General features: G+C 37.7%; 3 protein-coding genes across 3 annotated transcripts in view; all 3 read right to left on the reverse strand.

The window, feature by feature from the left end:
* Nucleotides 1–16,548: 16,548 nt before the first annotated feature.
* On the reverse strand, nucleotides 16,549–22,193 carry LOC131972827 (hepatocyte growth factor receptor-like). The gene is made up of 2 exons (XM_059334564.1): nucleotides 21,916–22,193; nucleotides 16,549–18,689 (listed from the first exon to the last, which is right to left on the reverse strand). Exon 2 carries the CDS (start codon nucleotides 18,686–18,688, stop codon nucleotides 17,444–17,446), a length of 1,245 nt encoding a protein of 414 aa, XP_059190547.1. The 5' UTR covers nucleotide 18,689; nucleotides 21,916–22,193; the 3' UTR covers nucleotides 16,549–17,443.
* Nucleotides 22,194–45,004: 22,811 nt separating this feature from the next.
* On the reverse strand, nucleotides 45,005–59,513 carry cav1 (caveolin 1). Its single transcript, XM_059336066.1, has 3 exons — nucleotides 59,258–59,513; nucleotides 58,096–58,263; nucleotides 45,005–47,233 (listed from the first exon to the last, which is right to left on the reverse strand). The coding sequence occupies exons 1-3, from the start codon at nucleotides 59,291–59,293 to the stop codon at nucleotides 46,892–46,894; spliced, it is 546 nt and encodes a 181-aa protein (XP_059192049.1). The 5' UTR covers nucleotides 59,294–59,513; the 3' UTR covers nucleotides 45,005–46,891.
* Nucleotides 59,514–68,530: 9,017 nt separating this feature from the next.
* The window catches only part of cav2 (caveolin 2), a 5,470-nt gene continuing 1,911 nt past the window's right edge, over nucleotides 68,531–72,089 (reverse strand). Inside the window, exon 3 of the mRNA XM_059336107.1 lies at nucleotides 68,531–69,474. Within this exon, the coding sequence (XP_059192090.1) occupies nucleotides 69,324–69,474 (151 nt within the window). The 3' untranslated portion in view covers nucleotides 68,531–69,323. The remainder of the gene's footprint in view (nucleotides 69,475–72,089) is intronic.

Below are 72,089 nucleotides of genomic sequence, written 5' to 3' on the forward strand. Positions count from 1 at the left end.
TGACAGAGCTTGAAGGATCCAGAGTCGAGGAAATGAGAGCGATTCGGGGTCGAGGTGAGGCCGCGGCTCAGGACGGCAGCAGGAGAGAAGCAGGAGATTGCTTTTGGTCCTTCATTTAGAGCGCGGGGGATGACAGATAAGCATCCACACGCCTCATTTCAGAAGAGAGCAGGATATCACCATGTGGTGAAATAGAAGAGTAGGAGGCACGCCGCTGATTAGGAAATAGCTCGGGGGCCTTGACTCATAAGCTCAGCGGAGCAAAGCTCCTCCATATTTGACACTAAACAAGTGCATCATGAACGGCTCCCGGCTCTGCTGACAAACGCCTCCGTGCTGCTATGGAAAGCATTTAAGAAATCCAATCAGAGCTGAGTCTGGCAGCAGGATGCTGTCTGAGGAAACAACAATTGTTTCCAAACAGAAGGCCGCAACAATCAGCCGGCACTTTGGGAAATTGGCTTGAAACAAAGTATTTTATCCATCAGACAACCACAGAAAAAAGACTTTAAAGTTTGTGTTTGAAGAGTTGCAAATTATGTTTTTCCTCCCATTTTGGGGTAAATAATCAATCATTTAGTCTAGTAAACATTTAGAAAATAGAAATAAATAGGCAGCTAAGTGACTAATTTGTCCCAATAACACAGGAAACCCCCAAAGATATTCTGTTAACAATTATTAGAAACAGAAAAAGAAAAAAGGAGAAGAAGAAGAGATTGTATGAGAGATTCCAAATGTGCATTGAAATTCATTGATGGAAACACGACTAGTGTTCACATACTTTAACCACAGTGAGAGATTTTTACAGTCACCAGCTATGCTCAACAGTTTGCAGAGTTGAAAATTATGTGTGTCCTCCCTTTGGGATAAATAATCAATCGATTAGTCTTGAAACGGTTAGAAGATAGAAATAATTAGGCAGCCAAGTGACTGTTAAATTACCTGTTTTGTCCCAATAACACTAAAAAAACCCAAAATAATCAGTAAACAATGAAAGTAAACAGAAAAAGAAATACAGGAGAAGAAGAAGAGATTGTATGAGAAGAAAAAAATAATAAAAAATAGGTTGCTAATCAATTTAGGCCATGTTCACTATGTCAGAAGAGTTTCTGTCTCCCATTTGGTGCATTAACTATTTAAAAATAAATAAATAAATAAAATTAAAGATAATAGAAATAAATAGGCAGCTAAGTGACTGTAAATGTACTGTTTTTGTCCCAATAACATAAAAAAAACCCAAAGATATTCAGTTATTAATCATATGAAACAAAAAAGCAGCAACATCTCCAATGAGAATGAGATGGAAAAAGGAAAAAATGACAAATGATACCATTTTATCTGACAAAGTGCCTGATCAGACCAGAAATCTTATCAGCCGCGGCCTAAATTTAACGTATTTGGCTGATGTTGGCTGGTGGTAGTTTCCCAGCCTCCTCGGTGGAAGACATCTTGCAGGCAGCGGCAGTTTGCATATTTACTACTCAGCTCTTTATCTCGGGAACAAAGATAAGATGTGTACACAAAAAGCCTATGCAGAAGGATTTACACGCACTTCCAGCTTTCCAGCAAAACAAGAAACTGAACGTCTGAGCTAATCATTAACTGTGCAGACTCCAAACCAAACACTGACACTGAGTGGATGTGAAATCATGTAGAAAATCATTCTGGAAATGCCTGCAGACATGAACTGACTCACAGTGACCCCAAAGAACTGACAGGTAGTGTTGAAATAAAGTTGCTGCAATCCTTTTTGTTACAGCTTTATCTGATAAAACGAAGGAATTATGAAATCTCCTGTTAGTAAGGTGGTTATTTGTGAAAATACTCGATAGAAGATTAATGATCTATTGCAGCACAGATCAACCTGTGGCTGTCACGGTTTGCACAGCTTCATGGTGAGGTGATTCTTAGGCCATCCTACCATTACGTGCATTAATTAAATTCTTTTTTTCCTGATGTGCTGTGCAGCTGGAGGTGGGCGCTGGCCGAAACCTCTCCTCACGCAGAGGGACCTGCCCGGACACGGCTGCCAGGTGACGCAGCCGCCCACCTGAGGGTTGGAGGGCACGCAGCTGCCAGCCACTCTCACTCACTACACGTCGCCATATGGACGCAGAGTGCCGGGTCAGAGTCTGCTCTCCATGATGCTGCAGCTTATAAACAGCAGATTGCACCCGACTGAACATTGTTTTGCACTAAGTGACGCTGCTGATCGCTGCACTAAAGACACTCACTGTATTTCTTAACTTCTTTTGTTGCTTAAACTCTGAATCAACACAGATATTAATATTTTACGGCTGCAAATAATGACTTTCTTCATGATTGAATAAGGTTTTAAACAGCCTCTCCTGTCCTCTCCTCTCCTCTCTGCTCTGTGTAAACGGCCTCTCATGTCCTCTCCTCTCTGCTCTGTGTAAACAGCCTCTCTTGTCCCGTCCACTCCCCTCTGCTCTGTGTAAACAGCCTCTCCTGTCCTCTCCGCTCTGTGTAAACAGCCTCTCCTTTCCTCTCCTCTCTGCTCTGTGTAAACAGCCTCTCCTGTCCTCTCCTCTCTGCTCTGTGTAAACAGCCTCTCTTGTCCCGTCCTCTCCCCTCTGCTCTGTGTAAACAGCCTCTCCTGTCCTCTCCTCTCTGCTCTGTGTAAACAGCCTCTCCTGTCCTCTCCTCTCAGTTCTGTGTAAACACCCTCTACTCTCCTGTCCTCTCCTCTCAGCTCTGTGTAAACAGGCTCTCCTGTCCTCTCCTCTCTGCTCTGTGTAAACAGATTTTCGGTGAATATTTGTCACGATGATGATCTGTTCAAGGACTGTTGAAAAGTTGAAATTGTAATGATAAAGCCTGTTTTTACGAATTTTAGTGTTTCCATCAAGTTTTTTTCATGCAAATGTGCATCTAACTAATAGATTAAGTAACTCACTGTTTCAGTTCTAGAATATTTTAATATATATATATATTTTTTTTATCCTTTGTGATATATATTCAATGTAAAACTGTATATTTTATGTTCAAACCGAAACTTGTTTTTGTAAATATACACTCTGAACCTGATGCACCTTGAGTTTTTTTTCATTTTCCACAGCTTCACAACTTTTTTTTAAATAAGTGCTGGAATATTATGCTGTTATCTTAACAGATTTAACATGAGCTGCTCCGAAAAGCTCCACTTGTACAGCGTCATCATGCATATGTACAGTACTGTACATGATGTCCGTATGAAGATCTGTGCATGTTTCTGAAAACCCAGCAGATCTAATCTCCTCATTACAAACACACGCAGTCTTCTTTATCAAACCGGAGGCTCAGGAGGAGCAGAAAGGACAGGACCGGACAGGAACGTATATTTTCATTCTTTTGTTGCTTCACGTCGAGCTCGGCACCCAGCTCAGCGATGGCACGGACAGGCTGAGGCACGCAGCACGTAATCTGTGACATCCACGGTGAGAAACCCTGCAGAGGGCAGCGATGGCTGCATGATTATTGTCATATGTTTCATGTCGAGGTTCATCCGACCTTATGACGGATTAGCTTCTTGTGTGGCACGCTGCAGACATCAAATCTGACGGATAATTTCCCAACATGAAGTGCAATCAGATATAAAGAACCATAACTTTTTGTACAGTTTTTATAACTCTCTACGGTGGATTAAGATCTCAAACTTGCCTTCACTTTTACTCCCAGGACATAAAAACATGCAACAGATTAGATGGAAGTAAATGAGAATAAATGGAACTAAATAGTAGATTTACAGTAAAGAGAAACATGATTACAGTACAATTAATTAACTAAATTAAATGTAAAAGTGTTTGGAGTAAAGACTGAGGATCAGAGAGAAAACTCAGAAACAAAAATAATAAGAGCATTTATATACCCTGTAAAAAAAATTAAGTTATTTTCCAGAAATGTACTGTATTATTTTACAAGGTTTTTCTTGTTTATTTCTACATAAAGTGCCATAAAAAGGTATTATACTTTTATTACAAATATTAACCATACAAAGGTTGCTGTTTTTTTGTTTTTTTTGTACAGTATCATTCAGCTGCTTAATGGTCTTAGATGTAAAATTACAGTTATTTCCATGTAAAAAATAAATAACCATATGCACTTATTGTAAGTCGCTTTGGACAAACGCGTCAGCTAAATGACATGTAATGTAATGTAATGTAATTTACAAACCAGGAAACCAGAAACTCATAAACTCTTACTATTCCACTGAGGCAGACTTCTATACACTGTAAAAAAACAAAAACAAATCTGACTGCAAAAGTTGCCAAACACTTAGTCAAATAGCAGTAAACAACCGTAAATAGTTTTACTGATATATATATATATATATATTTTTAAAAGAGATAATATACAGTAAACATCTGTATTTAAAGTTTAAATGTGTACATATGTAAAATTACTAACTTTGTATTACTTTTTATGACATTTTAAGTGTGTGGTAACTTTTGCTGCTAGACTTTTTGCAACATATATATATATATATATATATATATATATATATATATATATATATATATATATATATATATATATATTTTACATACAATTTTAAGTTTTACTGCTACTACTTGCCTTAATTTTACATTCAGAAATATGTGTATTTTTATTTATTTATTTAACATGGAAATAACTGTAATTTTACATCCAAGACCATTAAGCAACTGAATAATACTGTAAAAAAAAAAACTTAAAAAATCTGAAATGTCCCATTATATTCATTTACAGATTTCAACTTCCTTTGCATGGTTAATATTTGTAATAAAAGTAATTTACCTTTTAATGGTACTGTATGTAGAAATAAACAAGAAAAACCTTGTAAAATAATACAGTACATTTCTGGAAAATAACTTAATTTTTCACAGTGTATATAAATACTGTTATTATTTTACTCTTATTATAGAGTTTTCTCACTGATCCTCTAGTCTTTACTCCAAACACTTTTACATTTAATTTAGTTATTAATTGAGCTGTAATCATGTTTCTCTTTACTGTAAATCTACTATTTAATTCCATTTATTCCCATTTACTTCCATCTAATCTGTTGCATGTTTTTATGTCCTGGGAGTAAAAGTGAAGGCAAGTTTGAGATCTTAATCCAGTGAGTTATAAAAACTGCACATTTTAAGCAGCCAGATGTGGTAAATAAATGTTTATACTGTATTTTATCATGTGATTTTGTCTTTAAGGACAAAACCTCAAGTCAAAGGACATTATTCAGCTTGTCTTGAGTGTAATATCTGCCTTTGCAGCATCTTAAAAAAGAAGTAACTCCAGAATATAACTTTTAAATGATGCTTGTGTTGATGTTATGTGTCTCAGCGACACTAAACCTTCAGTTCTGTACATGAGCTTCATGCAGAGAGTTCACGCGAACAAATACCAGCTCAGTGATGGCATGAGCAGGCTCGGGCATGTGGGGCTATCCATTGAATCAGCAGCATTACTGAGAGATTCACAGTATTAAGTCGATCTATTGTCGGGCTGCTGCTGCAGGAAAACTGCAGTGAATTCATGAAATATCAGGGCACTTAAAACTGGTGATTGATTGATCAGTAATTGCCGTTATTACAGCACATCTGTCACAGCAGGAGATGTAGGTTTTAAAGCTCTGACACACGCAGTCTGCAGCTTTTAGCTGTAAGGCAACTCGTGCAAACTCATAAGTTTAGAAAGTAAATACGACATTTAATGAGACATTTTTATGTCAAAGTTCACAATTAAATAGTTTTTTTTCTCTTCTTCCTCCTTTTGGAAAGTTCTTTATATCTTCTGTTTCGTAAAGTGCAAGGTAAATGAAGTTTAGTACATCGGAGAAATCTACATTTGGAAACAAATCCATCCATGGAGCTTCCAGAGCTTGAGATGATTACTTTTGTGCAAGTCTACATATTGTTGTTTTTTTAAAGAAAATCCTCCTGATTGTGCCGTTAAGGGAAAACAAGATGGAAATGAAGTTGCGAGTCTTGCAGGCACCTCAATGATCACGATCAAAAACACACAGCACCTGTTAATAGTGAAAGCATCGACTCATTGTCAGTTGTTTTGGTGCATAAACCAAATCTAGAATCATTAGCAACATAAATTACCATATAAACTGGGATTGAAGTATGTTAAATCTGAGTCAGACTAACTGAAATAAGTCTGATTTATCTGATAAACTCACTTTATGGCACAGGCCTCTTTATTTATTATTGTTTGGGATTTTAACTCTGTAAAAACCTGAGCATGTATGTGATATCCTTCATGTCTCAAGTAATGTTCTAACGTTAGTCAAATCCCCATTTTTCCCCCATAGCCCAATTTGGGTCCAAGTTTAAGGTTTCAAGTCAATAATCTGGACGTTTCTCTCTTTCTAGTCAAGATAAATCTTTTATGTTAAATCTGATCTATAGTCCCGTTTCAACAGAATATGAGTCAGTCTAACTGAAATAAATCTTGCTTATCTGGTAAACTCCCTTTATGTGAAAGGCCTCTAATACTCTCCTACTTATCTATTATTATTGGGATTTTTACTACGACAAAACCTGAGAGTTTTTGTTTTCTTCCTTCATGTCTCAAGTAATGTTCTGACGTTAGTAAAATTCCAATTTTTGTTACTTTAAAGCTCAACTTGTGTCCAAGGTTCTAGTCAATAATCTGGACGTTTCTCTCTTTCTTATCAAGAAAAGTATATTTTATTTACAACCCCTACATAGATAGGACACCCAATTTCATCAAGAACGTCACTTTGAATAATCTACAACTTAATTGGAGCAACTTCATTAGAAGACGTGCAATGTGTCCCACACATATATATATATCGACTGGACAGGAGTAGCAGTGCTGGAATTACATGATGAAGACACATAAAAACATGTCATAAAGTAATAAAATGCGCACATATTTAATTCTGGACCTCGATCATTTACCAGCTGTGGCTTTTACAGATGTGTAACATACCTACAGACTAATAAGCTCTTTTTATTTGCATATACAGCATCGATCGAGTCATTAACGCTGTTTAAGCCTTTATTGTCCTGATAAGAAGCTACAGAACCTCCACTATATCTCACCTCTTCATTCTTTCACTCTCTGCTGTATGCAAATGTCTTAAAATAAACTCCTCGTGACCAAACAACTGCCTGGCAGAGCCAAATATATCTTGGAAGTCCCATAACTGGATCTTTATTGTATTTCATAATCAGAAATTATTAGGAATTCCTTAACAGAATAACAGAAAATCGATGTTGGCTCTCCGGCGGCTCGTTTAAAGCCTGTTCATTAAAAAAACAGGCGGGCTAATTAAAATGACTGTCGGTCAAAAAACGTCTCCCAGCCGGAATTATATTACACACACGATCATCAATCAGGCTGAAGATTCAATTTAAAAGCAATCAGCATTTGGTGGGTTTTCGCAAATCAATGGTAATCCGATGATAATTTTGACCCGCGGCTGATCTTTATTTTTAGTCCTAAATGCTTTCTGCTCGCTCGGTGCCAGGCGTGTTGGGGTCGCCGCGGCTCTGCACACATCATTACCCACCAGAATGGCCTTTTATATGTCTGTTTTTAAAGGGACACTGTCAGGCAACAGCACATTCTGCAGGTTGGATCAATAGTCTAAAGAGCGCTTTAGATATGTGAGGTGGAGAGCTACTGAAATACTTCACTCAGGGATGATTTGGTCATCTAATTATTACTCTGCTCAGGTTTGCACTCAAGCATGGAAAAATGATCTTACTGGCTCATTAAGTACTCAAATATGTGTCTGCAACAATATTAGTGATTAATCATGAGCTTTGGAATTAATAGAATGGATTTATTATCAGTTAAACTCTTTAATATCTCTTTAACCCTCTGGAGTCCACGAAAGCGCTGCAGAACGACTTCTTCATGACGTCACAACGTAAAAACGAAGAAGCATGGAGCCCTGCTGTCAGCTCAACTCTAAAGTTTTGGCTTTTTCACAAGTTTCCATGTCCAATTTAATGCATTGATCCTTTTATAGCAAAGGTTAGCAAATGTTTTTTTGTAATTTCTTTGTGATTTTTTGTGTTTTTTATGCGTTTTTGTGTTTTCTTGTGTTTTTTAGTAATTTTTGTGTGTTTTTTTGTATTTTTATTATGTTTTTGGTGTGTTTTGAGTGTGTTTGTATGTGTTCTTTGTAATTTTGTGTGTTTTTGTGTGTGTGTTTGGTTTGTTTTTCATGTTTTATTGTGTTTTTTGTGTTCAAAATGTTGATCCAGTAAGTAAAAATGAAAAAATAATCAGGTCATATATCAACACGTCATGGTAACATTTTTAAGTGGTTTATACAGGCAGAATGAAAAGGAGTCAAAAACCGACAAAATAGCCCCAAACTCCAAAGGGTTCTTTATCTTTAATGACTTTTAACCCTTTTTGTTTCTTTTACCTTTGTCAATCCTGAATTTAACTGCACTTTATGCACTTTTATGTGAAACACTTTGGTGCGGCTCAGGCGTCTGTAAATGTATTATAGAAATAAAAATTGACTTGATATTATTGGTTCTTTTTTGTGCAGATCAACATTTGAGGCCTTTTGTTAATGCTTTGGAGTTTTGGGCTATTTTGTCCGTTTCTACCTGTTTAAACCACTTAAAAAAAAGTTTACCATGCCATGTTGGTATCATTTTTTTCAGCACAACCTCACCTGTATGACTTGATCATTATTTTTTCACTTTGACCTACTGGATGAAACGTTTAGACACAAAACCCCCCACAAAAAAAGCATAAAATCTGAGTGAAATCAGGGAAGAATTTAAGATTTTGGCTGCAAATATTACATAAGAAGTCAAATATATTTGACCTTATCTCTGGTTTTACTTGGCCGATCATCATCAAACAAAAACGGGCATGGAGTTTGAAGCCAGGACTTTAAAAAGAAGCTGACAGCAGGAAAACACGCTGCTTCGTTTTTGCATCATGACGTCATGAAGGAGTCATGCCGGTGTGATCCGTGGCTCCAGAGAGTGAAGTGCCTCTACTTCTATAATCAAAACTATTAACAAAAATACTCCAAACTGCACCTAGAAGTAGCATAATTAAAAAAAAGTCACTAAAGCACAGTAATCAGCAGTTATCCTCAACAACTCCTGGAGAAGAACAGCAATTATGTCTCCAGTTTCATGCTCTTCATGTAAGTGAGAGCCGCCTGGAGACAGAAACGGCACCGCGGAGAGAATAAGAAAAGCAGATTTGATCCGTCACGAGACAGCCGAAAAGAGAGCCACTCATCATTACAACATTTATCATATCTTGCTGCCTAAACTGGAGTTAAGAGGCACGTCTGAGCTGACAACCCCCACTTAAAAACTTCAAACATGCTCTTACACTGAGCCTTCAACCTCGTCCAGATCCCCGTTGGGAAGTTTTCCACCAGAAATACTCAGTTTGGCGGAGCAAAACAACAAAAATAACCTCCTGTGTGTTTAACTATGCCTCCTTCGAGCGTTACACCTTTTATGAATTTATGGACGGGCTTATCTCTCCCAATCCTCATGATAACAGAGACTCTACCTGCCATATGCCACTGAACACGAGTCATAAATCTATTAAGCCTCACTATGATTAGATCATTGCACGAGCGTCAGTTGTTGTTTTTGTCGTTGCGGGTTGTTTCCTAACCTGGCAGCCGAGGACAGGAGGATACACGTAAAGACTGTCAGCAATAAAAAGAGAGAACTTGGAAAACGGCTTCCCAGTTGCACCGAGATAAAAGCTCTTTTGGCTGCAGCTGCGACTCAGCACTTGACCTGCTGCGTCTGCGTGTTCAAACTCAAACAAAATTTGAAACAGCAGATTTTTTGGGGCCGTTTGTCTCTCCCGAGTCCTGCAGAGAAAAAAGTCTGGTTATGAGTGTATGTTTAGGTTGGGGGCACTAGAAAGGGATCTTAAAGTGAGGACGGTATTGCAGCTGCAGAAGAATGAAGTCAGCATGGTTTAAGTCAGGGCTCTCAAACTCAAATTACCTGGGGGCTGCTGGAGGCAGAATTAAAATGACCAAAAAAAGACAAAATTACTAAAAAAAATACACAAAATGACAGAAAAAAATAAATTACTTAAAAAAGACACAAAATTGCTAAAAAAAAAAGGATAAAATGACAGAAAAAAAACTAAATTACTTAAAAAAGACACAAAATGACCAAAAAAGACACAAAATTACCAAAAAAGGACACAAAAATACCAAAAAAAGACACAAAATTACAAAAAAAAGACACAAAATAATTAAAAAAAAGGCACAAAATTACAAAAAAGAGAAACAAAATTACATTACATAACATTTCCACTTCTTCCGGTAACAACAACACGGCAGATAATAAACGCTCCGGTAGCAGCTGCCTTTCTTTTTGTTAACGTCGTCATAGAAACAAGTGACACAAAGCTCCTGCTTGCGCAATAAAGGGACCTTCCACACACAACACAGTAAAGTGCTATTCATATAAAACTCACATTAAACTTTCATAGCAAGGTGGGGGCCACAAAATATCATCACGAGGGCCGCAATTGGCCCGTGGGCTGCTAGTTTGAGACCCGTGGTTTAAATAAACCTTTACATCATATTTTTTTCTGCTTCATGCAGCAATACGCAGAGCTAGAAACAGACGGATTCTCTGATAATTACACAGCACAGAGATGCTCCTTTACCTCTAGAAAAAAAAAGTGATGTCATACCTCACGTCGACCCAGTAATCAAGTGAGTCAAGAGGAAAGAATGTCTAATAATGGAATAGCACACTCTCACATCTCCGAGTGATCAAAACAGCAGTTTTCATGCCGCCAGTCACTGTCAAAGAGGTGGAAACAGACAATCAGTGTTTGGTGTTGGAGGAGAGAAAGATTCTCTCGGCGTACAATGCAACGATTGTTAAATCGTTTGCAGCCGGAGCAGCGTGAGGCGTGATCGCTTTGATCCTGTGCACAGAAGCTTGACGTGCTCTGTGAGTAATCAGTTTACAGCTGAGAGCTGCTGCTGACTTTTTGCACATTCACTGCTGAGAATTGCATGACGCAAAACTACTCGCACATCTGTTCGGGAAAAGAAGCCAGAAGCCAAAATATCTGCCCCGAAGCTCGACAAATGTTGAAACATTTTCAACTTTTATTCCACATCACGCTCCGGGACGAACAAAGCATCCAAATTGCAGAGATGATCAGTGGTGGAATGTAACTAAGTACATTTACTCAAGTACTGTACGTAAGTAGAACTTTGAGGTACTTGTACTTTACTTGAGTATTTCATTTTCTGTAACTTTATACTTCCACTCATTTTTATCATATGCCTCATATTTGAGGCAAATATTGTACTTTTCACTACATTTAACTGCTAAATGTAGTTACTTTTCAGGTCAAGATATGACATAAATAAACTATCAATTTAAAGTTATTAGACTTTATCTTAAAATTAAACCTCATAACAGTATAATAAGTAGTTAAAATGAGCCCTAACTTGAGAGAATTAACAATAATGCATCAATAATAATAATAATAATAATAATAATAATAATAATAATACAATAATATATTTAAAACAGGGGTCTCAAACTCAAATTACCTGGGGGCCGCTGGAGGCAGTATCAAAATGACCAAAAAAGACACAAAATTACTAAAAAAAAAAAGACACAAAATGACAGAAAAAAAATGAATTACTTAAAAAAGACACAAAATGACCAAAAAAAATACACAAAATTAAAAAAAAAAGACAAAATTATTTAAAAAAGACACAAAATTGCTTTTTTTTAAAAAGACACAAAATTACCAAAAAAAGTAATTAAATGGACCTTCCACACACAACATGGTAAAGTGCCATTCATATAAAACTCACATTAAACTTTCATATCAAGGTGGGGGGGGCCGCAATTGGCCCGCGGGCCGCGAGTTTAAGACCCATGATTTAGAATATATATAACAATCTGAGTGGGTCCATTCTGCATAACAAGTACTTTTACTTTGGAGACTTTAAGTACATTTTAATGCTGACACTTTTGTACTTTTACTTCAGTCAGTTTTGAATGCAGGACTTTTACTTGTAGTGGAGTAATTTCACAGTGTGGTATTAGTACTTTTACTGCAGTAAAAGGATCTGAATACTTCTTACGTCACTGGAGATGATACATTAAAAATATGTGGAAAATATTTTCCCGCAAAAATACAAAGAAAAAGACTGATCATATCAAGATGTGATGCCTCACAAAGTCCATCATAAGAGATCAAACTAAGTGATCACACACACAAGATAAAAAGCCTCTTCGGAGTTATTGATGCCACTTCCACTTTCCCACAGGTGCTGGAACAGGTGGGGGTGGAGGGGGGGCGGCGGGGAAGAGGCCTCGCCAGCGTGGCCGGCTGCCACGGCGGGTCAGGGGATCATCTTCCGCCCAGCTGCTGATGCCCTGTTATCCTCGAGCCATTCATCACGGCTCGCTGAGAGTCAGATATGCGCTGCCCTCCGGACCCCCCCGACCCGCCCCGGCTCCCAGCATTCCTCACTTTCCCCTGTGGATCTCCGCCGCTGATAGCTGTCAGGGCTGCGCTGATCTACCCAAACACCCCCCTCCACCCACCCACCCACCATGTATTTGCATGTATTTGCAAAGCTGGTTTGAATCTGTTTTCAGAACCACATGTCACTCTTCGTGTCTGTCTGCTGAGCTTTTTTCTGCAGCCGGCGTCTTTCAAATCACTACACACTAGGGTCGTCAAAAGTATCGATACTCAAAAAAGTATCGATACTAAAATGTTGTATCTGGATACGAGACTCATTTTCAAAAGTATCGAGTATCTGAAGCTTGTTATCATAGTTGCAGTTTTGTTTTTTAATTTAAATATTTAACCTGTGGTTCTGTTAGTTTTTACATGTTGCATTTTTCTTGTTAATAAAAATATTTCTGTTAAATTTTGGGGTCTTTGTTTTTATCGAGTATCGGTATCGAGTTGAAAATTTTCTATAATATCCTACTACACACAGAACTGCATCATGTGAATCATGTCTATTTTACACTTTTGCAAAACAATTCTGCAATGCATGCGGTTTCTATTACTTTTCATATGATATGAACATCAGTTAGTAGACTCTTCACACTTGCTTGGGTTGTGTAATCCATGATCCAGATCAAGGTTTATTTTGCATGTGGTGCTGTCAAGAAAGATGCACAATTGCCCACATAAGCAGACGGTCAGGCTAAGAATGAAGCAATGCATCAGGAAAAACAGCAGGGAAGAAGAAAACAACCAGCTGATAGAAACAATCAAGATGTGCAAAGGCTTATGGGTGCACACAATGGTGATTAAGACTGAATGTAAACAACATAAGTGTGTTAACAAGAGGTAAACAAGAGAACTATGCAACATATCTAATGCAGACTTGATGCATTTTAAAGTTAAAGAGTTGATTTCTAAAACATACAACAAAAATGACTAGAAGATGTGATGTAAAGTGACATTATCTGTAATAAATGGTATGTTACTGCCAGTCTGAGACACTTTCTTCCCACACTGTTGAGGTGCATGGGTTGTGTGTTTGCTGCCAAGCAACAGCAGCAATAAATGTCCCCACTATGAAGGCACATGAAGTGGTGTGCAAACCAGTTCATAATGCAGAAAATAGCCTGCATAGTAACACACACACACACACACACACACACACATACACATACACACACACACACACACACACACACACACACACACTGCGTGTGTTTTGTGTTTTGACAGAAGTGTTCTCCAGGAGTGTGCTGGCTGTTTGCACACGACTCCGGCACTCCTCCTGTATGTGCTTGCCCTCAGACATCATATTCAGTGTATAAAACATCCAGGAGATAATCCAGCTGGTGATAAAGGACTGACGGATGCTGAGGTTAAGTAAAGATGAAGTCAGAGAGGGAGGGGGGAGGGGGAGGGGGAGGGGGCGGGGGCGGGGGCGGGACACGTATTGACGGACCCTTTGGCAGGGTGGTCTGCAGTTAACTTCACGTCCTTATTGATCAGGTGATTCAACCGACTGACTCAGTCGATGCTGATGGATTGGAGGTGAGTTACTACAGGGGAGGTAACAACTGGCTTGCAGCAGCACGGGGGGGTTGCTTTAGTAAATGGGTCTCAAACTCAAGGCCCCCGGGCCAATTGCGGCCCTCGTGACGATATTTTGTGGCCCCCACCTTGACTTGATATGAAAGTTTAATGTGAGTTTTATAGAAATGGCACTTTACCGTGTTGTGTGTGGAAGGTCCCTTTAATTACTTTTTTTGGTAATTTTGTGTCTTTTTTAATAATTTTGTGTCTTTTTTTGGTAATTTTGTGTCTTTTTAAAATAATTTTGTGTCTTTTTTGGTAATTCTGTGTATTTTTTGTAATTTTGTGTCTTTTTTAAAGTCATTTGGTGGGTTTTTTTGGTCATTTTGTGTCTTTTTTTGTAATTTTGTGTCTTTTTTGGTCATTTTGTGTCTTTCTTAAGTAATTTAGTTTTTTTCTGTCATTTTGTGTCTTTTTTTTGTAATTTTGCATCTTTTTTTCGTCATTTTGATACTGCCTCCAGCGGCCCCCAGGTAATTTGAGTTTGAGACCCCTGCTTTAGTACATGCATATGAATATGAAGGTTTGTTTGCACAATAGGGAAACTCACTAGAAAAAGTTTAGAGACAAAAAAAACTAAATCTGAGTGAAATCAGCAAATAATTTTAAATTTTGGTTGCAAATGTAACATAAGAGGTCAAATATATTTGACCTTATCTCCGGTTTTACTTGGCCGATCATCATCAAACAAAAACTGGCCTCATGGAGTTTAAAGACAGAACCTTAGAGGGAAGCTGACAGCAGGGAAACATGCTGCTTCTATAGACAAAACTATAAGGAAAAATACTCTAAACTAAACCTAGAAGTAGCATAGTTAAAAAAAAGTTATTATTATCCTCAACGTCTCCTAGTGACGAATAGGAATGCTTTGTGAAATGTTTGTTTGCACAATAGGGAAACATACGATGCAATGTAAAGGAATGTGCATTGTCTAAAAGTCTAAAATGAGCCATGAACAAGAATGCATTGATCAGTTGCAGCTGTGGATGTGATGCACATAGACATTGTTGTGCAGAGAATTTTCATATTTTCGACTTTAAAGTAGCTTTTGCTTTGCTCATTTTATGCACCATGTGTATTTTTTTCCTGAAACACCCTAATTATCTACTCTAAACCCATACCAATGCTCACATTAAATTGCCTAAAATTCCATCTGTTGCAGACCACTTAAAAAAATATTTATTCTGAGCCCTTGTGTCCCAGCCATAGTGATGCCCATATGTTCTGCCAAACCTGCAGCTCACTCATCCTCCCTTTCTCTAAGTTTAACTGGCTCTTTGCCCTCAGTCGTCAACAAGTGACACACATTATGATTAGTTGGCCTGAGGTCAGGTGACTGACCCGACCAGTCAGCATGTTTCCACTGTCCTGATTCGTGGCTAAGAGTCCTCCAATGTCCACCAAATAAGGAAGTAAACAGCGTCCAAATAATGCTGAGACTCAGCTCTTTAACCTGATAGTCATTGTTTAATTTCAAATCCAATGTGCTGCAGAGCCGACATCATACACGTGTCCCTGTGCTGCAGAGTTGCATGCATGTTCTTAAGCAGAGGGGTCAGAGGTCAGGGGGACAAGTCAGGAGGAGGTCATGCTTCAGTGTCTTGCTCAAGGACACTTGAACACAATGGCACAAGGACAGAGGTGCAGGAGACTCAGTGGCTGCCTGAGCCTGAGACCACCTAGTAATTGAGGCCAACCTGCCTGCAGCGGATAAACAGCCGAGGACTATAACTCTGCAAGATAAAAAACTAAGCAGAGCATATACAACAGATGACTGATAGAGGCTGATTTTATGTGTCTGAAAGACGTTGTAAAACCTTGTTACGATGATGCTCTAGTGATCTGCACAGACTGTATTTTTTGGACATCATTCAGGAAAAAAAGTTCTGACTTTTATGTCTAAAACACCATTTTTGAGCAAAGCATTTTCCGATTTACTGCTGGTGACCTGGACCTCGAGAAAGAACAAACCAAATGCATCATAAATAAATGAAAGATCTAACCTGCCAAGTTCATACACCGACTGCATAACTCCTAAAGAAGAATTCAGAAGTCACTCTGTTGAGTAATATGAGTGTCAAGCATGTATATCTTCATGCAGCAGTAGCCACACTGTAAAACCCAACTTGTTGTTTCAACTTAAATATTTGAGTGTCCATGCTGCGAAAGAACTGTATGTCAAGGCAACAAAGACAATGGAGTTAACTCAAAGGAATCTTGCTATTTGACTCAATGTTTTAAGTTAAAATTGAGTTTTTGCACAAATCTTTGTTGTATTGAAAAGAAAAACTTAGTTACGATAACAAACAAGCAACATTGGGTTTGTTGGAAGAATTTGTTTTGGGTTTTTTTGCTAAAAAATCTTTAAAAACTCAAGCAGAAGACAAAGAAGACACCTGCAGCACAAATGTCTGCCTTCCATCCTTTGTGGGGGGGGTTTTCTGGAGGAAAATGGAAATGTTGCTCTTTTCTCAACTGTCAGAAAAGCACAATGACATTTGAACAGGAGCGCAGATGGGATTTTTGAACCGGGGGGGAAGAAGCTGTCGGCAAATGATTTCAACTCAATGAGTTATTTTTCCACTCCATGCCTTAACCCAAACATGTTTTATTTAAACATTTTTAAATAAACTGTAGTGTAAACAACCACCAACATATTAACATAAATAGATGGAAGTTTGTGCATGAGGTTCCCAGTGCAACCAAACAAATTTACTGACTTGAAGCTGACTCAATGAAGGACCCAAAAACATCTCTCCTCCTTTCATAATCCTGAAAATATTGCTGGGCAATTTCCGGGAGCATGCTCCCCCGGAGAACATTTTTGCCCTAAAAGCCTAAATTTGGTGCCTCTTGCACATTCTAATGCCACTTTTCCATCTTAATCATTGCATATTTTAGATAATTATTGTAAAGGAGAATAAGGGTTCTTCTATGTTTTATTTAAGGCATCTTATTTTGACAGTCTTCTTGTGAATTCTGTGGTGGACTCTACTAACACATCCATGTGCTCTTATTTTGAAAGCTACATGTGTTTGCTTTTATTTTGAAGGTGGGTCTAACAGGTTCTTACCGCAACGCCTTATGGTGTGTTTAGTTTACACTAAAAGTCAGAACTTGAAAGTCAGAACTTGGAGCTCGGAAAAACCTTGAGAATTCTGACATTCGTGTAGACCTTGAACGCACCGCTGGACTCTCTATGTGCTGCAATGTAAATATTCTAACTAATGGAACATTAATCCTCTGTTTTACTGACGATGTTTGTCGCTGAAAGTGGGGTGGACGGATCGGGATCACTTTGGATCTCTGGGGGACATATCCCCCCCATCCCTAGAGCCATCTGCATGCATGCATTTGAAACCAACAACATTATTCACAAATGCAAAGTAGGACACAGAAGGAGTTTGAAAGCTCTTACCACATTGTAGCAGGACTTCTTGTCCGATCCGGTGAAGTGATACGGGTCTACAGTATCGCACCTCTGCATGTATCTCTTGAACAAGTAGTTTATCTGTTTCATGGACATGACGCAGACGGCCGAGTTTGCGGTCGGCTCCGGAGAGTTGGGCTTCCCCTGGGCGAAGGCGGCAAACAGCACGTCGTCGTCTTCATCCACCTTCAGCTGCTTCTGCAGCTCCACGTCCGTTACCTTGGCGACGTTCGCCGCCTGCAGGATGTTGAACACTTTCACATCGTCTGTGGAGCGCCGGCGCCTTTTATCGGTGCTGATGCATTCGAGGGGCATCTCCACGTAGCGGCGGATCATGAGGTCCGAGGAGCACATTCGGACGATGCGGGTGTGGTACGTCTGGGAGTCCTTGCTCACCTGCTGCACCGTGAGGAAGTAGGTGAAAGGTCCGCTGTGGAAGGCGTGGACGTATCGCAGGTAGTAGTTTCCACGTAGAGGCGGAATCAGGTCCATGTAGGAGCGGTCGGAGAAGAACGTGAAGCCGTTCTGGCTCGTCTTCATCTTCCGCAGAGAAATGGTGTGAGGACGTGGCGCGCTGTCCAATATATTTCCCATACCTGGAATCTCAGAGTTCCCAACAAAAAACGTGATGACGTTGCTTTCAACGTTGAGCACTTGAGAGCCTGACGGGCTGACCACGACGTCCGAGTCGCTGGGTTGGCTCCTGCCATACCGGCCCTTGTTGGCGAAGCAGTAGACCTCCTCATCTACTGTTTTCGGGCTTTCGTCTTCATCCAGGACGTGGCGGCGGCAAACACCGTTATCTGCTGAGCCGCAGCTGTACAGCCCCTTGTCGTAAATGTTCTCCACCACCAGGGCGATGTTGTGGTTGTCCACCCGACTGCCAACGCTACCTGAACCGGTCGATTTCTGGCCACAGGTCTCGTTGGCGAGCAGCGGCCCCGTGTGGTACTCGGACAGCTTGGTGAGGTTCGGGGCCAGGGCGTAGATCCTGTTCACAGCTCCGACGTAGATTATCCCATCCAGCGTCACCATGTTCTGGATGGGGAAGTCTGCGGTGAACGTCGGGAGCTCGTAGGTGATGGAGAGGTTCAGTTTGTTGGTCTCGGATGGCTTTTCACACTGGCCCTGTGCACCGGGGCACACGGCCCACAGCAGCATGACGGCGTGGAGCGAGCGGAGAGTCATCCTGTTACAAAAAAAAAAGAGACGTGAGAAATTTGTTAAAACACCCCTGCTGAAATGAACACATCTCGTAACTCTGGGGGAATTCAAGTCAATTTTAAAAGACAGAGAAATAAGCTCCATTGGATCTTGTGATTGCAATGGGTCATCATGTAATCCAACTCTTATTTTTCTTGTAGTGTGTGACTGTATTTTTATTTGTGTCTTTTTGCTTTTGTGCTGCCGTCTTGGCCAGGTCACTCTTGGAAAAGAGGTTTTCAATCTCAATTAGTTTTTTCACCTGGTTAAATAAAGGATATTGATTGATATTGATTGCTGGAACACAGAACTGCAACACATTCATATAAATATCTTTGAATATTGTGATGTATACTGGTGCTTATGTGAGAATCATTGATTTTTCAAGCGCATTCAATACCATCCAACCCAACATTCTCAAAAACAAGCTCAGAGAGATGGGAGTGGATCTTTCCTTCATCTCCTGGATCACAGATTACCTGACAGGAAGACCACAGTATGTCAGGTTGTGGAACTGTGTTTCTGGGACATTAATGAGCAGCACAGGGGTTCCACAAGGCACTGTTCTGGCTCCCCTCCTGTTCAGCGGACTTCAAATACAACTCTGAGTCCTGCCACATCCAGGAGCACTCCGACGACACTGCTATTGTGGCGAGTGTCAGGAATGGACAGGAATCTGAATATAGGGATCTGATAAAAGCCTTCAGTGACTGGAGTCACAAGAATTATCTCCTACTGAACACCTCAAAGACTAAGGAAATGATCAGAGATTTCCACAGGTTCAAGCCTCCCCTTCAGCCAGTAAATACCTGTGGAGTGGACATGGAGGTGGTGCCAAGTTCTAAGTATCTAGGTGTATACCTGGATAATAAGTTGGACTGGTCCCTAAACACAGACGCTCTCTACAAAAAGGGGCAGAGCCGCCTCTTTTTCTTAAGGAAGCTCAGATCTCTGGACATCTGTAGAAAGATGCTGCAGATGTTTTATCAGTCTGTGGTGGAGAGATGACCTGTCAAGATGTTCGAGGCCATCTTGAAATACCCAGATCATCAGCTACACAAAACCTTTATGGACCAAAAAAACATCAGTGGACGGCTCCTCTCTCTCTGTTGCAGGACGGAGAGATACAAAAGATCCTTCTCTCCTACAGACATCAGGCTGTCTCATTCTAACAGACTAACTGAATTTCCCCTCGGGGATAAATAAAGTCATTTTGATTTGATTTTTGATTGATTTGAATAGGTGGCCTCATGTCTGGAGTGTGACTGTGTGGAGAAAAGTTGAGTCTGTGCTGAATAGACCCCATAGAGGAGAAAATAGAACCATCAAAATCCCTTTTTTTAGACTGATAAATGGAACTGTGTCAGAAGTAGAAAACCAGGGTTTGCTCACTTCACCACAAGCAGTGAAACCATTCATACTGAAGTGACTGAAGGCTCTATAGTGGCACAAAGCTTTAATATCAGCCCTCCTAATCGTCACCCCTTTCTACGTCTGACTGCTCTGACCCGCCACAGACCAGCAGAGAGACCTGGGTGAGCACTTCTGCAGCTCCGTCCCCCCACAGAGACCACAGCGAGTGGCAAAGCAGTGAATCACCCCAGAGAGCAGCAGCCCACTCTGCAGCGAGACGCAAACCACTGGCCCTAAGTTTAGACAGCGAGGGCCCAAGGGAGAGGAGATAAACTCAATTAAAACAAACGTGGCTCGGAGGGAGAAGGCGAGGGAGGGACCGAGCTGCAAAATGATAAATAACCCCCAATAACTAAATGGTAATCCACTGGGAGACGCTTTTAGAGAGAGGAGGGTTAGAGGAGAGCAACACCAGAGGATTTGCAAAATGCACATTTGCATGCCCTACATATCTGCATGTGGTTTTAACAGACAAAAACCAAAACAAGGGAAGAGAATCCAGCACAGTGGTTTCTGGGTTTTACGTTGCATAAACTCTGAGATTCCCTGTGTGCACATTTTGACTGATTTATCGCTGATGTCTCACTGTGAGCATTTGTTTTTTAGAGTGAGTCTGAAGGAGAAAGAAGAAACACAGTGTCTGAGGGAGAAGAGCAACTTAACAAGTGCTCATAGACAAAGTATGAGAAGTTTAGAGAAGAAAATATCACTAATAAGCGCCAAAAACACAATATACAGTATACAATGTACAAGAGTTAAATTTAAGAGCTGATGTCTAGCCATTTTTCATGGTTTTCTTGATAATAATCCAAATCATTGTAAAGAAAACCATGCTTTATTGCTCAGCCAAGGGCACATTCGTCTATGTTGTGCTGTAAAATATGCTTCTTTCTTTCAAGTCTAGTGGATAAATCCTTACAAATCAAGTAGTTTATGTTCAATAATCAGGAATTTACACCTTCAGTCATGGAAAAAAGTATTAGACCACCCTTGTTTCTTGTTCATTTTAATGCCTGGTACAACTAAAGATACATTCGTTTGGACAAATATGATATCTGGCCATGTTCCATTGTTTTCTTGACTATGACTTTGCTTATTATCAAGAAAACCATTGAAAATGTCTAGATATCAGCTCTTAAATTAAACTCTTATCAGCTATTTTTGTTGTTATCATTATATTTGTCCAAACAAATGTTACTTTAGTTGTACCAGGCATTCAAATGAACAAGAAATTGAAGGAAACAAGGTTTTTTTCCATGACTGTAAAAGAAAACGGCTACACTATGGGAGGATAATGGGGATATCTTGGAAAATAAAGATGAAAAAGGAAAGTATTTGGGACCAATAAACACAAGAATGTGTTAAAATATAAAAGATAAGAGAGTTAGTTTTCTTTTCTAAAGTTTATAGTCTTGTTTTGGTCTAAAATTATGACTAATAGTGGACACATTATAGCGCACCTGCACCAAACACAATAAATGTACCTCCTCATCGCACGGCTGTGTTTTCAAAGGACAAAAGGCGGTGGGAAACAGTGAAAATGTTTTCAGTTGGAGAGGAAAGTGACTCATGGCGAAAGGTCTCAAAAAACACAAATGGGAAGCTGGTGAAATGGTGTTTAAGAGCCAGAAAAAACATTTCAAAACAGGCTGAAATATCCAGAGGAGGAGAAGGAGGAGGAGGAGGAGAGGGTGAGGAGTTTCATGGTCAGGGTCTCCGCGTTTTTACGCACGAAACTACAGTTTGAGTAAGAGAGGAAAGTTATGAAAGAGTGAGAAACGTTTAGCTTATAAACTCACCTGTTAGACAGCAACAGTGTTGTAGGTTCCCTTGATTCAAATCATATTCCGCTGATCTCTCCAAGAGCGGGACTTCTTGACTTTCTCATCAAATCCAAACGGATCGCTGTGGATTTTCTTTTCGCGTCTCCGAGAATGGAAAAAAAAGAAGAAAACTCCCAGAAAAAATAGTCCGATGTTGTTGTTTTTTTTCCTCCTCAGTCTGACTTTGCCTGTTTGTTTTTTTTCTTCCAGAAGTTAAAGTCTGGCTCGTAGCTCGGCAGCTGACTCCTGTGAGGCTCAACACTGACTGACTGCATCCAGCAGAAACACGCTGCCGCTCTCACATCAGCTCCTCTCGTGGCGCGTAAAGCTCCGCCCCCGTTTCTCTCCAAACTGTGTGACGCGTCCAGGTGCCGCAGAGGCTCCTCGCGCTGCGGTGGGGCTCAGGTGAGTCACACAGGTACAGCTTCGGCTCCAAAAAAGCTGGGATGCTGTGTGATTAAAACAGAATGCATCAAATCGAGTGTATATTTCCTAAAAAACAAGAGATTTACTGTCTCAAAGGATTAGCAAATGATCACATTCTGCTTAATTTATGTTTAAGACAAAGTCCCAACCTTTTGAGGAATGCAACTTCGAGGGAAACTGAGCAAACTGTAAATTATAAGCTCTTGATGGTGGTAATCATGTGTCTGCACAGAACCACCAATTACAACCAAACCAGGTAGATTTTTCAACCACATGCTTTTTAATGTGTTTTTATGGTTCATTTATTGCCTTGTTTTGTGTTTAATGGCCTCATGGAACTTAAATGACTATGATTTATCTCTTTTTCATGCTTTTATAATCACCTTTATATGTATTAAAGTAGTGTATACAGTCATGGAAAAAATGTATTAGACCAGCCTTTTTTCTTCAATTTCTTGTTCATTTTAATGCCTGGGACAACTAAAGGTACATTTGTTTGGATACATATAATGATAACAACAAAAATAGCTCATGCAAAGAGTTTCATTTAAGAACTGACATCTAGACATTTTCCATGGTTTTCTTGAGAATAACTAAAATCATTATCAAGAAAACCATGGAAAATGTCTTTTTGGAATTTTTTGTTTTGTTTTTAGCAACACTTTTGCACTTTTGGGGTGTATTTTTTTAAATTATTATCTTTATTATTTTAATAATTGTTATTTTTTATTTTTTGTCTAGAAAATATTTTTTAAAATGTGAAAATCTTCAAATAGCCTGAATTTATTTTATTTATTTATTTTATTAGAAATAAATAATTTTTAGCATTATTTTTGCACTTTTGGGTGTATTTTTTTTTTTAAATTATTACACCACTGTGTTGCATATTCTTGATTTTTTTAATGCATTTAATAGCTCAGTTTGTTCCATGGCTGAAGGTGCAAATTCCTCATTATTGAACATAAACTACTTAATTTGGAAGGATTCATCCACTAGACTCTAAAAAAAAACAATCAACAAGTAAAATAAAGAAAATATGTGGATGGGTTGACACAATAAGAGCTGCTGATGTTTAACTGCAAGTAAAAAGTCTAAATTTTAACAGGTAGTTAATATATTCCAACATCCAGGTTTTTAAACTTATTTTTTCAATGAAATAATAGAAGAGATTGATTTTTATTTAATTTTATAATTTTTTAAATTATCATTATTTATTTATTTTTGTCTCGAAAATATTTTTAAAATGTGGAAATTTTCAAATAGGGTGATTGCTTTTTATTCAATTTTATTTTATTTATTTATTTTATTAGAAATAAAACATTTTTTGTTTACTTTTTGGGTGTATTTATAAAAAAAAAAATCTTTATTATCAAACCACTGTGTTGCATATGCTTTTTTCATGCATTTTTAATAGCTCGCTTTAATAGCTAGTTTTTTCCATGACTGTAGGTGTAAATTCCTTATTATTGGACATAAACTACTTGATTAGAGGGATTTATCCACTAGACTCTAAAAAAAAGTGCTTTAAAACTATTAATAAAGCATATTATATAGCACAACATAGACAAATGTGCCCTTGGCTGACCAATAAAGCTCCAAAAATTAAAACAAAAGCCAAAGAAAAGGTCACAAAGGCAACACAGTGGAAGTCCTCTCTTTCTCCTCCAGCTTCCACCTGACTCTCCTCCAGCAGCCCTGTGACTCAGACTGCTGCTTGTCATGTTAAAACGGCTCACTCAGCCATAAATAATGAGCTAAGTTATAAAGGCTAAACCAACTGTGTGTGTGTGTGTAAGTGTGTGCCTCAGCCATGAATCACAGTGGCGAGGCACAAAAATTCCTTTGTCCCACTTCCTGAAAGGAGGGCAGCAGGGAAAGAAGGCTGGAGCGGCTGATAACAGAGTGAGGACGGTGGATGAATAGGTACGCAGCAGCTCGACGGCTGTTTGTGCTTCACTTTCTGACAGACGCAGTGACAAACGAGCGTTTAATGAGACAGACAGACAGTCGAGTGTGTTCAAGTGGGCAGCTGAGTGATGTGATGGAATCTGTGACATCTTCTGTGTAAAACTACTGTAGACATGTCTGTAATAAGTGTGTCAGGGAAGAGTGATCGTTTCCTCTTTTCTCCTCAGATGCTTTATTGGCATTCTTAGAATAAAAACTGATCACCTCTCACTTCAAATAGATATTATAAATTATATATTTCTTTGGTGAAGCTTACTTAAAACATTAGAGGGAAGCATGTGTTATTGGAATGTGACACTTTTTGCTGTCATTACTATTATTACTATATACTGTGATATACTATTATTATTATTATTATTATTATTATACTGGCCTTACCAATATTATACATTATTATTATTATTATTATTATTATTATTATTATTATTATTATTATTATTGTACCGGCCTTACCAATATTATATATTATTATTATTATTATTATTGTTATTATTATAATAATAATTATTATTATTATTATCATTATTATTTTAATTTAGTTATTTTTATTATTTTTTATTTGATTGTATTTTATTTTTTGTCATGTATGATATTTTCATATTTTTTATTATGCTTCTACATTTCTTTATTATTTTATTATTATTATTATATATCATATTATTTTATTTATTATATTATTTTATTTTATTTATAATTATTTTATTTATTTTTACTTTATCATATTGTTACTATTTATTATTACATATTATATTTTATATTATATATGATATACTGTACTATTATTATCTACTGTCTAGTCATCAGTATAATTTCCATCATCTTGCCAACCTACCAACTTTTTTAACTTCTTAAGTGTCCTTTTTCTATTCTGTGTTTTTATTTATTCTACCTCAGTATTTTATTCTATTGTATTTTATTGTACTTAAATACCGGACTACTGTGACAACCGAATTTCCCTTCGGGGATGAAAAAAGTAATCTATCTATCTATCTATCTATCTATCTATCTATCTATCTATCTATCTATCTATCTATCTATCTATCTATCTATCTATCTATCTATCTATCTATCCATCCATCCATCCATCCATCCATCCATCCATCCATCCATCCATCCATCCATCCATCCATCCATCCATTTTATAGGGATGTTTGCAATTAAATAATTACTGTATGGTGTATGTATGACACTGTATGACATTGTATGATGTAAATACTCCTGACATGATAACTTTTTTACTTTTGCTAATTTCATGTTGGTAATCAGTCAAACTATGATGAAGTATGCCTTGATTGGAATTAATATACTTGTCATTTTATGTGAATATATATTTTTAATTTTATTTATGTATGTTTTAAATGTGGACCCCACTAAAAGTAGCTCCACTTTAGGGTCGAGCTAATGGGTATCCTTCTAAATAAACAAATATTTAAACAAATAGACACATTTTACCCCAAATATATCACATCTTCTGCTCTTTACTCTCTGATTTCCCAGAGGACACCACTGGAAGCTCTGACATCACACCAGAGAGCCCTCAAACTGTCACTGTACGTCTTTATACCTTTATCTCATCTCAGGGGACCACTGAGGAGGAATCTTACAGGAATGCATGAGACATATCACACCTAACTTATTGGACAATACTAATAATTTAAATTGCTTTAATTGCCTTCACAGAAATTAAATCAGAAATTAAATGACTATGATTTATCTCTTTTTCATGCTTTTATAATCACCCTTTTATGTATTAAAGTGTGGATATATGTATATATATATATATATCCACAGTCGTGGAAAAAAAAAATATATACAGTCGTGGAAAATATATATATATGCAGTCGTGGGAAAAAATATTCAACTACCATTGTTTTCTTCAATGTCTTGTTCATTTTAATGCCTGGTACAGCTAAAGGTGCATTTGTTTGGACAAATTTAATGATAACAACAAAAAATATTTCATAAGAGTTTAATTTAAGAGCTGATATCTAGACATTTTTCATGGTTTTCTTGATAATGATTTTGGTTATTATCAAGAAAACCATGGAAAATGTCTAGATATCAGCTGTTTAATTGAAGCAGGTGGCTTCAGCTAGTCAGTGGTGAGGAATATTTTGAGAGTTCATTGGGAAAAACAGATAAAAGCCGTTTTTAAAATAAATAAATCAACACCATTTTGATTTATTTCCCCATGACTAGACAATAAAAACATGATTTAGCAAAATTTAAAAAGTCTGAGATGTTTTTTCCCAACAACCCAACAGCAGTTTTATAAATATTCTCTGAATTGTACCAACTATAAAACATTATTTAGAAAATTAAATCAAAATGAAGATATCTATTTTTTCACAAATTGACTCTTTATCTAATACGTTGACAGTTTTGACAAAATTGTTATGCAAAATTCTTTAGCAAAATGTTCGATAGATGCCAGAGTATGTTTTAGATTTATTTATTTTTTTAATTTTGACACTAAAATAGAATAAGAAATTAACATTTGATGAGTCAGAACTGTTAGTTGTTGTTGTTGTTGTTGTTGTTGTTGTTGTTGTTGTTGAACTTGTTGTTTACAGCTAACCCGCCTCCAAAAATCAGCCCAGCAGCACCTCTAAAAGGTCACTAATTCACTTGTTTAATCTGTGCTAAATTTGAACCGGAAAAGCACTTTTTCCCCCCACAGTGCGATGCTTTGAAGCTTTGTTGTCTTTGTTGAAGTTTCGTCTGCAGAAATATGCAAATTTCTCTAAATGCGTCATTTCTTGCAGAATTATGATCGAATTTAAACTGATTTAGCAGCAGACACTTTCTCCAAGAGAGACATTAAACCCTGACTGAGTCTCCTTTTTACCTGCTCACTTATTTATGTTAAATCAGACTGAGAACATCAACTAAATGCACTAAACGAATTTAAAAACAAGTTTGTTCTTGCAGAAAAAAAAACCCTCTTATAAAAGCTCTTTGTATGAAGCTCAGTGTTATTTTACTTCTCAGCGATGAGCAAGAAGTTCCACAACACACTCCTTCTCTCTTTGTAAAAAAAATGTTCACAATACCATTTTTTCAGCACAACCTCATCTATATGACCTGGTGTAAAGTTATACAATGCAATGTAATACTTTATCTCTATTATTAACTGTATTATTATATTTTATTATACTGAATGCTTCTACATTATTTGATGATTATTAATATTATTAAATCTGTTTAATTTAATTGATTTTTATTTAGTTATTTTTATTTTATTGTATTTTATTGTATTTTATTTTTTTGTCATGTATATTTTCATATATTCTATTATGCTTCTACATGTTTTATTATATTATTATTAATATTATTATTATTATTATTATTATTATATTACAATTTATTTTATTTTATTTTCATTTTTTATTTTGTTTTGTCATGTATGATATTTTACTATTTTCTTTTGTTTGTTTTGTTTATATTTTTTGAAGCATATTTGACTCAAATTAAATGTGTTATTTTAATAAACATGACTTGACTTATTTTTTCACCTGTAAAAGCACCTCTAAAAGGTCACTAATTAAATTAGATTAAATTAAATTAAATTATTAAGCAAAATTTTAACAGGAAAAGGACTGTTTCCCCCCCACAGTGTCTTTGTTGAAGTTGCATCTGCAGGAATATCCAGATTTCTCTAAATGCGTCATTACTGGCAGAATTATGATCAAATTTAAGCTGTTTTAGTGAATGCAGACACTTTCTCCAAGAGAGACATTAAACCCTGACTGAGTCTCATTTTCACCTGCTCAACATCAACTAAATGCACCAAATGCATTTCAAAACAAGTGTGTTCTTGCAGAAAAAACCCTCTTATAAAAGCTCTTTGTATGAAGCTCAGTGTTCTTTTACGTCTCAGCGATGAGCAAGAAGTTCCACAACACACTCCTTCTCTCTTTGTAGTCTCTGTTGGTTGGAGGAACCTTGTTTTGCCGTACCTCGGGGCACTTCTCATGCTGTTGCCAAGGGGTGTGTCCGACGCAGGGTGTGTATGTGTGTGTGTCTGACTGTATACCCCGAGGGGTGTGTCTGTGTGGCTCCTGTGGTGGTTAAGTCTTATTCTGGCTCCGGGCCTGGTCCTGACAGGGAGGAGAAGGAGTCGGAGAAGGAGGAGGAGGAGGATTAGAAGAAGAAGAAGAAGGAAAAGGTTGGTTGCGTGGTGAACCTCACTCTGTTGGCATGCAGACTGTGGAAACCCCACAGTATGACATACACTGCTGGAATGATCTGCATCCTGCAACCACAACACCTGCAGCACAACAACTATTTCTATTTTCTGTGCATGTTTTGGTCTGGGCTGCACAGTAGCTGACGTAAACACAGCGAGCATTAGAGCTGGCGGCGTGATTTATGAGTGTAAAGTTGGTTTGCTTTAACCCTCTGAAGCCCAACAAGCTGTTTCAGGGTGTGTTTTCTGCTGTTTTTACATTTTACTCACTGTGGCCTTGTATTTTACTGCAATATGTAAAATATATTGTAAAAATAGTCCAGTTTAAGTCCTGCAGCTTTATGGAATCAGCACAATCATCTCAAACATGTCTTTGTGCAGAATAACACAGTTAGAATGACATGAAACCTAAACAAAAAAAAAGTAAAGATGCAAGTTGAATTTCTCTGATGAATTACTTTTTTTTTTAATTGGAATAAAATTGAGGGGAAAAAATTATGCTCTACATATTGAACTATTTGCATTCATGCAGACTCCACTTGCAGCCTCTCCTGTCCTCTCCTCTCTGCTCTGTGTAAATGCCCTCTCCTGTCCTCTCCTCTCAGCTCTGTGTAAACAGATTTTCAGTGACCGTTGGTCTCAGCAGAATCAATCATGTCTTCTCAGTGTCTCTGAGGAGCAGAATTTAATGTTTTTAACAGGATCTGGTTAGTGTAAACACTTTATTTTAAATGACACAAGTAGAATAAAGAGATTCTGATACAAATATCAACATTTTAAGCTTTAATTTGGTCGATTTTCTGATCTTTCATAACCTATGATCTGTTGCAGGACAAGCTCAAATTTTGACAATAATGCCTGTCTCTTTTCAGGATAAATGGTGTATTTTTGGTAAAAGGATTAGTTCATCCAAATCACAAACAACAGGGACACTATTACTTGAAATAAACGATGCCGTTGAATTTTTAAAACCAGGTTTTATCGCCCAACGTCATGATCAATGGTCGGCGTCAGTGATGCAAATCCCTGCAGCCATGTCTGAAAACCCTCAAAGAAGACTAAGAGAGTGGAGGCAGTTAAAGCAGCAGATTTATGCTCCTGGCTGCAGGGATGAGACATGCAACAATCATGTTGGTTGTAATGTTCACTGTCAACATGCTTTTGGCCATGTGATGCATGTCATAACCTGTAAGTAAAGTCTTAACCGGGCATGACTAAATAGGCCTACTGTGTTTTTTGGGTCATTTTTTATTTTTTTTATTTAGTTGGTATCATTGTTTTCAGCACAACCTCACCTGTATGACCTGATTATTATTTTAAATTTTGACTTACTGGATGTACATTTTTAATAAATAAAAAAACACACAAAAGCACACAAAAAAAAAAAAAAAAAAAAAACCATAAAAACCATTTAAAAAAAATCACACACAAAAACATTATAGAAAACACACAAATCACAAAAATTAAGAAAACACAAAAAACACAAAATATACACCTAAAAACACACAAAAAATAATTAAAAAACAAAAAAACACAAAAAACACACAATTTTTTTTTTTTTTTTACAAAAACCATTAAAAAAATTACAGATTTAAAACACACAGATAACACACACAAAAAACATTAAACACAAAAGATTAAAAATAATGCATTAAAATTAAATGAAAGCAACATTTGAAAACTCTTTGTAAAAATAGTAAAACCATGTTACACTTGGTCGAGGTAGTTTTTACCTTTGCTTTGATTTTGTGGACTACAAAGGGTTAACTGTGCATGACTAAATACTGTGTTTTTTGGGGTCATTTGGTTGAGAAAACCCTTAAAATCCAGTGACAGCAGCAGGAGTCTGACTCGTTATGGCGCCATCTACTGGTGCTGCAGGTGAACATGCATGTTACGTCTCCAGATACAGAGGAGAGCTTCAGGTCCGGCTTCAGAGAAAGTGAAGAGAGTAATCCCACAGATAAAAGCGAGGGACTATCAGGGAGGAGCAGGGCTGCTCTCAGTCTTGATTTTACTGTTGCTGTCAGCCTCTAAACCTGGTCCTCCAGGGCTTATTTATCACCTGCAGGTCAATACAAACCCTGGTTAACTGCTGACCAGGACAGTAAACTGTGATTGATGCTGGTGACCCATCGGAGGCCCCTCGCTGCTTCACTCTCAGATGGACTCTTTACTTTCCTTTAGGATGGAGATTGAGTGTGTGCTGCCTTCATCACTCAGCTGAGTATCTCCATAAACAGGCTTCTTCAGCAGGATCATGACGGATAACGACAGAGCGATTCATAAAAGGTTACATGAGAGGGTCAACGGACGGTTTTCAGCTGCTGATGCCCCTTTATTTTACTGTTTTAACTCTTAACGAGGCAGCAGTTCAGTGTCTACACATCAAAGAAATATTAAGCGTTTGTTTTATTTAACTCTTTGGAGTTTTTGTTTGTTGTTCAGTTTTGGACTCTTCATTACCGCTTAAAATATGTTTACAATGCCATGTTGGTTTCATTTTTTTTCAGCACAACCACCTATATGACCTGATGTAAAGTTATATAATGCAATGTAATACTTTATCTCATTATTATATTTTATTATACTGAATGATTTTACATTTTTATTTATTATTATTATTATTATGTTTAATTTAATTTATTTAAATTTATTTTTTATTTGATTGATTGATTTATTTATATTTTAAATTAAATGTATTTTTATTTCATGTAACGTGTTTTTACAGTTATTTCTCATGATATAATAAAAGAAAGACTTTTAGATTTAAAATTATTTAAAATTAAAATTTTTATTAATTTTTTTAGTCTTTAGAAATTCTTCAAATAGGCTGATTTTATTTTATTTATTTATTTATTTATTTATTTTTATTTATTAGAAATAGATATTTTTTGATTGTTTTTAAAGCAAATTTTTTTAAATTATTATCTTTATTATTACTACACCACTGGGTTGCATATGCCTGTTGTTTATTCATTTATTCATTCATTTATTTTATTAGAAATAGATCTTTTTTGTTTGTTTTTCAAGCAATATTTTAGCACTTTTTATGTGTATTTTTTAAATTATTATCTTTATTATTACACCACTGGGTTGCATATGCTTGTTGTTTATTCATTTATTTATTTATTTCTATTAGGAATAGATATTTGTTTGTTTTTAAAGCAATATTTTAGCACTTTTTTGTGTATTTTTTTAATTATTATCTTTATTATTACACCACTGGGTTGCATATGCTTGTTGTTTATTTATTTATTTATTTATGTATTTTTATCCCTGAGTTTCCTCATAATGAAACATGCTCCGCCTGTCCTGGACTGAACCTTCTGGACTCTGTGTTTTAACGTCTGCAGAGGTAAATCACAGCTCCCATCTCCCACCACCTGTGTGTTTGATAAAGTCACTCCTAAGAAAAAGGAAATCAAAAGATTACAATCTCGTACGTTTCAGGAAATGGTAACTGCAGCAGACAGGCGAGAAAACTGTCAGTCAACAAGATGCTGCTGTCTGTTTATCTGCAGATCAGTCCGGGGACGGACGGAGTGAGAACAGCTGGTATCAGAGCCGGAGAAGGCCATCAGAGCAGCAGGAATATGATAAAGAAGCAGAAAAGTACACACGTGGCTTCAAGATCACAAAGTAAAGTCATATATCTGAGATTTAGTAGAGCTCTGTGGGTTTAATGGGGCTACGTTTCAGTTTAATTGACAGCTTTTAAGACACGTAAAAGACATTAGGTGTCAAAGTGACTGAGATCGATCAGGAAGATAATTGTTTTAACTCTATGGAGTCTTGGGCTATTTTGTCTTTTTTGTGTCTTTTTGTGTCTTATTTGGTCATTTTGTGTCTGTTGTTGTGTCTTTTTTAGTTATTTTGTGTCTTTTTTTGGTCAGTTCATGTCTATTTTTGGTCATTTTGTGTCTTCTGTAGGGTTTTTTTTGTCATTCTGTCTTCTCATTTTGTGTCGTTTTTGGTCATTTTGTGTCTTTTTTGGCCATTTTGTGTCTCTTTTTAGTCATTTTGTGTCTTTTTTTGGTCATTTTGTGTCTCTTTTTATTCATTTTGTGTCTTTTTTAGTCATTTTGTGTCTTTTTTTGTCATTTTGTGTCTCTTTCTAGTCATTGTGTGTCTTTTTTTGGTCATTTTGTGTCTTTTTTAGTCATTTTGTGTCTTTTTTTGGTCATTTTGTGTCTCTTTTTATTAATTTTGTGTCTTTTTTAGTCTTTTTGTGTCTTTTTTTAGTCATTTTGTGTCTCTTTCTAGTCACTGTGTGTCTTTTTCTGGTCATTTTGTGTCTTTTTTTAGTCCTTTAATCCAACATAAAATGTGATTTTGAATCTTTTTTTTTTACTTTCAAAACACTATCATGCTCAATAAAGAATTTCAAATGTTGCAAATGTGAACAAAGGTTGCAAATCTAACATATAAGAGGGTTACATCCAGTTCTATCATTTTATACTAAATCTATTTGAGCTTGTCTCCAGTTTTACTTGGTATATCATCATCAAACTGAAACTGGCCTCATGGAGTTTACAGCCAGAACTTTAGAGGTAAAATCACTGCATTCAAAACTTACTGAAGTAAGCGTACAAAAGTATCAGCATCGAAATGTATTTAAAGTATCAAAAGTAGCCTATACAATAACTATACAGTATTATAACCAATTATTTGTCCACATTTGTTTGTTTGTTTTCTCTTTCTATGTTTTTTCTTCTCTGTCATGTTGTCTGATTTATACTATTATAAATTATTATGGCTTGATAAATAATATGTGTTAAATCTTATTCTTGATAAGGGCGAGCATGGACAAGCTGTTACTAAAATAGAAAGACAATTTGTAAAACAAGATTAAATTTCCATTTTAAAACTAAAAAAATTTTTTTTTGCTCAAGTAACTGAAATATCTGCAGATTTACAGTTACTGTAACATACTTCTGTTTCAGAAATGCAATCAAATTCAGTACGATCATTTTTACACACTGTTGCATTTCATCAAAATAAAAACATCTTGTATGCTGGATTGCTGAGTTTCCCTGCTGTGTCCTCCTCGTCTTGTTGAACTGTTTATCTGAAGCCTTGAAGAGCTCTTAAACTCTCCCTGTTTATCTTTGGAAGCTTGGACTAAAATAAACTAAAGTTAAGTACCAGAGAATACCAGTCTGGGCTTCATGCTTTTCCTTTCCCCTCATACTATTTATACTGTATACTTATTAACCTTTTCTTGAGAATCTCCTTCTTCTTATTTTAATGTAAATAATATTCTGCTATAACAGGGGTCTCAAACTCAAATTACCTGGAGGCGCTGGAGGCAGTAGGCAGGAGACACAAAATGACCCAAAAAAGACACAAAATGACAGAAAAAAACTAAATCACTAAAAGAAGACACAAAATTACAAAAAAAAAAGACACAATTATTAAAAAAGACAAATTTTAAAGTTAAAGGGTTAACCAAAGATACAGAAATCATCTGTCAGCTCGTCTGTAGAGGAGGACAGAAACACATGTGGTCACTTATCAGGAAAACAATCAGACAGTTTACAGAACAAAAGAGTTTTGTTCTGTAGCAGCACAGCAGTCGGCCAACAACAACACAGGTGATAAAATCTCTTTCAGTTGTTTTCCAGTTAAAAAAAAAAAGCCCCAAAATTTTACATTTTGCTTCTTACTGCACACTCAGCAACATAAGTCTCCACAGCTCTGGAAGTTCTCCACAGTGTTGATGGCACACAGTTTATAAATAAAGGTGCAATTCAATAAATTAGAATATGATTTAAAAGTCCATTTCCATATTAAACATAGTTTTTAAAATTGGTCTTTTGTAATATTGACATTTTTTTGAGACACTGAATGTTAGGTCTTCATTAATTGTTAGCCATAATCATTATAATTAGAAGAAATTAAATAAATGAAGACATGGAATGTTTCATTCTGTGTGTAATGGATCTATATAATGTGTTATTTCCACTTTTTGAATTGAATTACTGACATAAATGAACCTTTCTATGATATTCTTATTTTTTAGATGCACCTGTATGTTCTACTCTTCAAGCAGAGGTGTGGACTTGAGTCAGACTTAATTCACAAATTCACTGACACTACACTAAAGACTTGAAACTTGTTTTGGACTGGCTCACATGAATGACTTTTTACTTCACTTGGACTTAAAAATACTTAATGCCTTCCTCCAAGACATGTTATATGCCGGTGTCGGTGCAAAAACAAAGATGAAGAAAGGTAAAATTCAAGGAAAGTTGTTGTCACAAAGGTTGACTGAAAAGAGAAGAGTAACAAACCTTGGTCACCACCATCATCAAAGGCAGATCACAGATTTCTCCTCTGTAATATTTGTTGTATCACGTTGTCTGGAACAGATGTGGTCAGAGTGACGTATCGTTTCAAACGGTGACTGACAGACTGACGGAGGACCAGGTGTGCCAGGAGGAGGAGGAGGAGGAGAAGGAGGAGGAGGAGGAGGAGGAGGAGGAGGAGGAGGGTGAGGACCTGGTCTGTGTTGGCTGGCTGGTGTTTTGGACTCTGAGCCTGCAGAGATGGATCCCTGCCAGCCTTCCTCTTTCATGATGTCATAGCACGATTCATCATGTTCACTATTCACTGCCCCAACAGCTGACGGAGCGTCAGGCCAAAAATGAAGCAGATTGTTCCTCAAAAACAATATTGCATGTGGGATATTGTGTGTGTGTGTGTGTGTGTGTGTGCAGGGCAGGCTCTCGCCCATTTGGTGCCCTAGGCAAGATCCATTCGTATTGAACAGCTCCGCTTGCTGTTTCACGGAGGGGGGAACTCCCGTTTTTGTTTGCCCATGGTGCCAACCAGGCTATATAATTCAACTGTCTGTCTACATAATTATTAATTTACAAGTAAATTCGCAAAGAAGCACAGCTGGAGACCGCTAACAAAGTTAGAGACGAGAGAGACGATGAAAGTGCAAACCCCGCGAAAAATGTGCTTAACTGTGTTAAGCTAGCGTTGCTTTATTTCAACCTAGCAAGCTAATACAAATGAAACGTCTTCACACAAAACGGCATTTAAAAAAAGATACCTTGATATTGGGACTTTCTCTCCTCCTCCTCTTTTCTTCTCTTTCGATACTGCGCACCTTTGACGGCCGTTTCATCTTGCAAGATATATCAAAACAAAACGTGTCTGTCACTTGACGTGACCTGACCTCTGTGACAGCGATCTGACCATCTAAAGGGGGGCAAGGCAATGATCTGTGACAGTGATCTGACCGTCTAAAGGGGGGCAAGGCAATGACCACACGTCACGTGACTCAGCAAGTGAGAAAATGTGATTGTTTATCTGTTTCTTTATTTTGTTAATATTTATTATTTTGAATACAGAAAACGAAGGGAGGGCAACAATGGGCATCGAAAATGATTATTGTTTTTTTTGCAGATGGCGCTCTAGACGACCGCCTATGTTGCCTATGCCCAGAGCAGGCTGTGTGTGTGTGTGTGTGTGTGTGTGTGTGTGTGTGTGTGTGTGTGTGTGTGAGTGTCTTTGTAAACTGTTGTTTTCACCACAAGTCTGGTTCCAAAGGGGCTTCTGTAAATGTAATCAATCAATGCCTGAAGAAGCAAACTGAAGAATCTGGAGAGAAAACTCTGCTTCACAAATAACTGTTTCTGTCTGCTTAATTAGACAAATATGTTGTTATATCAAGTTGAGATTTCTTTTATCCAGTATTTGACTCCTGCTTCTTCTGCCATCTCTTATGGTTTTTATGTTATTTTATATAATGTTTGGCTGCAAGAATAATATCCATGGTGCAAACAAGAGGAATGCAGAGGGGTCAATAAACACAAGATAAGGTACGAGTATTATGAGTTCTATTGATTTCTGTGTGAATTCAGACATGATGAGAGCTTATGTGTGTGTGTGTGTGGTGTGTGTGTGTGTGTGTGTGTGTGTGTGTGTGTGTGTGTGTGTGTGGTCGGGGCAAACCAGGACAGCAGCAGCTTCCCTGAGGGTTTGTTTGTTGAAACCAAATAAAATGGACATGCTGGAGAACACAGAGGGCAGTGTGTGTGTGTGTGTGTGTTTGTAAAATCTGTCAGAAATGTGTTTCAGCTGCAGATGTCTGTTATCAGATCAGGAGGGTTCACTGATGAATGTGCAGTCAGTCAGCGCCCACTGATGGTCGAGATCCAACGGCAACAAAATAATCTGTAAACAAGAAAAATATGTTTTGTAATTTACAGAAATTTGTAGGTATCAAATCAGAACATTTGGTAGGTAAGAAATGTTGGCTTTAAAATATTTTAGTTTCACTTTATCTCATTTGACAAATAAAGAGGAATGACAGAATTAAATTAAAGTGAGACAAAATAACAAAAAGCAAAAAGTCTGCTTTTTCATCAAAATGATAAAACAAATCTTGTTTTACAATCTTTCAAAAGAATGTTAGGATTTCTTATTTAAAATTATATTTTAAATACTCCTTGGTGCATATGGAAAAATATATATACAGTCATGGAAAAAAATTATGAAACCACCCTTGTTTACTCTAATATCTTGTTCATTTTAATGCCTGGTACAACTAAAGGTACATTTGTTTGGACAAATATAATGATAACAACAAAAAAAGCTGATAAGAGTTAAATTTTAGAGCTGATATCTAGACATTTTCCATGGTTTGCAGGTTTTCATTTTCAATAAAACCATGGAAAATGTCTAGATATCAGCTCTTAATTTAAACTCTTATGAGCTATTTTTAGTTTTAATTGTACCAGGCATTAAAATGAACAAGAAATTAGAGAAAACAAAGCTGGTCTAACCATTTTTTCCATGATTGTATATATATTTTTCCATATGCACCAAGGAGTATTTATGTCGGGCAAAAAATATACTTGGGTTCAAGCTTTTGGGCATATATATATATATATATATATATATATATATATATATATATATATATATATATATATATATATATATATATATATATATATATATATATATATAACAGGAAATAAACACTAAAATAAATAGTTTCATTGCTTTTAAAAAAACAATAAATAAAAACCATAAAAACACAAAAAAAAGAGCAGAGTCTCATGCTTGGTTGAAAGATGAGTTTTAGTCATTATTCACGATAAAAACCATATATCTTCCCATCCTTATCTGATGAGCTGCCAAAGGAGGTCAAAGAAGAGATAAAAACAGAACAGAATGCACCAGCGAAGTAAAATATAAAGTGCAAAGCCAGAATTCCCCGTATGAAGTCCTCAGAGTGTGCAGTCTGCAGTGAGTGGGGTCAGAGGTCAGACCTTAAAACAGTTCAGTTAAACAAAACTCACAGAGCTGAAGTGACGTAGATGTGAAAGTATCTTGTTAACAACCATCTTCAGCTGAGATGAATGTTTCCACTTGATGTGTTTTGACAGCAACAAATCACACAGAATCACAGAGAGTCTGTAATCAGCTGTGTGTCTGCAGCGAGAGGAACCAGCTGCTGAGCTGCAGCCCCCCAGGTGTTAAAACCACAATATTTACATCACCTGGTGAGACTTTCCACTGACGAGCTCTACTGACGCTCACTGAGATCATCAGAGAACTGATCCTGTCTGCTTTACCTTTTCTTATGTCTGTTATCTCGCTGCTTCATCACAGTTTTACCACATGAAGCTCGTTCAGCTGACAAACAAAGAATTAAGGTTAAATCTTCTTGTTCACACTGTGGAGAGGAACTATGAGCCAAACATGTAATAAATCATCTGAAGAGGGCAGATAAAGCCGTCAACACTTCTCTCATATAAAAGATCAGGGTTGATTTTATTCTTGTTAAATATGCAAAATGTTCCACTAATTACAGTGTTACAGTTTGTGATACAAGACAGCAAAACAAAGCAAATTCTGCACTGTTATTATAATATATATGTTCTTGTATTTATAATATTTCCTTGTATTTATATTTGATATTGTATTTTATTATTATTAATGTATGTATGTATGTATGTATGTATGTATGTATGTATATATATTGCATATTTAACAAGAATAAAATCAACCCTGATATATATATATATATATATAGTAAAGAGCATGTATATATACACTGTAATAAATTATTCTGTAGTCATTTCATTTTACTTAATATATTTGATAAAATGTATTAAATATATTGATTTTGAGGCAGTTGTTCAAGTAACTTTAATATAAAAATGTTTGAGATAGAATCTACTTATTTTGACCACATTAAATATAATCCTTATGTGTATTTAAGTAATTCTAAATCAAGAAAATTTTGAATGAATCCAACACAATAGAATTAATCCGTTTTTAATTGACAGGCACTTCCTGTTAAGTTGTTATTAACTCAATTTGTAACTTAGTTAGATTTAATTAATAATATTGCCTGCAATCTGTTGCCTCAATTTTATTGAGTAGCTATTGTTTATCTTTTGTTACAGTGTGTGTGTATATAGGTGTGTATTTATATTTATATATGTTTACACACCCTGCATAACTTGCACCTCCGTATCTTTCTGATTTCCTTCACACCTACACTACCACCATGACCCTTCGAACTTCCTCCTCCATGCTCCTCACTACTCCTCCTGCCCTCCTCTCTTCAATGGGGGTCCAGGGCTTTTAGCCGAGCAGCCCCCCGTCTCTGGAACTCTCTCCCACAAACCATCCGTGACATCACATCTCTCTCCACCTTCAAATCACAGCTCAAGACTCACTTCTGCTCTGTTTGTTGTTTTTATGTAGGTTGTTGTGTTCTTGTTTTTATCTAATGTTTTTTGTTGTATTTGTAAGGTGACCTTGAGTGACGTGAAAGGTGCCCATGAATAAAATGTATTATTATTATAATTATTATTATTATCATTATTATTACTTTACATGACTTATTTTCCTTTTCATGACTCATTAAAGTAAAAAGATCTGTTGGCATCAAATATTAAAATACATGCATGGAAACAAAACATATGCAACATAAATTTGTGTACTTTTTCTACTACGTTTTAATGGTTTGGACAAAGCTCCAAATCATCCAGATCCAGATCAGGATTTTTTTTTTTTTTTACAAAGGTGTACATTGGTGCAACCTTCTGGCAACAGTTTGAGTTTTGGACCGTTTCGGTTTCAACATGCATGAAGCCAGGAACATAAAGAAAATGTTTTTCCTAGTTTGGTGTAGAAGAACTTGACTGCCTGCATGCAGCCATGACCTCGACCCCATCCAACATATTTTGTGGAGGGATGAACTGCAACATGTACCATGAGCTGCATTTTATCAGCCAACATCAGTGGCTGGTCACGCAAATGCTGTTTTGGAAGCAAATCCCTGCAGCCAGGTTTGAAAAACTGTTGGAAAACCTTCCCTGAAGAGTAGATTGTGCTATAAAGTTATGTTAATACCCATGGTTTTAGAATAATATTGTCCTAACTGACATATGGAGGCAATATATTGGTGTCCATTTACTTTTGGCCACATGCATTACTCAAACTATCCCACTCGAGGGAGCTGTTGCACTGTAAAAACTGAGGCGAGGAGCACAAAGTGAGAGTCAAGAGACATCTTAACATAAATCCCCCCACATTTATTTTACACTTCCATCCACAGGGACCATGCATTTATTTTTCCTACCTTATTACTTCTCCTGGTCCTGGAGCTTTTCCCAGCATGCACTTGGGAAAATAACACCTAGGATAGGTTTGTACCGACCTGAGGCTCTGGCTCAGCACAAATATCCACACACAGATATTCTTATTTATTGCTAGTTTAGAGTCTTTAATCCTTCTGACCCGGGGAGGACTGCAGGCAGAGAGAACATGCAAACATGGCAGAGAGCAGATCAAACTGAAGAACAGAACAGAAGAGAAGAGAGAGCTGAACCACCAACCAGGACAATAGCAGAGTTACTGCAAAAATCTGCTGTGTTTACTTAGAGTTTAGGTGATGTTTTCCTCTCATTCCAGGAATCTACTGATTTGCATTCACTTTTGCATCGAATGAAAACCAATTTGCAGACTGTTGAAACTTGTTTGTTTGAGTTGTTCAGCTGTGCCAATGAATATTAAATTCTTTATTAATTTGTCACCGAATTGAAGCTAATTACTGCCTGAAATGTACCGAAACAAACATTTTAACATTCATTTAACAGCTTGTTTTGCACAATAATTACCTGTAATGAGCATCTCACACTCAAAAAAAATAATACAGCATATTACTTAATTCAATCAGTGCAATATTTTTACACTTAAAAATATTGAGTTGATTTGAAAGCGCTCAAATCGGTTGAAACAAAACATGAGTAATGAGTAAATTTAATATTTTCATTCAGTACGTCTGAATGAATTGACTTGGCTCAATTACCACATAAATTGAGTAAATGTAACTGAAACATTATGTTAAACATATTATATGGAAAACCTGAGTAGAAATCACTAAACAAACTGAGTAAATATACTTGAAAACATTTGTAGGATATAACTGCAAATTTGCTTATGATTTACTTAAAAAAATGTGTTGTACTGACTGATTTTACACTTATTGTACACATATTTTTACAAATATTTAAAGTGAGTCAAATATTAATTTATTTTGAAGAAGTAAACTTAATTTATATATGGATATTTTATGCAAAGATTCCTGTTGGAGTTCTACTAATGAATTTTGATGTCAACTCAAATACTCATCATGATGATATTCAGCATTTTTATTTAGTATGCATACCTTTATATTACTGTCACATTTACAGGCTCCTTGAATCATTTCTTAGAGTGTGTCTTTCTTGATTTGTGACAACTGGTAAAAACTGATATCATTAACTTTTACTATTTCACCAAAAAAAAGTAGGTTTTTAGTCAGGATTAGGACCCTGACATGATATCTGACGGAGCAGGCGAACTGAGCACACAGAGGAGCTTTGAGCTGCAGCAGCTGCTGCTAACTTCTCACCCTGCTTGTATCAGCTCACTGCCATTAGCTCTGGAGTGCCACTGTCCAATCGTGTCGTCTGATGGAGGTAACAGAGCCGTCTCTGTGTTCTCTCATCCTCCTGTTATGTCTGCTTTGGTCCTGCACTGGAAATTTCCCCTCTGGTGCGAGTTTTAGGAGTTTTAACTCTGCAAAAGGGCCGTTTGCAGCCTGATCAGGAGTTTTCTGTCCTGCTGCAGCCTTGGATGTGTTACTGTGATGATGCATTAGTTCAGACTGTTGTTTCTGTCTGTGCAGAAGTCTCATTAACCCTCTGAAATCTACGGCTATTATGTCCATTAAAAATGTGTAAAAAGATCTTTACCATGCCACGTTGGTAAAAATATCTAGACATTTCCCATGGTTTCTTGATCATAACCAAAATCATTATCAAGAAAACGATGGGAAATGTCTAGATATCAGCTCTGAAAATTAAACTCTTATGAGCTATTTTTGTTGTTATCATTATATTTGTCCAAACAAATGTACCTTTAGTTGTACCAGGCATTAAAATTTACAAGAAACTGAAGAAAACAAGGTGGTCTAATAATTTTTCCCATGAATTTATGCATAAATGTAGACTACATGAGATAAAACTATCTTTGCTTTGAATTGATTTTTTTTATTATTATCTATATTGACAGAAGAGTTTTGGAGAAATATATATGTGGAAACTCCTTTTGTGGAGTTATTTTCATGTTTTGGTACAACAAGGGTAAATTCTATGCTTGCATACATAATATTCAGTTTTTTAGATGTTCTATGCCTCTAAATTTGGGAACACTTTGGACAATACCAGGTCCAAACATAAACTATGTTCCCAGTTTGCTGTAGAAGAAGCAGCTCCAGCCAACACCTCCAGGATGAGACTGTGAGTCAGATCTTATCCACCACCACTGTCTCTGACCTGACTTTTGCTCTTGAGGCTGAATGGGAGGAAATCTCTGCAGCCCGGTTGGAAAAATCATGTAGAAATCCTTCCCAGAAGAGAGGAGAATGCTTGTAATGTTTGGCTGTCCATATATTTGTGTCCATTTGATGTCGTTCTGTGACTCAAACGTCACGTTAACACACAAGAGGCACAAACTAGGACTTCACTGTAACAGATTGCTGTAAGAAAACACCCAAATTGTGACAGTAACATACTGTTTTCCATTAAAAAGGTATTATACTGTAGAAAACAATGCATTCTGGGTAATATTTGTAGGTAGCTTGTCGTTTCCCATAAAATATATGATATATATATATGATATTTTCTAAGACTCTTCTTTTCCACATTTTAATGGCTGTATTTTACTTAACTAACTCATTCAGTATATGGTATATTAAAATTACTGAGGTTACAGTGAAGACAGTGCTTAATTCGTTGGCTTTCAGACAGTAATATGTTCTATTTACATAAAAATACTGGTATACTGCAACAATATTGGGTAACACTTTATAATAAGGTCCTTAATAACCATTAATTAACAAGTATTAAGGCATTGTTCTCGCTTTAGATCCAGTAGTTGCAAAAAGCATAGTTAACTTATAGTTAACTTATAATAGATGAGCAATAAAGTATATTTTAATATCAATAAGCCAACAAAATAAGATTAATAAAGGCATGGCAAAGACATAATGGGTGGGTCATGGGTGTTATTAACACTAATATAAGCTTATAAACACACAATAATGTTAATAAGCATCTTGTAAGGACTTACAAGGGCCTTATTACTTGTTAATTAATGGTTATTACAAGGACCTTAATATAAAGCGTTACCCAATATTGCAACTAGCTTCAGCACTATTCTGTGTTTTAGTCTACTGTTAAAATTAATGAAATGCAGGATTGTTATGTAATTCAGTATGTGGTTTTATCACAGTAACATACTGTAAAGGAAATAACAGTAGAGGAACTGTAAAATTAACAATAGAATGCTGGCAACCCTGCTGCCAGTATTCTATTTACAGTGTACTATCAGTGTTTGCTCCATAAATTGAAACAAAAACCTGGAGGCAGCATTGTTTCCGCCGTATCCTTGAATCACCCTAGAAAGACTGAAACAATGAGCCACTGTTGAGTCTGCTCGACTTCATTCTTCAACATGTTACAGTTAAACAATACACTTTACAGCCAGAGTCCAGGCTTGCCCCAGGCTGCATAATTATGTGCCTGCTTTTTGCTGGAAATTAACTTGAATGCAGTCAAGAGACGTGACTCCAGTCTCATGAGCGTTGCCCAACACTATTATTTGTTTATCACGTAACCATGGAAATGTTGTGCCAGGCTCTGGAAAAAAAAGCCTGTGAGCAACACTGAAGGCATTCGACTTTACTGACACAGACAAATACTACGGAGGGGTTACAGGGCGCTGCTGCTGGAAATTATTTTTCAGCTGCTTTTGCTTTTAGCTTCATTCTTATGTATTTTTTTCCACAAGTTGCTTCAACTGGCCTGTTCCTGCAGAACAGATGAATGAGACCAGTCACCAAGAACACTACAGGCCAAGAGTTTGGAAGCAAGATCAGATTTGTACAAAAAAAGATCATAGTTTCATTGGTATACTTTGCAACAAAATGAACCTGATTATTATACAAAGAGTCACTTATTAGAAAACGTTTTACCTATAATTATCAGGTCTTTGGGTTTTTATTGCTTAGACGTTGTGTATTCTTCTTTCCTTAATGTATAAATCTGTACTTTTTTTACTCAGCTGCTTCATTTTGAGCCATTTCTGTGGTAGTTTGTCAAAGATATGAACACAGTTGAGATTTATTGGGATTTTTGTATCCAATGTAAGCTGTGATTTGTTTTTTTCCACTTTTGCACTGAAGTTGTGACTCTTCTAAACCCTAACACTTATTTTCTTTTGTGAACATTTATTCAGCAATGGTCTGGTAATATCAATGTATATAAGGTCAATTGAGGAAAATGGTTTAATTCAATAAAGGTGTTAGAGCCATTTTGTATATTGTGGAGAAGCTGATAAATAATTCAGATCTGATTCATAGTTCTTTATTGAGGTTGTAGGAATGCCTATTGGTTAGTAGTAATTGCACTCTTCTTATTGGCTGAGACGTGGGTAACGTCATAATTGCTTACTTTGTTTTAATTAAGATTATGGAGACGAGGAGAGCACACTAGTTTTTGACCGTGCTCATAATTATTATTATTTTTTTGGATTGCTGCAGCTTATTGTTTGTCATGCTCAAACGAAAGGTTTTTAATAAACCATGAGAAAGAAAATGTGGACTTTTTTCGGCTTAAGACACGCGTCAACTACATCCTCACGCTCCATAATCGAAGTCTGATCATGCAGTAAACACATCCAAAAATCCCAAAAATCCAAACTGGTTATTAAAAAGCCATTGTGAACCAAAAATTTAAGTTGCTTCCAAACTTTTGGCCTGGAGTGTATCTACTGGGAATCATTAGATCTGCTATGACTCAGCATCACAAGTAGGAAGAAAAGGACAAAAAAATCCTCTGTTAATATTTGACTTTCATTAGTAGCGCATGCTGTAGATAAGAAAACACAAATGCACACTGGATTATATTAAATTTTAATGTGCACAGCGTGATATTGTACAGTAAAAGCAAGGAAGGAAAAAACATTTTCTTATAAAAATATCACCTTTGAGCTTAAAAACACTCGATTCAAGGAACAGGTGCTATGATATTACCATCCCTGTGAGAAGACAGCAGGTAGACTGAAGGTGACGGAGTCAAAGCGAGCTTAGTGTCTCAATAAAACATTACCCCACCCTCCCACCCTCCCACCCCACCCCACTGCAGAAACCCCACCCAACCAGCTCTCCCGTCACCCATCTCTGGGGCGGGAGGCGTCAGTATGATGCTTTTCATCATCGTGTCCACAGTCGAGAAGCAGGGCAGCAGAACAAACTAGTCAGGGGGAAATTATTGGAAATAATCATAATCAAGAACACGATAAAACAGGGAGGGGATGGTGCAAAATTATGACCAGATAACAAATAAAAATGCATCCAAAAAAAATCACACATTCCATCTCACATTATCTTAATTCCAATGCATTAACCTGTGTAAGTACCACAGCGCTTCAGAAAAATCTCCACACAAGCTTGTGGCTGCACATCTGAAGTGCAGAGTGTGCAAAAGTAACTGCTAGTACTCGACTACCTTTGCAAAAAAGAAATAAACAGGAGATCTTCATTAGTGCTATTCACTAACAATACTTTCCCATAGATTAGTGCACTGGAATGAGGCCATAGCTTCTCATTTTATGCATCGACACCCATACAGTACATACAGGATATTAAAACAACGGCATTGAAGTTAAACCCTCAAAGTTCTTCATATTCATAGAAAAAAAAAAAAGCATTCACTATGGTATTATGGTGATGTGCATTTAAAAAATAGCTTCACTGAAAGATGAAAAATGGGCCTGAAAGAATAGTTTTTTTTGCAAAAAAAAAATGAAACATTCTCCGTCACACACTCAGGATAATAGTGATGAAACCTGCACTGGAAGGTTTTTCGTTTTGAGGTGGAGGTAAAAGGGAGAAGCTGATGCACGGAGTGAGTGAGTAAGCTGAGATGCAGATGAGTTCTGCGGGCGTGGCGGTGGCGGACGGCGAGTTTGCTGGCGAAGGCGACGCAGGTGCATGCAGGAACGAGGGCGGGTTCAGTGTGTCAGACTGCTGGAAAGCCGGGCGGAGGAGGGGGGGTGGGGGCTGGGGGGGCGGTGGCTGGTTTTGGCTGGGTTGGAGGTCAGGGGGGGCACAGGGGGAGGGATGGAGGGGTGTTTCTGTGCTGTTCAGCTCGTGGGATTGTTTTGTTTTCGCTGAGTCAAATAGAAATTGGCAGTGTTCACTCTTTGTCTCCGCTCTGACCTTCCGACCACCCTGCCCCCGTCCACCCAACGGCTCCAAAAAAAACACAAACACTAATAATAAGCGCGAGAGAAGACAGTGATGCACCCTGACATCCCCTCTTCACATGGATCAATCAAAGTGATAAGCTCTCCACAGAAATGATAAAGAATGGAAGGAATTTACATCGTGTGGCAAAAATAAACAGAAAACACATATGGAGCTCGGTTGCTTGGTTGCTTGGTTGCTTGACAAAATTTAACAGTGAGGAGTAATAAAAAAAAAAAAACTAAAACACAAACAAAACAACGACAGAAACCCCGGAGAACGACCCTTTGATTTCCTGTGCCCACCCGTTTGGTAACACTGGAGAGAAAAACAGCTGGTGGAAAGGGGCGGAGTCAGGTGACGATGTGACCACGCCCCCTCTGGAAAAGTCTCACCTCTCATTTTCCAGAGGTCTTTTTTAAAATTTCTTCTTCTTCTCTGTTCTGACTTTCCCCTCCGTGTGTGTTGCTCTAGCCCTCCCGTCTTCCCTCCCCTCTTTCCGTTAATCCTCCTCCTCCTCCTCTTTATTGCGGATGTTACACCTCCTTGCTCAGGCGGATTCGGATGCTGCTGAAGCACTTGCCCATGGCCTCGAACAGCGGGTCGCAGAAGGTGTGCACGCAGATGGAGTAGACGCGGCTGACGCAGTGGATCTCGATCAGGTAGCTCTTGACGCACGGCACCACCGCCCAGATGTGCAGGAAGGACAGGATGGCGAAGAAGATGCCCCAGATCAGTGCCAGGGGGATTCCCACCAGCGCCGTCAGCAGCCGGTAGCACCAGTACTTGGTGACGGTGAAGGTGGTGAAGCTGGCTTTCCACACGCCGTCGAAGCTGTAGGTCCCTGCAGGCTCGGCTATCACGTCCTCAAAGTCTACCTGGAGAGGGAAGCAGGGAAGAGTCAGCAAATATCAAAAACCCTTCTGATAGATCTCAAACTACAAGGTTCTTTGTAGGGTTGCCACGATACTAAAATTTTCAACTCGATACCCATACTCAGGAAAATATTCGATACTCGATACCATTTTCGATACCACAAGGATAAAAACAAAGACCCCAAAATTTAATAGAAATATTTTTATTAACAAGAAAAATGCAAAATGTAAAAATTAACAGAACCACAGGTTAGATATTTATAATAAAAAAAAGTTGTGCAAAAAGAAACTGCAACTATGATAACAAGCTTCAGATACTCAATACTTTTGAAAATGAGTATCGTATCCGGATACAACATTTTAGTATCGATACTTTTTTGAGTATCGAATCTTTTGACAACCCTGGTTCTTTGGTTATTTTGATCCCTTTCAGTTGATTTCTTGAAAGAAACTACTCTTCCTGTGATCCATATTAAAATACAGTCATGGAAAAAATTATTAGACCATTGTTTTCTTCAATTTCTTGTACCTCTAAAGGTACATTTGTTTGGAAAAATATAATGATAACATAATGATGATGATTGATAAAATTGATTGATTTGACTTAAAAACACAATAAATTACATTAACACAACAAATTTAACTATCAGCCTCTTATTCCAGGCATCATCATACAACAGCTGGGATGATATCTTTTGAAATATGAAGTTGTGAACCAGAACTACTTGGTTAGGTTTAGGCACCAAAATGTGGATAAGTATAGTAAAAGATCATGCTTTGGGTTTAAATAAGTACTTTGGTACATAATTATGGTATGTATAAAGTAATAATGTGTTACATTATTTGGGAAAGAACAAATGTGTACATTTTGACCGTTTGTTTTGTTGTTTAAACCAAGAAAAAAATGATTTGGAAATAAATTTCTATCAAAAATACTGGTACAGAGGCAGCTAATTTTGTTGGTTGAAGAGATAAAGATACAGATATGATGTCTGCAGGAACAGCGCTCTCCTGGAAGAAAGTCCTGTGTCCTTAGACTCATCTATGAACCCTGACCTACTGCCTATGTGGACTTTATCACTCTTTATACCCCAATTCCTTCTTTGTTCTGGCTACGACAACCAAAAACCGGCGATGGAGAAAGCTGTGAGGGAGGTCTCAAAGAAACGCAGCAGCAGTGAGGATTTTATGGGAGAATACATGAACATAACAGAACTTAATGAACATGTGCATGAAGGTGGAGCCCAGTCTATCAGCTGATAAATGAGTCACTGATGGTGGATCAATATAAAGCAGCTGATCGTTGGCTAATCAGCCAATGCAAGCCTGACTTCCATGCTGTGCCTGAACTCAAAAACATAATGTTTCTACTTTCATTTCATTAATTATAACGGCAAATAAATCACGTTTCTGAGGCCTATCATATTCCAAAACTCACCAAAAATCTGAACAAAATTCAATCGTGTCGAAAATGTACGTATTTCATTGGTTTCAAAAAGCGCCCCCTAGAATTCAGCCCCTCACACAGGTTTGTTGTAGAGAAACGACATTTGGTACATACATGTATCATGGGAGGACGCACCAAAAAGTCTCAAGAAGCCATACCCTAAAACGTACAGGAAGTCGGCCATCTTGGATCGAATACAGCGTTCTTCGCCATTTCCACGTCGCATACTTTAACAAGCTCCTCATACAGATTTCATCTGATCAACTTCAGACTAGGTCTGTACCATCATGAGGACTTTGACATCAAACGTTATTAAAAGCTTTACTGACCGTCACAGTGTGTGGGCGTGACATGGCGGCAAAATATGGCGTCTCGCCATAAAACACGTGACTGTATAACTTGACCATACATTGTCCAATCTGTCCCAAATTTCTCACACTTCATGAGGGTCCAGCCCTGAACACACCCACATGTCAATATTGACACACAATCATAGCGCCCCCTGCTGGCAACAGGAAGTAACATGTTTTACACCTAGCCCGAGCCTACGTTTCACTTAGAGACACGAAGTTTCCATTATATTTGGGTGGCAGCAGGAACTTCATATCTTTAAACCACCAAGTGATATTACAATAAAGTGAAAAAACAAAATATTCATAACCATCACACACAAAAAAGTGACTTTTACTGCAAGTTTATGGAGATACTTAGCACCACATTCACATTAGACTCATCATGACTTGTCAAATACCTTCATCCACCGCCAGCAGTATTTCACAAGAGCCCTGATATGGTGCAAATTAAACTATCACACAGACTTTATAGTCCTTCTTCATTATTTCCACATAAATCAGCCGCTTCACTCCCTGTTAATATGTCAGTGTGTGGAGCCGGAGGGTGGGACTCCTGGCAAGATTCACATCTCCTCTCACCGTGACTGGTACACAGTCTAACCACCGAACACACCGCTCCGCCCAAAATACTGATTTCTACACACACTATCTCTGGCATCAGCTCGAGCTGTCTCCACAGCATCTCCAAATATTTAACTCCACCAGATAGATGGCTAAATCATTATACAGATGTCATTCTGAGGCTGAATTTGGACCAAAAAGGAGAAGTAAACAGTCAAATTTTCAGCTATTTTTAAGTTAAATGATGGCGGCGGATGGACCAGATGTAGCCACTAAAACACTGTCAGGACTTTGTCTGCCTGGTGGTTTAAAAACACCACGTCAGAGCTTAATATCCAAATAATTATCAGGCTAACTTGAGCTCCTAAAAGCTTTTACATCTGCCCGTGTAAACACTCGCTGTGTGGTACGTCTTTGTTAGGAGAAAATCAGAGGTGAACAGGATGGGATGTGTTTCACATTTCTGGTTTTTGTGGAATAAACTGCAGCAAAAGTGCACAGTTAGTGTGACCGGAGATGGTCAAACAATGGAAAGAACGTACAGAAACTTAAAGTTTATCAGCAGAAAACACAAAGACGGAGACGTTGCTGCACCGTCTGCCTGTCAGCTGATCTGTCCTGCACCTCCACCTCCCATTAAGATGAACAAGAACATTGTGCTTCTCCTCACTGTTAATACATCTCTCAAGCTTTTAAATGTGACAACCCCTGCAAGTGTCCGTGACCCGACCAGCGCTGAGCAAGGAAGGGAGGGGAAAGTGGCAACCTGTGCACTATAAACACAATGTCTCTCTCTCTTTCTCTCTTTCTCTTTCTCATCCTTTCCACAGGCTTCTGAGTGCAGAGTCAATATTTATTTTACAGTTACTTGGAAACTGTGTCTCGTCTAACAGACTAGTTGGGCTACCGGAGGCTAATGGCTGTAATATCAATAAGTCACAGAGATATTATCCAGTGTCACACTGACAGTGAAATGGAAAAGTCAAGTGTTTCATTCCTAAGTGAGATTCTATCCACTGTTTGGAAGACGTGATGCCCGCTTACACAAGCTGACTGCACATTACGGCTCACCTTCACTAGTTTTTGAAAGGAATCAAATTCTGTTTTGTAATGACTTGAATAGAGATATTTATCATTATTTAAATAGGGTAAGACAGCAGAAGTAGCTAGACCTTTTAAAGAAAGTACACTTACTTGCTTTCTTTTGATGAGAGCATTGATACCACTGTGAGTTAAATATTAAGCAGGATGCAGCAGAGTTTACAAAGCTTACAGTAGCATAGAAAGTACACTGTAAAACCAACTTGTTGTTTCAACTTAAATATTTGAGTGTCCATGCTGCAAAATAATTTTATGTCAAGACAACAAAGACAATGGAGTTGACTCAAATGAATCTTGATATTTGACTCAATAGTTTAAGTTAAAATGACTCTCTGTCTGAAGGTAATTAACACATCTGAAGCTCACTATTTAACCTTCCTCTTGAGTTCGGGTCGCCACACAACTTTTGCTTATTGCATCAAGGCTTTTTGACTTTGTCAGGAACCTTTTAGTTAAACAAAATAAAATAAAAAATCAATTTCACTCAATTATAAAATCCCCTGGTGAAAATGATAACATTTGTGTTGTTTCAGTTAGAATATAAGATTATAAAACAATATTCATTGAAATATATACGGGTCAAAATTGACCTGTAACACCATAGATGTTACTATAGTTAATATCAAAATAAAACATTTATTTGAGATGTGTTCTAATATCCCTCAGTAATAGTCAGGTAACATAACAACCTTTTATTTTATATAATTCTCTTGAGGTTCATTTTAAGATTTTTTAAAATGAAAAACGAGGGCTATGCTGTCAAAAAGGCCCACAAAAATATTAAAACTAATCTTTTCATGTATAAGGGAGCCTACCAAGGTCACCAAGAGGTAAGAAACAAATTGGATGATAAATAATTGTTTTAAGGGTATTTTATGGATCATTTAAGGGTCAAAACCGACCCGTTAACATAAGAGATAACAACAGTAGAGGAAGGTCAACTCGCTAATATACAAAATAATGTAAATTACAGTGTAAAAGCATCAAGCTGTGGATTTGCAGGAGGTAATGTGCAATGTAAATATGCCTGGTCCTGCACATTTCCAGCCGTATAACAAAAACTTGACATTTTAACACTTTAATGTATGAAACAAAAGCATTATAAGTGAGCTTTAGAGGCACAAGTAGGCCAGTTTCTCTTCTCTCAGGCAGAGCCCGGCTACCTGTTTCCCCCTGTTTCCACTCTATATGCCAACCATCTCCTGGCTCCAGCTTAATATCTCACAGATTTGAAAGCAATATTGAACTCCTGATCTAACTCGGCTGTTAAGCACATTTCCCAAAAAGTAACAATTACTGGCAGAGCAATAAGAACATTACAACCTGTTACATAGTTTCAAGAAATGAGCGTCTGAATCTTGAAACAAGAGATAATAATGAAGGTTGCTCCACAAGAATGAGACATTTCAACTTGATTTTACTAAAACTCTTGACTTCTTTCCAATTGTTCTAAAAAAATACAACTTGAGAACATAAATAAGTGGATTAAAATGATTTTGCAGTGTTGAATTATAAGCGTACAGCCAATAAAACACATTTCTGGGCTTAACTTGATGCTATTATTCATTATGTAAGAGGAAATGTCCTGCGTTTTCCTATCCTGGGTGTCTTATTTTGGAACAGAGCTCTTCAAACATCCAACTTTTTTTTTTTTTGCCTTTAAACAGCATCTCGTAAGTCCAATTCTTCTCCTCAATGCAGCAGCATAAAGCCGCTCTCACAGCACCGACTGGCACAGCTCACTGCAGCCTTATAATATAAATCTGACTGCAGCCACAAAACCAGCGCGCCGTCCATTTAATTTTTCCACAGCTACAAATTTTAAAGTGGACCCACTCTGCTCCGGTTTCCAGAACTTTGATTGAGACTAAATGAGGGCCTTCTGCAGAGAGGCACAAACAACCACAGCAGCATGGAGAGCTCTGACTTCATGAAGTGAAGCTGTTTGCTGCCTTTTTCTTTCCACAGTTTAAGTTTTCTAAATACTGTTCTGTTTGTAACACCATGAGGAAAATCATCATCATTAAGTCTATATAAAAAATCACATTCAGGTTGAAGAAAGTCAGAATTAGTGATTTTTTTGCTACTTCAGCCTTCAAACTGCTTTTATTTTGTTGTTTTTTGGCAAAAATGTGACATATCATCCAGAAATGTCCATTTATGAAGATTTTTGTCCAAAGATGCAGACATCCACAACTTTTTTTGATCAAATTAAGGATTTTTTGGATCGCAATCTGTGTCTTGATATGAAACAATGAAGTCTCGGGGTCAGCATGTGACCAGTCGGCTAGGCGACTGTATTATTGAGTAAATAAGACCATGTGCTATTTCCAGAACTCTATCTTCAGGCTGTCAACTACGCTTGAATAGACAAAGTGGGTCGCTGGAGAAGAAGGTCAGAGTGGAGCATGTTAATGGACTCTTTTGTGTGTTTGAGGGCTTTGGTAGTCAGAGGAGATGTTTGGTTTGATCCAGGAGAGATTAGGATGATTGACAGGAGGAGACATTCGGTTTATGACCAACTGACACAAGCTGCAAACAGATTTCATGACAGTCAAACAAGATTTTCTGCAACCTAGGTAGTTTAAAGTTTTTGTATGGCATATGTAAGTTCTGAGCTTTTTATCTGTGATGATTTTTGCAAATTCTTCCCCAATATAACACACCCTTACACTAACTTTTAACCCTCTATAGCAGTGATTCCCAACCTTTTTCTTGAGGGACCCACATTTTTATCATTGTAAACTTTGGTGACCCCCCAATCTTTGGGGGCTAGCTCGCCAAGTTTTCGCCGCAAAGTAATGTTACACATATCTTTGTAATCAGCGTAGTTTTTGCTTTCACGGGACAACAAGTTTGTGTGGACCTTCAGTTTCAAGAGGTTAAATTTACACTTATATGCTAAATTACTTTTGAAAAAAGCAGACATTCAAACTTGCATGAAGCCTTGCCATGTGTTGTGAGCTTGTAGATTGGCTTTTTTTCAAATTTATAGGCATAGATGTATATATTTAACCCATTATATTTCTTTCACCCCTTAAAATTAAGAGGGCTTCGCGACCCTCCGTGGATCGTTGGCGCCCCCCTGGGTGGGTCGGGCCCCCCTGGTTGGGAATCCCTGCTCTATGGTACGGTTGCCCTCAGGAAACATACCCATTTTTGGCCTGTCAAATTTCTACAATGCATCTTTTTGAGTGATGCAATACTTTTAAAAAGAGGGAAGAGTATAGGGAACCAATAGCAATGCTATAATTTGTCACATGACCTCCAGGAGGCCATATTGAAACCCTTTTTTGCAGACTTTTCCAAAGGAAACAGCTTTGCCATTTTGCGCCACAAAAAAAAGCACTCAAAACTTAATTTCTTGGCCCTTTTCAATCTGGAAAAAAAATATTCCTACTAATAGGTGAGTAAACCTTCAGTTTTGATGGTTTCATGCAATTTATTTTCTAATTAAATAATGGAAACTTGTTAAATGCAACTATTGCCTCGAGAAAACAATGAACCAATATGGAATCAGCATGGCAGCACAAGATGTTGGTAGTGTGTGTTTAGGTATAAACTATAATGTTCAAAAGCATACCATTCATTGTAATTTTGTTTTGAGGTTAACAATTTGACAAAGATGTTTGATGTTGGTTGCAGTAAAGTAAAGTTCAGGCTGTCTATTTTAAGACAAAAAACACTCCAAACATTTTTTTCCTAACTGGCATCATAATGCGTTCCATAGAGGGTTAGTAATAACTACTGGCTAAAATATCTTATCAATTATAGTGAATCTATGAGTGTTCCTGGATGCTTATTTGTGTGATGCACGAGCTCATGGTTGTATAAAATTTGCATGACATTTGGATAGAAGCAAATCCAAAAAAATGAGTCTGAAAGAGCAGCAGATGTGTTTACCCGCAGAGAGGCGTGCTATTGTTTAGCTAGCACAGACATGGTCAAAACTGGAGGTATGAGACTTTCACATAACAGTTAAAAGTCTATAATCAGAGAAACATCCCAGAATGAGGTAATCATATAAAAATATGACAGAGTTAAGTAATAATAGGCTGTGCAGCCCCAGAGGGAGTGTTTCATTCCTTTCAATCTGACCTTCAGAACTGTTTGGATCAAACTTCTCACAACTCCCTCTTAAAAATTGTCTCTAGTGGGGGCATTTTTGTCTCCACTGACCCCTCCTCTCTGCTATATAAAGACCAAAAAAGTTATCCGGAGGAAAATAACTCTCTTCGCAGGGTAAACTCCACATGCATGTCAGTAATGGAACTTGTTTGATGTGGCCAGGTGATTGAGGCCAGCTGCAGCAGCCACAGGAGAACAGCGTGTGGTTCTTTTCTTACAAGAATGCAGTGTGTGTGTATGTGTGTTTGCATGCACAGTACACACATTTACGTGTGAGTGCTGTATGTGGGGGGGTGAGCGGTCACGGTGGATTGCAGAATGAGGGTTGCTGGAAGGGATTCCCTGCTTGTGCTTTTCATTGGGGCACACCAAACACACGCTTCCACTTGGCAGGACTCCTTCATTGACCTCAAAGCACCTCAGAGAAGCTGTATACAGCACACTGTAAAAACTACAGACTCATCGCATTTAGTCCTGAAATCCAGAGCGAAGTCTCGGGTCTGTTAGATGAAAGTGAGTCCCTCCTCTACGGCTCAGTGCCCTCTAATTAGCCAGCCAGTTTAACCATCTTCAGACTCGCTATTTATTGGCAGAATATTCACTATTTGCAAACTTCTGACTCAGTCGACAGACGTTACAGTCAGCCAGGCCACGCCCAGAAACGTCCCGCACACGGCAAAATGAAAAGAAAAGAGAAACTACAGGCAGAGGGCGGGGTCTCTGCAGAAACAGACACTTCCAGCAGGTCATGAGTTTAGATTGAGTAGGATTATTGTACTTTTGCATGAGTCTATATACTAGATCTCATGCAATAACTGCTCGTACAAACAGATTTGTTCTTAAGTGGTTTGTACAAGTGAGTTTGAAGATCCACCAATTTCTTCACATTAACAAGCAGCCTAGACTTGTTGTAGGAGTCATGTGCCAACGTATTATATATTTCACTACTTGTAAGCAATTTTGAGCATGGAAATCCTTTAAAAATTATAAAGTGAAAGAAAGTTAAGGTAAGAATATGAAAATGTTCTTGCATGAAGCTGGTTTGTATTTTTTTTTTAAAGGAAAATCCTGCACATTGTGCCTTTAAGTCTGTCTAAATGGGATTTCGTCTGCATTTAGTAGTAATAGTTAAGAGCAGTGACAGAAGAAGTATTCGGAGCCTTAACTTAAGTAAGAGTTACAATGATAAAAGGTAAAAATACGTTATTAAAAGTCCTGCATTCAAAATTTAAGTAGAAGAAAGATCAGAAAGACGTATCAATCACATAAAGAATCAAGAAAAATAAGACTTTTATAGGAATGGAGTGGTCCCTGTAAAATGAGCATTTTTATGCAGCTATTTGGTTATATAACAAACTGTTGGGTGGTTTTATTGAATCTGAAAATCGTAATCTGTAACTAGTTATTGCAGCCAGAAATCCTTGGATTGGAGTAGATGAATAAGGTAGCATAATATTACAATACTTTTACGAACTAAAATGGCCTCAGACCAGTAAAAGTACTTAAAATTTGCGGTTTTTTAATAGATCCTTACAGCAGTTCTGCATTTTTACAGTGTACTTGCATGTGATTTCAGATAATTTCACCAGCGGTCTGTTGAGTTGATTAGAGAGGGGCGGGACGATCATAAAGCTGCATTCTATTCTGAGTCTGGAAGGAGAGTCTGACTCACTGTCACAATGGAGGAGAGCTGGGAGGGAGAGAGAGCAGAGAGCGCTGCAAGAAGCAGAAAACAGGCGCTTTTGGTGAAACTGTTCATGTGGCAGAACTGGAAGAAGGATATACAGTTAATCTGCTGGTCAGGGACACCACTGTGGAGCACTTTATACTGTGCCTTCTTTCACTTCTTTCACAAAAAAAGAAAATGTAAATTCATCTGAAGTGAATCACATTTCGCATCATAGTCCCATGTGCAGCAGCATGCCACATGGAGAAAATTTGCACATTGGAACATGTGGTTTTCAGACAATTTGTGTCATAAATTTAGTTATAAGAGCTGAAATTTAACATGTAAAATATAAGACATCGAAGCATTTCACATATGTGTTTGCACATTTCACCCATGATAAATCTCACATGTGCTTTCAAACTTATTTTGGAGACTGTGTGATCTATAGCTAATAGTTTTATTCAATGTATGTACATATATTGCCATGTGTTTGTCATGTAAATGAAACTTTACTGAATTTGAATCAGTGTCATTACAGTAAGAGCATTATTAATGAATCATCCAACAGTAGGAAGTTATCTTTCCAATCAAGTAAGCCAATAAGTCAGCAGCCAATAAAAGGCAACACATGGACATTTGCTCCTCTGACGCAACTTCAGGCATGTAGGGAAGAAGGGAGAGAGGGAGGAGAGGAGAGGAGGAGAATGGGAGGACAGAAGGGAGGAGAGGTGGGGAGTGGTGAGGGATATCCCCTCCACGCTACTACTTGGCTACTTGGGTGTTTCCCCTGTTTAACAAGGCAGAGTTCAGGCATTTCAAAGAGCTGACCCCTCCTGTCCCACGCAGCGAGCCGTTTGACCCCACTCTCATGTAAAAAGCCTGCCCCAGCTGGAGCGCAGCGCGGCCGGGCTCAGGCAGCTGCTGCTCCCCGCTACACATGAGGACGCGTCAGGTGGCTTCCAGCGCACCAGCACCGCTCCTCCTCTGCTGCTGCTACAGCCTCGCTCCTTCTGTTAGCTCCTTCTAAACAAAATAAACACTCGGTATTTATGCGGCCAGGCTGCTCTCTTATGGAAAGAATTTCCCAACAGAAAGGCGTGTGCAGCGAGGACTGTGGGAAATGTGTTTTTCAACAACAGGAAATTCGTAATGTTTCCTCTGTTGGAGCGAGGATGTTCAGGTTTTCAACTGCGCTGCCTGTGCGGACGCGCAGATACTTGCACATGTGGAAGGCTCGCCACTGTATCGCCTCAATGAGCTTTAATACCTCTGCAAAAGCTTTTCCTAATAGGGGAAAGTCACTGAGGGAGAACACTGCTGGGTCCACAGCGCCAAGTACAGTGCGCAAAAGAGCCACGGTGCGCCTCTGACACGCACATTAGACCAGTTTGACAGCTCTTACATTTCGGCAAAGTTTCCTAAAGTTTATATCAGTTTACATTGATTGTCATAAAGCACCACTGAGCACACGTTGAGTGCAAACTCTGCAACAGGTATTCTGGTGACGTTATGCTTTTAGTAGCCATGAAAATAGAGGAAAAAGCGCACAAGAGCTGCACGTCTAAGCCCAAATCTAAAGCTTAACAGCCCTCCAGGTTTGACTCACCTTGACAACATCGTCGTTTATGCTCTTTGGGTCCCGGTTGACCAGGTCGATCTCTTTGGTGTGGACATCCTCCATCGTCTTCTCGTTCAGACTGTCGTTGTCCATGTCTTTGTTGTTTGGTTTGTATATGTTCCCTTGTTTTCGGATGAACGGCGAATGCAGAAACTCCTGTCAGGATCCGGAGGAGGCAGAAAAAGAAGAGAGTGAAGAGGAGGAGGGATAGTGTGCGGCGCGCTGAGAGGGAGAGAGACTGGAGCTGCTGCGAGTTACCAGCCTGCCCCACAAACAGGGATGGGTTTAAATGAATAGAAAGTGAAGCACCACACCCCTCGATCCAGCCGCAAGGGGTCCTCACCACCCGGACAGAAGTCTAATATCCTGACCTGACATACAGTTGGTTCAACATGAACCTGCGAGCATGGCGACATTTCTAAGAAATGCGTAAAAGCGCACAATCCAAATATTTAACAATTCTCTCCTGGAAAGGCTTATTTCAACATAATATGTTGAAATAAGCAAAATAACATATTTTGGATGTTTTTGAACAAATTGGCACTTTTATTTTATTTTAATGCGAGTTGTTAAAGTTTGGACACGTTTCAGTAAAATGTGTAAAACACTTTAGGTTTCCGTGTCCATCCAATTAAAAACCAAGTGCGTAAAGACCCCTTTTGGACATCAAAGTGCTCATCTGTCCTTCGTGAATCTTTTAAACACATTCTCATGTTTACTCACCATCTCCTTGGCTTCTTTACTTAGTAAAGCATGCTGTATGACTGCAATCTAGAGTAACGGTTACACTCCTTCGCGCTTTTACGCACGAGCATATACGCGTTTAGAGTTGGTGCGTAAAAACAATAATAGGTTGTTCTGTTAATAAACGTTTCAGCAGGTAAAATCTCCCACCCACATGCTAATGTATACTCAATGGTCCTTCACATTCCCCCAGAGTGTGTGGGAGAAGCGTTCATGACTAGGTGCCAGAAAATAAGATAACGAGTGAAACACAGCGCTCTGGAGATGGCAGAAAAACATCCAAATGCCCTTCATGGGTGCACATTATGAGCGGGAATAATCAGCTCCGCGATAAAGAGAAACCCGTGCCAGCTAAATACTTAATAACTAAAAATAGCGCCAGCTGTGCATGAGATTCATACTGTACCTCGTCTGTTTCGCCGTCCTTCGGTCCTCCTGTCATGCTGTCTTTAAGTTTAACAGATCAGCGCGTTGAAACACACAAGAAGACAATATAGGAAGCCGAGTGGGAGGCGTGTAGGCGAAGTGAGAGGACTGGGGCTCCTCGCAGGGACCTCTATGGTCATCTAATTCCTGCCCTTTTTCGCTGGACGTGACTAGAATTTAATGCCAGCAGTACGAGAGGGAAACCTCCGGTGTTGCTCCGGATCCCGCGTCCTCGCAGCCAGGGAGTCACCTGTGAGCAGAGACAGGAGAGCCACCCAGGAACCTGCCCCACTGGAGGAGAGACTGACGTGCTCTTAAACTGAAGGAGTGTTGTAACTGGCGTGGAATTACTTTATTTGGGGATCAAGGCAGAGTATAATAACCTTTTTGTTCGGTGAAATGTGGGCGTTAATTGGGGATGGCAAGGTGTGGATGTCTGCCATACCTTCGCCTTAGGGAGACCAATATGAGTGGTTATACAGTAGAAGAGAGAAGAAAAAAACAACACTGGAAACCAGAAGAGAAATGATTAAATAAGACATTTAAAGGAGTTTTTCAGAATGCATTTAGCTATTTCAGCAAATATAAAACCCCATCTGTCAGCACTTGCTTCACTCAGGAAAAAAAGTTTAAACTGAAATTTGCAGCTTTGATGAACCCAAATTTTGTGAATTGACACTCCAGTTGTTGTTCTCAGCTTTACATAGTTAGAGAGCCATGCTGGTCACTCTGGTTTGTTTACATTCCTGTATCAGCTCACCTTGGAGTGACACCAACTGCCACACTTGGCTGGATTTGGCAGGAGCAATTTGTTTTAGGCGTGTCCCATGGGAGGGACACTGAAATTACCCAATTACTTTCACTTTTTTATTTTTTTAGTTGTTATGTTCCTTTTGCTTTAGAGGAACATGCAGATTTACAAGCCATGTGCACAGAGGTTGTGTATTTTGTTATGTTTAGAGCATTTTATTTCTTTTTTTTCCTGTGGTATAGCCAAAATATTACAGTTCCACTTTCTAATAAGGCTGTCTAAAGATGTAAATTATGGTTTTAATAATGGTTAATAAATACTTTAATAATGCTGTACAGATCATTTATCAGCCATTGCCAAGGTCATTTGGTGGTTTATGTGTTACTCAATTCACAATAAGCCATCAAATATCGAGTCATAAAGACTTTTTTTTGTTCTTTTTGTTTTTCTACTTTTCTTGTGCACTTCTTCTGTAGTGACTTTATTACACAACAAAAATAAGAATAAAAAACATTTATTAAAAAAAACAAAACTATATAAATTAAAACAATTAAAAACATTTAAAAAACAACTTTTAAAATCATAAAAATTTAAAAAATCCAACAAGCCTGCAACTGTTAATGCAAATAAATCTTGAATAAACCAATCAGGGTTAAAATACAAACACAAGTGTCATGCTGAACATATAATAAAGGAAATATTAATTAAACCCCAGAGCTTAAAGTTGATTAATCTATGAAGCATAAGTAAACTATTGATGTAAATGAAAGGTTTAAACTTTAATTGACAATAGAGTGGTCCCAAGATTTCTAAGAAGCCTTCACGATGATAATTCTGCATATTTCCAACACGTGGTGACACTGCCCTGCTATATTTGTGTCTAAGTGTTACTCCTTTTCTCTGGAAATCAGCTCTACCCTGCCCATTGCAATAACAGTGTTTGTTTTGATTGAACCCTTCCTGTTTCAAAGAGGCTGAACTGTAATGACAGCACACAAAACCTGCACACCAAAGAATATATTAGCCCAAACATTTCTCTTTTATAGAAGTCAATACAGAGAAACAGTGGACTCTAAAAAGATTTGAAGACACTTTTTGTTTGCCTTTATATTATTTTTCTTTGTGAGCCTGTGTACTTCTGTTTTGTCATCTCAAATAAAGAAACCCCATTCATGACAAAGAACGCAGTGAATCTATTTTTTTTTTGGCCTTTTATTATGACACATTTGTGTCATCTGCACTGCAAAGGTGTGACATACAAAAACATACTTAGATACTCTTCTTTACTTTACATTAGGTGTGGCGCTGAACACATATGAAGAACAACTAAATGAAAACCTGATTCAAATAAAGGTGCTATGCTTCTGTATACTTACTGCTACCCTGTCACCTAAAAATTGCATTCACAATCATAGTTGTGAGGCCAAAGAGCTATTTTTTTAAGACCCACCACCACCACCTTCACTTTTGGAGGACAACTATATTTTTATTTACAGAACAAGAAGAGGTCAAGCAACTTAAACAGAAAATAAGGTAAACAATCAAAAAAAATAAAGAGTAGATATTTACAACACCAGTTGTTGTTAACATTAATTTCTGATAGTTAATAAGTAGGAGGAGGGTTATTGTGTGGCCATACGTATGCTGATAAGCAAATCAGCAGGCAGGCAGACAGACAGACAGACAGACAGACCAATGGGGGGATTTTATGTAAATAGATGCGTGTGTGTGTGTGTGTACTTTGTATTTATAAGTGCTTGTATATATGTGTGGATATTTCAGGGAGGTGTGTTGCAAAGTTCTGTTGAATTGGGATCAGGCATTTGTAAAGGTGAATTTTTGAATAAATGTAGACCAAGTTTTGTTGAATCGGGGTATATTGTGTTTAATTAATGCTGACATTTGTTCCATTTTAAATTTTCTATTCTCCTGCATTTATGCGTTGCACCTGAATGCACCATGCCCGTCACCCCCCAACTCATAGTCCTTAGCGGCCACCGTACAATGCGATATTTATTATTAAGTGATGAAACGGTTGACAGAAATACACTTTTACATGATAAAGAGAGTAAAACAACTTACAGAAACAAGGCGCCCGTTAAACCTGCTCACCATTTCTCTCCTGGAAAAACAGCTGTGTTGTTAGCTAGCGGCTAGCTGTTGAAGCTAAAGTACAACAAACACTAACGCTAACGTACATGCTATCTTCGTCTGGTTATCCCACTGTAAAGTCAGCGGACTGTTCGTTTACATACAAAAAGTCAAACAAACATAATGTGAATAAGCTACAATAATCCTCAGCAGCACAGCTGTGTCGTTAGTTAGCGGCTAACTGCTCGTACAGTGAAATTAAGAGGCAGCGCGTCGAATAATAAACACAAACGTCCATATTTACGTCGTCTGCGTTACGTAACTTTACGTCAGTTGGCGTCCGTTAATGACCTTTCAACTGCCACTGTCATCGTGTGACGTCATCCTGCCGCCAGCCAGGTCATTGTTATTTATAAGTAAATTATTATTAATTGTTAAATGTTCTTATTGATAAGGGCAACGGGCATGCCTTAACAAAATAAGATTAAAAAAAAATATATATATAAAAATAAAAAAAGTGTTATTTTGTTATCCACTTAGATGCTGTTACTCTGGAAATTTAACTGTTAAAGGAACTCTTTATCCTAATCTTAATCCTAATATAAACAATAAAATAAAATAGAAAATAAAATAGAAATCTCTCTCTCTGTCACTATCAAATACAGCTGTAAAAAGACCCAAAAACATTTTTAAAAAACAAAAACAAAAACAGAATACAGAGGGGGCAGGTTCTCCTTCTGCTCCGACCTGAAGTCTATATAAGAATTCAGAGCTGACTCATTTTCAGTTGATTTGGTTCCACATAGGCCCTTCACAGTAATTACAATATATAAGGACGTGACGACAATAGGACTGACCTTGATATCTCCCGTTGTATTTCTATGCTGGTTTATTTGTTTACTTAATAATGTCAGCAGCACTTTATCCAAAATTATGTTTAACAAACAGCAGGTTTTACAGACTATTATGAGACCTGGGCGCAGCCCCTAAGCATGTTTTCACAGTGAACAGAAATAAAACATCATTTCAGCATTGCTCTCTTATTTATTGAGGATATTTTTATATTTTTTTCACTTTCATATGTGAAAATTCTTAGGGTGTACCTGCATTAAAATCCTATTATATTACCATTATTTCAGTGGCATACATTGGTCTTAAATTGACAATAATATTGTTTATTATTGTGATCATTTCTGGAACAATACATTGTCAAATGAAAAAAGTTATAAAAATTGTGACAGGCCTAGTTCCACGAACCAAATTCAACCCACTTATATTGCGAAACTAGTTGAATTTGCTTTATTGCACAGAATCCAATGAAAATGAACTCCTCTTATGGAAAAGAAGGCACTGCATCAACAGTTTATGACCTGGGGGTAAATGTTAGCATATTCTGTGTTTGCAAACAAGTTTATTATTTGTTGCTGTCAACATGTGACTTCTCCTGACACCCAAACACAACATCATTTTATGAGGAGAGTAAATCGTGGTCCACATGTTGAACAGGATCTGTGGGAACTTGAGACAGTTCAGGTTTATGATGAGACTGTTAAAAACATATTAAAAACGAGTCGGTCAGGGCGGTGACAGAACAGGTTTGTAAACAGCTGATTCTGTCCCAGCACAGTCTGCAGGATGCTGCTGGAAAAGCTGTGTGTGCTCCACAGCAACCTTTTTGACCTTTGCACAAAAAAGGGATGCTTGCTCTTTAAAAACAACTGGTAGCGCCAGAGTTTAACAAACTGACCTTAGACAGGATAACAACAAGTCTAAACAACGTAATGAAGACGGGATTCATTGCATGTTTATGATGTTTACCTGCAGGTAAACATAGTTATTCCACTAACTAAATGAAACAGGACAGAAATAAAGTCAAATTGATAATTTGCACGTTGAAGCAGCAGCCATGTGATTTCTCGTAAGTGGCGTATTTACCAACACAACTATCACATGTGCTATGTTTAGCTCAGTAGATATGAGACTGATAGGAGTCCCTTACTGCAAAAGACAGCGTGACTGTATTTACAGCAGCTTTATAGCAACAAAGGCACCAGTGAGTAAAGTACTATCCTGATTCCAAACAGTTGGGACATATCTAAAACATAAATAATCCAATAATTTGCTAATTCAAGTCATGCAAAGACAATATATCTAATGTTCAAACACATTATTATTATATTATCATTGACATTATTACTATAAGTACTTGTGGAAGTTCATAATAGTTGTTGTTAGAGTTTTATATATGAATTGATTGCATTATCATTATTAACTACTGCTATAATTATAATTTTCTTCATGTGCGTATCAGTCTATGGCCAAAAATCAAAGGCTAGGGTTCCTTTTAAAATGATTGACCCTTAAGGCAGACATTTGTGGCTAAAACACTTCAGAAAACAACATCAATACGCTCAAAAGTCACCAGCAGCAACACAAAGATGGAAGTCAATGGCAGTTAACATCTGAGCAGCTTTTGACACCATAGATCTTGCAATTTTAATCAAGGGTTGGCATCAAGGACAGTTCACTTAGTTGATTTAATTCTTACCTTTTAGAAAGAACCAACTCTGTCCCCATACATAAATACTCAGTTGCTATAACTCTCATTCCCTGTAGTGTACCACAAGGTTCAATGTTGGGTCCACTTTTATTTTCCTTTTACATGCTGCATCTCAGTTTTGGCTTTCTGTTGTCATATTGTCTTCTCTTGCACTGCTTTGTCAAACCACTTTATAAACTCTGTTTTTATAATAAAGTCATAATTAATGCTTAACTTGGAGTTTTTATATGAGATGGAGGAATATTGGGCCTCATGCAAGAACACTTTCTTTAAATCATTTAAAAGTAATGAAATATAGAATTAATTTGTGAAAAGCTGCACAACTCCTACAACAGGCCTGGACCATTCGTAAATTGTGTTTGTGCCAAAGGGAAAATTCAAAATATGAGGAAATTGGTGATTTGGCAAGCTCTCCTTTAATCACTTGCACAAGCAACGGATTTCTTTATCTGAGTGGTTCTTGCATGACGCCCAGTGTCCTCGGTTGACCCTCTCAGACAGGACATCCTCCCGACTTGTGCACTTTTATACGTGTGTTGTTGACCCCAGAAAGAGCAGCTTCAAACTTAAAACCTAAATAAAGAATCCTGTGTATGGCTGATACACAGATAGTTAAAGTTAAACTGAAAACCAAGGCTGGGTCTGTACAAAGAAGGACAAAAAGGTGTGTAAGCGAGATGCTCGAGTCAGAAAACAAAAGAACTGAAGATAATAGTAGGTGTTTAGTGCTAAAGGACACTGCAGAAGGGTAATAGTTGTACTAAATAAGAGTGTTTAGTAGAATCAGAGCAGTGTTCACACATGGTGTATGGAACATCACAGTCTCACTCACATATATAACCCTTTATCAGGCAAATAACTATATTTGGTAACTTCAGGTAATATTTCAAGAAAATAGTTGCAAATTTACTAGATTAAAGTGGCAAATCTACAAGAAAAAAGTTGCAGAATTAAGAGATTTAAAGTGACAAATCTCTGCGAAAAAAGTCGCAGATTTACGAGAAAAAAGCAACTATTTTCTCCCAGATTCACCACTTTAAATCTCATAAATCTATGAGTTTTTTCTCGTAGATTAGCCACTTTAATCTCGTAAACTTTTTTCTCAAAATATTATTTTCGTATGTTTTTTTTTACACATTCTGGCTGTATGTAATATCCTCCAATATTCTCTAGGGTTGAAATTTGGAATTTGCAAGTATTTCAATGAGTGCCATATTAAGGCATAAAGCTGCTGTTGATGAATGGATATTGTGTGCAGTTTAACAGGTAGAGATGCTGTGCAGGCCTGCAGGTCTCACAGCGCAGCCTCAGGTCATGTTCCATCGACCCACAGCTCATCTTTGTATAGGAAAGTGTCTTATGCAATCTCAGCAAAGTGATTTACGAGACCTTTTTGGCACTCGGCTGCAAATCCCAACCACACTCACCTCCTGTCACAGAGCAAGAAACCACACACACAAAATCACCTCGAGGAAAAAATATCTTTATTTTGGTCATGAAGAACACATTTGAGCCGGTTAAAGCAAAAGCTTCAAGGAGATTATTCACAAAGCAACAGTAAAAAAAAAAGAAATGATTAAGAAAATAAATGCAATATATTACTGACAGATGCATGTCACATTTTGATTTATTTGCCTAAATGGAAATAACTTTTGACAAATTGGAGAGAAATATTTCAGCTACACACCTGCGTCTTCCACTATTGCACAACCCTGCTGTTAGTTTCCTCTCATGCACGCTACGCTGGCTGTCAGCAGTAAAACATTGGTGAAAGGATTAAAAAAGCTGTGACAGACAGAGCTGATGCTGGAAACAAAACATCACGTCAGTGTCTACTTTCTGTTGTGTCAGAGAGCAAAACTCTGGCGGGGTATGTCTGAATCTCTCGGTTTAAGAAGTTCAGCAGGTTAGCTTGCAAGCTTGCAGTGCAATGCTGAGTAACAAGTTGGAATAGTTGAAAAGATGTGTGTTATTTACAGCAATACTTCCACCTGATGTGCTCCCTTTTCTCTGGAAAATCGGGATAATCACCCACTAACATGTCTTTTGGTTCATTTGGGCATTTTGTGACAATCTGTATTTTAGTCCAGTCATAATTTAATCTTTATTTCCTGAAATATTAATTGGAATTATCTGTGTTTTTAGTGTTTGGGAATAACTAGTTACTTGTAACTGGCTTATGTAATTAAAATTGCAAAATATATGCATTGTAGTGGTGCAATAACTGTGGAAAATATGCAATTAAATAACAGTTATTAATCAAAGGGGCTTGAATGTAGCATATATTCTGTTACTTTGCATCGTTTTGTAATGTAGGAATGTCTTTTTTTGGTTTACAAGGAGCTGTCTCTACTTCCAGACATTCTGCATTAATTTGGTAGTGCCACATTGGTTTTGTTTTGATTGGTTTTCTAATCAATGCACATTGTTTTAGGCAAACCTGAATCAAGACCACACATAGTCTTCAGACTAGAATGCATTTTTGTGCTGTAAATTCCTCTATATTTTCCTTCTGAAATCAGAAAAGGCCTCTAACTTTACTGTACAGCTTGTTTACTTGGTATTTTTTACAGCACTGTTTGGCTTTATTGCCCAGTTTAAAACATATGTTAGAAAAGTAATAATTACTTTGATGCAGTGATTAAAAAAGTTGTATTACCTATAACATTTTAACAGAATAACTAGTTATCTAAAACATTCAAAAGTAACCTTCCCAACATGACTGACAGTAAAAGTCAATATTCTCTCTAACAGTAATGGATCAAATGAAAACATGTTCTGTAATATAAAAGGTGTTACTTGCAGCGAAGCCTCTAACGAGATTTATCAGCCAACTCTGCAGCTCTATTGAGCTTTTTATCCGCTTTTAGTTCATTGATTTGGTTTAACCGCACTGTGACCTCAACAGCCCTGTTTCAAGAAGCTTCTTTATCCTGAAAACAAGTTCTGATAAACCCACTGCACACTGCCTGCCCAGCAACACTCCAGAAAACAACATCAATACGCTCAAAAGTCACCAGCAGCAAAACAAAGATGGAAGTCAATGGCAGTTAACATCTGAGCAGCTTTTGACACCATAGATCTTGCAATTTTAATCAAGGGTTGGCATCAAGGACAGTTCACTTAGCTGGTTTAATTCTTACCCTTCAGAAAGAATCAACTCTGTGTCCAAATGCAACTACTCAGTTGCTATAACTGTCATTACATGTGGTGTACCACAAGGTTCGATATTGGGTGCACTTTTATTTTCCTTTTACATGCTGCATCTCACTTTTGGCTTTCTGTTGTCATATTGTCTCCTCTTGCACTGCTTTGTCAAACAAACACCAAACCACAGAAAAAGTTAGCAACCAGCTTCTAATGAAAGTCTCTCAACGAGCAGATAAGATGTTTATGAGGTGAGTTTGCACTTATAATGACAAATCAGTGCAAGTATTTACCTGATACTCAGCTTTATATCAGCTACATTGATTCTCTTAATATCAACTTGTAAAGTTTAGATTGTAAAGCTTGTGGAAACTGTTGCAGGTTTGTACCTAAAACTCTAATTCATTAAGTCCACTGAAAAAGATATAAATCATGCTTGTGTCCGATCCATTCTGGCTGCAGAAATAATCCCAAACCAAGTCTATTAACTAGCAGTGCTGTAGCCAAAAACTACCTTTTAATTAAATATGCATGTACCAGAGCTCAACCGAGGCTTCAACTAAACAGTACAAACGTGGAACGCCTTCATCGAGTGAAGTGAAGTCTTCTTATCAGATATCTCCAAATGTCGTCGTATAAATAATAAATTAGGAAGCCCCTTCAATCATATTCATTCCTCTTTTGTTTAAAATAGCTCAATTAGAGGGTAAAACAGCTCTATTATAGCTTACATCCATATAAAGCAAATGCCCGGAATTATTGCCAATGCACTGTGAGATCAACACAGCAGATACAGTCAAATAAGCCTGAAAATGTGCAACAAGCTGCATCTTAGCACTTAATATTCATATGAACTACTCACATCCATACATTCAACTTCTAGCTGAAGTACTTGCAATATATACAGTATATGAAAAAGCAGAAATATTACATCTCAGCGGGTCAGCAGTGTGTTTGCCTTAAAAAACGTTAAACACTCCTCCACGGCTCTCAGCCACAAAATAATGGAATGACAAGAATTTTTCTTTTGGTCAGATTCAGCAAAACAACTCCATGTTGGGTGATGCACATGCGCTTTTCATAAAGTCTCAAAAAGGATCAAAACAGGTTAAAATCTGGTGAAAAGTAACGTTTTTAAAGATTTCTAGGTATCTTATTACTGTTGTTTTAACAGCATTTAATGACTATATTCCAATATGCATCAGGTCATGAATAAACACTGAAATATTATCAATTATATGAAATATAAATGTTTCTTTTTCATCAAATTCAGCCCTGCTTTGAGAGTTTTTTCCCCTCAAATGATCAGATGCATGCTTATTATTTAGCCTAATTGTATAAAAAGATACAAATACTTTGTGCAGGATTTGAAGGATTTGACGGTTGACTTTATGAGGAGCTCATGTATTCCACTACAAGCATCATGCACTCTTTTCTCTGACTGCAATCCGTCCTATCTTTGTGTCTCCACAGGGGACAGCGAGGGGTCTGTCTGCATCAGTCCTCGGTGGTCTTCACTTGAACGGAGGACAGACACTTGCCCATGCTCTGGAAGAACGGCGTTACGAACATGTCGGTCAGGCTCCTCCACACCACCTGGATTGAAGGTAACAGCATCATGAAGCTCTGGATCACCGGCATCACCAACCTGCAGGGACAGAGGTCCAAAAGTAGATTCAGAGCAGATACTGAGAAGTGACTCTCTCAGAAAGGGCAATAAATGAGCCTATAGTGTTTGCTTAATTCCTTAACACCAGGGGTCTCAAACTCAGATTACCTGGGGGCCGCTGGAGGCAGTATCAAAATGACCAAAAAAAGACACAAAATTACGAAAAAAAAGACACAAAATGACAAAAAAGACACAAAATGACCAAAAAATACACAGAATTACCAAAAAAGACACAAAATTATTTCAAAAAGACACAAAATGACCCAAAAATTACACAAAATTACTAAAAAAAAGACACAAAATTATTAAAGAAAATGCACAAAATTACCAAAGAAAATGCACAAAATTACTATAAAAAGACACAAAATTACCAAAAAAACCCACAGAATTACCAAAAAAGACACAAAATTATTTAAAAAAGACACAAAACTACCAAAAAGGGCACAAAATGACCAAACACTACACAGAATTACCAAAAAAATACACAAAATGACCCAAAAAAGACACAAGATGACCAAAAGAAATACACAAAATTACTAAAAAAGACACAAAATTACCAAAAAAACCTGCACAAAATTACCAAAAAAAAGACACAAAATTACCAAAAAAAGACACAAAATCACAAAAAAAAGTAATTAAAGGGACCTTCCACACACAACACGGTAAAGTGCCATTCATATAAAACTCGCATTAACCTTTCATATCAAGTCGGGGGCCACAAAATACCGTCACGAGGGCCACAATTGGCCTGCGGGCCGCGAGTTTGAGACCCGTGCTTAATATTAATGACATATGTTGGAGGAGGAAAGCAGATTTCAACAATGTTTTAAGAGAAATAGCTGATATGTTAAGAATATTTGACACATACTTTTATCTGGGGAATCCAGTAAAAGCATTTATTTAAGGGAAAAACAACATTATTTTTCTTGCGCATTAAAATGTGCTATTTCCGCCTACTGTATTTGAATATTTCTGCATACTGGGGTCCCTAAACAGGCTTTGAATTACATATTTACATATTATTTGGTATCAGTGTAAAGCTGAGACTCTTGTGGATTCAATGAGTCCAGTTTTCTTCATGTGGGATGATGTCAGTCATCAGTAGTAGCCAGTTCATTGCAGTGAGGGCTTTTCTTGAGTCTCAGTGTGTAAAATGAGCTGCTGTGACCTCTAGGATAATCACAGCCTCATGAAACTTTACAACCACAAACTAGAGACCTAGAGCATTCAGAGGATGTAAAGCTTTCCTATGTTTATTGACAATAAGGGGGTTTCTCAGCAGTTTAGAGAACAGAAGAGATCATCATATAATCGTCAAAAATACAGAAATCTGTTGGACCTGTTGAATGTTGTTGGACCTTAATATTTTAAAAAGTGTCCAAATTCAGCAGCATATGTGTTAAACAAATGGCATCAACACAGAAATTGCTGCAACAACTTCTGGGACAAAGTTGAGCTGGAAATGGAATTCAGAAAGCCAAACATTAACTTGAACTATTTGACACAGGTTCCAGTTCCAGTTCCACACTTCTATGTGGCAGTTATTGTTTACCTTATATCTCCCCCTAAAATCCAAATTCTCAATAAAAGGAGCCATTTTCCATTGTTTTCTTGATAATAACCAAAATCATTATCAAGAAAACCATGGAAAATGCACTTAACCAGATATGATGAAACAGCAAATATGTTTTAAATATGTTTCCATATTTCATGCTCAAATGCATGTATAACAGTATAAATAGGAATACAAAAGGTTTGAAGAAAATAAAAAATAACCACTTGCTGTGATTTCTTTTTTTCAGTGCAAGAACAGCAGACCAACATTAATTGCAAGAAGTAATTTTGTGCATCTTTACACTGCAATTTTAAGATTTCATGTAGTTGTACTGAGGGCCACTTCAAGTGAGGGTGCGGGCCGTATATGGCCCCCGGGCCTCCCGTTGGCCACCCCTGCTCTAATGTATTACATCAAACATAAAGGAGCATTGTGAAAGCCGTGCTCTGCTTTGAAGCCTCTGTGTGGAGTCCCTTCCTGACATTCCTCATGTATTGACCAGCTCAGCGTCACCACTCAGCCCTCTATTGATGAATCCTCCTCCACACACACACACACACACACACACACACACACACACACACACACACACACAGCAGCTGAAGGAGTCTGAAGGAGTCATCATCAGCAGCCCGTGACCTCACCTGGGTGAAAGGCCATGAGAGAGGGACTCTCTATGTGCTTCTGAAGAATGTCCCACTCTGCTCTGTAAATAGGCCTCGCTGCTACAGAATGCCAGCTATCCGGCAAAGGGCACGGGGCGTTTTTTTTTCCACTACCAGTGGAACTCTACATTCCTCCCACTTTTCCACAAAGTGGGCTGAAAACGTTGTTTCATCAAGTGTTAATAAAAGGACCTTTTCTGCATGTTTTGCAGGACTTGTCGAGGTTTCGGAGGCACCTGGTTTAACTTGATGCAGGCGCGTTTAGCTGACATAAGCATGACATCATTACCCAAATTAACGTATCAAAACAAATCGCTGACAAAGTGATTCAACGTCATACAACATGTGACGCTAACTAAATAAATAAGTCAGTG

This window comes from Centropristis striata, chromosome 6 (genome assembly GCF_030273125.1).
Source record: "Centropristis striata isolate RG_2023a ecotype Rhode Island chromosome 6, C.striata_1.0, whole genome shotgun sequence".
Taxonomy (NCBI): domain Eukaryota; kingdom Metazoa; phylum Chordata; class Actinopteri; order Perciformes; family Serranidae; genus Centropristis; species Centropristis striata.

Bases quoted from the DNA above. Each gene is read 5' to 3' on its own strand.
- LOC131972827 (XM_059334564.1), bottom strand. From the start codon at position 18,688: ATGACTCTCCGCTCGCTCCACGCCGTCATGCTGCTGTGGGCCGTGTGC.
- cav1 (XM_059336066.1), bottom strand. From the start codon at position 59,293: ATGACAGGAGGACCGAAGGACGGCGAAACAGACGAG. The intron at 58,264-59,257 runs GTACAGTATGAA...GGATCCTGACAG, and splicing joins AGGACGGCGAAACAGACGAG to GAGTTTCTGCATTCGCCGTT. The intron at 47,234-58,095 runs GTGAGTCAAACC...TTCCCTCTCCAG, and splicing joins TAAACGACGATGTTGTCAAG to GTAGACTTTGAGGACGTGAT.